At 37.6% G+C, this 72089-nt stretch overlaps 1 long non-coding RNA gene across 11 annotated transcripts; it reads left to right on the plus strand.

Moving 5' to 3' along the window:
* Positions 1 to 35273: 35273 nt before the first annotated feature.
* On the plus strand, positions 35274 to 40709 carry LOC136210552 (uncharacterized). 11 transcript variants are annotated; one of them, XR_010678106.1, is made up of 10 exons: positions 35288 to 36070; positions 36187 to 36250; positions 36352 to 36429; positions 37197 to 37267; positions 39176 to 39262; positions 39357 to 39451; positions 39567 to 39613; positions 39741 to 39788; positions 39953 to 40015; positions 40092 to 40709. It is a non-coding gene; the product is annotated as an uncharacterized lncRNA (long non-coding RNA). The 11 variants fall into 11 exon arrangements; XR_010678110.1 differs by having other exon boundaries at positions 35278 to 35384; positions 36003 to 36070; positions 37197 to 39451; XR_010678112.1 differs by having other exon boundaries at positions 37197 to 39262; positions 39357 to 39447.
* Positions 40710 to 72089: the final 31380 nt, after the last annotated feature.

Here is a 72089-nt window from a genome sequence, read left to right on the forward strand (position 1 = left end):
AAAACTATCTGTTGTCACACTATTGGGCTTTTAATGTTTTGATTGAAAACATAAGGGAAATTTACATATAAATTTACATATAAATTCACTTTTAAAAAACTATCTACAATTATGTCAAATAATGATTTTGAATTATGTCAAATTAGTAAAATAAGTACTTTTAATAAGAGTTAGAATTTATAAATTAGAAGTCTAAAATATATTTTTTAAGATTTATGATTTATGAATTGAGGTCTAGAATTTTTAAATTATGGTGTAAAATCATAATATATAGAAAATAATGACATATTAAGAATTAAATTTGGTGATATGACTTAGTTGTAATTTTGTACTTATTTGGCTCTTTCGTGGGAAAAATGCGGGCGTGCTAGAGAATTATAGTATTCTCGAACTATGGAGTGAAATTGAGTGCGATTTCTGACTTCTACTTAACAAATGAAATTGCGCCTAACTAATCTTCTAATTATCAAACGATTGTATGGAATAAAGAGACCGTAAAATTCTAAAGATTCGATTATCAAACGATACCGACCTTACAGAAAATGATTGAACAACAAATAAAACAAAATTGTACTGGAAAAGATGAATGAACTTTAGATCTGAAAATTGAAACTAAGGGAATAACTAAGAATTGTAAAATGCTGAAGTCTAGAGATAATTTGCTAGAGTTTTGCTTGGTGTGTTGAATTGTTCAGTTGGTTGGACTGTTGTCATCGTGATTCCTTCCTTTTATAGATGTTGGAGGTAGGGGTGTTAATGAGCTAGGGTGGCTCGTAAACTATTTGAGCTCGGCTCGATCAAAGCTCGACTCGACAGGGCTCGACTCGAGCTCGCGACCGGCTCGAGACATTAACGAGCCAATACCAAGCTTAGTGAGGTTCGGCTCGAAAGCTCGCGAGCCGACTCGAATATTTTAATTAATATATTTTATTAATATTTAATTTATAATATGTTATATATTTTATTATTAATAAATATGAAAAATTGTAGTAAATTCAGAAAATGTGAAAAAAAACACTTTTGAATACAGATGAATCGAGCTCGCGAGCTTTTTTCGAGCCGGGCATGTGTGAAGCTCAATTTGAGCCTAAAAATTTCAGGCTCGCGAGCTTTTCGAGCTCGAGCCGAATCTGACTCGAGCTCGAGCCGAGCCGAGCTCGAGTAAAAATTTAATCGAGCCGAGCCGAGCCTGGAAGGGTTCGGTCTCAACTCGGCTCGTTAACACCCCTAGTTGGAGGTAACTTCCTACTTGGTTCTGTAAGTCACGTTCTCCACATTCAGCCCACGTCTTGAATAACTGCTCCACTTTGACTTTCACGGTGAAATTGATTATGACGGTTTCTAACTTTCCTGCATTCTAATTGGCTCACAAAATACTGTCAGAGATTAATATAAGATATATGATTGGGCCTTGTAAACCTAATAGACTACTGAATAGAACAGTATAATCCTACTATACTTCTAAGAGTATGATACAAGTATAACTCTATAAGTATTAGGAGAGTAATTATCCTGAAGATAATTAGGAGAGATAATACAGAATATTATCTCTAACACCCCCCCCCCCCCTCCCCCCCGCAAGCCGATGCCGATCTTGAACCAATAGTCTGGAGCGAAGTCGCTCAAACCGAGTAGGAAGTAGCTTGGTCAGAATGTCAGCCACCTGATCATCAGTTGGAATGAAGCGAACACTGAGAAAACCATTGGTGACTTGTTCACGCACAAAATGATAGTCAAGCTCAATGTGCTTCGTACGAGCATGAAACACTGGATTTTATGTGAGATAAATAGCACCAACATTGTCGCACCATAGTTGCACAGGTTTTGGCATCGGAAAACCTAAGTCGTGTAGAAGTGATCGAATTCACAGAAGTTCGGTCGTGGCATTCGCGACTGCTTTGTATTCACTTTCAGTGGATGATCGTGCTATCGTTGGTTGCTTACGAGTTTGCCATGAGATGATACTCTTGCCAAGGTAGATGCAGAAGGCACCTGTTGATCATCTATCATCAGGACATCCACCCCAATCACTATCAGAATAGTAGTGAACATTGTCAATAGGTTTTGATGACATCGTAATGCCATAATTCAAGGTTCCTTGAAGATAACGAAGAACTCGCTTAACGCTTTTCCAATGTTCGTCCGTCGGGTAATGAAGGAATTGGCATAGTTTGTTGACTGCAAAGGCAATGTCAGGTCGAGTGAGCAGAAGATATTGAAGTGCACCCACAATACTCCGATATTCATCCCCAGAGGAGAGGCTAATGCCTATTGATTTTCATAGCGTTGGGGTTGTTGCCATGGGTGCAGAGAGTGGTTTGGAATCAGCCATCTTTACTCTGTCCAGAATGTCATTTGCATATTTAGCTTGACAGAGATGAATGTCATCTTTGGAATAGTAAATTTCAATACCTAGAAAGTATTCGGCCTTGCCTAAGTTTCGAATTGGAAATTCTTTTTCAATGGAGGCAATTGTGTTGAGGATGTGATCCGGGGTATTTCCTGTGATAAGGATATTATCCACATAACATAGTATATATGTTTGTGTTTTGCCCTGGTTATGAACAAATAAAGAGTTATCTGCCATTGACATTTTGAAGCCGAGGGAAACTAGGAAATTTCGTAACCGAGTGAACCACTCACGGGGTGCTTGTTTTAGTCCATACAAGCTCTTACGAAGAAGGCACACAAAATTAGGTTGTTCAGAATCTCTGAAACCTTGAGGTTGCTCCACTACTTGGACCGTATCCAGGTAATTTTCCTGTATCTCCTCATACAAATACTATTGTTTCTTCTTCTCCTCCATCCACTACATTCCCTATGCCCAGCGCTCTTGCCTCACCAGCCCCCGCTGCAACGTCGCCTTCTCTTGTCTCGCGGATCGTCGACTCTGCCCCACGACGTCTTCTCGAATGCGTGCATACTGACACTTCGCGCAACGATCCCTGCGCTACGGCTGCCGCGAAAATCGCACAAGGTCGGGACTAGAGAAAAGAAAAATACTCCGTAATAACTGTTCAAAGAATAAGTAGCCAATTAAATTTTGTGCGAAGATTCTGAAAGAAAATGAATAACTGATTACTTTTTGTTTATGAGTAAAGTTTGATTTTTTTTTTTTATTTTGAAAAATTGAACTATTATTTAAGAACCCATGTTTAAGTTTTATTAGAGTTTTCTCTTGGAGTTTTCAAATTTTTATATAATGAGTTGTTATCTTATGATAGGCTGATTGTTTAAAATATATTTCCAACACACTATTTGTCACGCCCGTGTCTAATTATTGGATGTGTGAGGTTAATTATATTTTGATATTAGTATATAGTATAATTATTGGGTGTGTGAAATTAATTCGGTGCTATAGGAAAAATTTGGAGTTAATTTGATGGTTTTAAGTGTAAATTAAAAGTTTAGGATAATTTTAAAAGATTATAAAAAGATGAAGGATCAAATATGATATTTGACGAATTTGGAATATAAATCCAAATTCGCCAGCCTTCCACCATCTTCTTTCTTTTTCTTTTGTTTTCTTTTCTGTTTCTTTTGTTTCATTTTGCCTCTTCGTCGTTCTTCGACCGTTCCTCCACCGTTTCTTTGATTTACGGATATTCGACCGTTCGAATCACTCGAAATTTAAAACATAGTATCCTTATATATAGATCTAGGTCATAACTGAAGAGTTTTTGAGTTTCGGCAGTGTTTGGAGGGAAACGTCTTAGACAGAATTTAGAGGAGAATCGATCGGGTGTATTTTCCTCAATTAGGGACCAAGGTAAGTAACTATCAACTATATTTTGAGTTTTATGTATATAGATATATATATAATCAAAGAATTTTCAGAAATTGATATTTTAGGGTTATGCAGAAATTTTGTAAAATTCGGGTTTTTCACGATTTTGCTTTTTATTGTGAAATTATGGTTCAAATGAAGCTATTAACTATGCTTCTATGTGAATTTCAGATTTTACTTCATTATGTTGATTTAAGGCTTAATTTGATTGATTTACATATATACATATATGTTTTTGGTTTCAATATATATCTATATTGAAAAAAATGAATTTGATGATTTCTTACGAATTGTTTTTGGATTGAGAAATCTATTACGGTTATTGTTGTTATTATTTTGGATTGAAGTCCAAATATGATTTTTTTTTATGATACAAAAGGGCTAATTGAAGCCAAATGATTTATGGTTATGAAATAGTTTGGAATTTGATTGTGAAAGGAAGTTTGAGCATGCTATGATTTTATATCCATCGAGGGTTATCCGGATCGGTGGTTTTATATTTGAAGACCATGTTCAGTGAGGGACATGGCCTGTGTACACAGTCTGAAGACCTATTGGGTATGGCATCGAAATGTTGGGTAAGACCATATGGGATAGGCAATGTTAAGAGACGTCTCGACTATATATGTGGTTATGGATTGATACTTAATGGGAGAAACTCGAGGATGGATACAATGTTTTAAGTTCATTTGGATTATGTTTTCGGTTATGATTGATTTTGATATAAGGTTTTACGTTTGATTGATTACGAGTTGGTTTGATAAAACATTTATTTGATTACAAGTTGGTTTGATAAAAAGATTTATTTGATTATGAAATGGTTTGATGAAACGTTAAGTTTTGAGTATATTTGAGAAGGTTTTGATTAAATCCCTTTATAAATGTATATATGTAGCTATGTTAAGTAAAGTTGGTTTTTATAGCTGATAGTTTCTTATTGAGATTTTTGTCTCACGTTTTTTAAATGTTTTAATGTTTTTAGGTGAGAAAGTACAAGATATAGAGAAGGTTATCGACCGTTTAGGCGGGGTTTGGAAGTTGGCTGCTTATTGTTAGAATTATGGTTAGAACTTTGGTATTTCAACTGTAATATAATATGATATTATGATATTGAGATAAATTGGAGACTCCTAAGTGTTGATTATGATCTTTCTATTTCACGTCCGATGCCGATTGAGGTCGTCTAGGGTCGGGTGTGACGCTAATATAAAATTTATCCAATTTTATCCAATTGTTTAAAATGAAAATGAGAGTAATTAATAGTATAATACATGAAAACTCAATAATTAAAAACTTATTGAATTTATAAGCTCAAGTTTAGAATATGTGTCACATATAACAATAAAAGCCATTTTTAAAGAAAGTTGGGCTCTGTTCTTTATCGTTGGAAAAACTGAACTGAACTGAACTGAACTGAACTGAACTGAATTGAACTGAACTGAATGCTACTGAATACGGAATTGAACTGAACTTAACTTAACTGAATGCTACTGAACTTAACTGAATGCTACCGAACTTAACCGAACTTAACAATAATAATGATATTAGACTTTAAAATAATTTTAATGATAATATTGGATATTAATAAACCTATAATAATAATAATAATAACAATAATAATGGTTCTAATAAATTTAATAATATCAATAATAAATAAATATATTATTAAAGATAAAACTAAATTGAATATCAAATAAAAGCTCGGCTTGATAAAATCTTGGCTCGATAAAAGCCTATGAAATTAAATAAAAATGAGTCTAATTTAAATTAAAAATACAAATTACATACAAACACAAATTTACATATAATTTAAAGCCTGTGAAATTAAATACAAATTTTCATATGAATACAAACTCTTAACTTTTTATTCTAATTAAGGGTTAAAGTGCAAAAATACCCGTAACATTTTGGGTCAGGAGTAATTTTACCCCTAACGTCTAAAATGGTGCAATTTTATCCCTAATCCCTAACATTGATAAATTCAGTAAATTTGAGAAATAATTTATAATATGGATGCAATTTCTAATTTTTAAATATGAATGCATACTTTAGTTTTAATTTTTTTATTAAACGATATGTACTTTAATAACTATCATTTCTTGACTTTTATCTAATTTATAAATAATAATAAACTATAAATAATGATAAATTATAGATAAATAATAATAATAATAATAATAAATTATATATAAATAATTATAATATAATAAATAATGATAAATTATTGAATGCTGAAACTGAATGCTGAACTGAACTGATTGTTACTGAAATTTTTTTTTGACAACCAATGAAACATATATTAAGAATCAAGAAGAAGCATATTACAAATAAAAGCAGGGGTATAGAAAACCACTCACTCCGATGTAAAGGTAAAATACTACTTCTAGCTAACAAATGAGCAACAGAGTTTGTAGAACGATAGACAAATCGAATAGAGCAATTAAAAAGCTCGTTCAATGAAAAATGACAATCATTGGCTAAGACGTTAAAAGGAGATGAAACCTCTAACGGGCGGGCCATAGACTGTACCACGATCAAAGAATCTGATTCAATGATTACATCCTTCCATCCGCGTTCTTTGATCCAACTGAGAGCTTCACGGACCGATAGCGCTTCAATGAACGATGCATCTTGATAATTCTGCAAGATACCATTTTTAGCCGCAACAAACCGGCCCAACTCATTCCGAACGATACACCCAAACCCAGCCACATTATCGTTCGCAAATGACGCACCATCCACATTTAGTTTTAGAAAGCCTGTTGGAGGACGCTACCACACTGTCAGGCTTGGCACAGCCGGACAGCCTGAAGGAGAAACCGATGCCTGCGCTTTCTTGCATGCCTGAAGAAAGGATCCGGCCGAATGGTACAGGATCGAGGCGTGTGAATCCTTCCGATTCCACACAATGTCGTTTTTATAACACCAAATAATCCACCATAAAACCGCTGCAAGCTCAACAAGCTCCACCGTTTTAGAAAAGATCCAGCCCCAATAATAAAAAATGTTATGAAATTGGGTTCCCACATCCCCAATAGGCGAGAGAGTCCAAATAGCTCGAGCCATAGTACATTTGAGAAAAATATGATAAGAATCTTCCACCGCCCCATGACAGAGCTCACATAAATCTGAGATAGGAACCCTCCGGGCTTTCAGCGCGACTTTAGAAGGGAAACAGCTAGCAAGAACCCGCCAAAGAAGGTTCTTAACTTTAGGGGGCACTTTAAGATTCCAAACTTTATTCCAAACTGGAGAATCACTGGACCAATTTGTTCCAAATCCAGCCATAAGCTTTCGGTACCCACTTTTAACTGTATAGTTGCCCCGTCGGTCATCCTTCCAGTACCACCCATCATGATCAATCCGATTAGATAAGGGGATACGGAGAATAAGTTCTGCATCCCGAGGGACAAAAATGCCCGAAGCTAACCCAACATCCCATGACCGCCGACCCTCCTCCATAAGATCAGCCGCCACTTCCACCCCTAAACCATCCAATTTTTCACTTTCAATATATGGAAAATGATCGTCAGTGAGCCACGGGTCATCCCAAATCCGGACCTCACCACCCGCCCCTACAAACCTGCGAATACCTGACTTTATCAACTCTTGAGCACCCATAATACTACGCCAGATAAAGCTAGGTCCATCAGATAACGATGCATCAAGAAAAGAGCTATTCGGATAATAAAGGGCTTTAAAAACTCGTGCCACAAGAGACTCAGGATTTGAGCTAAGTCGCCAACCTTGTTTAGCCAATAAAGCTAAGTTGAAATTATGCAACTTTCTGAACCCCATTCCACCAATTTTTTTAGGGCAGCACAACTTATCCCACGATTTCCAGTGTAAACTACCTTTACCTGAATTATCCGATCCCCACCAAAAAGAATTCATCAACTTCTCAAGATCATCACAGATATTCATAGGAAATAGGAAGAGACTCATAGCATAAGTAGGAAGCACCTGCACAACAGATTTGATCATAATCTCATTTCCTGCTCTTGATAGAAACCTGGCTTTCCAACTCTTTAATCTAGACCGCACCATGTCCTCAGCAAAGCCAAAAACCTGTGACCTATTCCTTCTTACCACCGAAGGTAGACCCAGATACTTATCCGGGAGGGCTACAGTGGAAACGCCCAAGATATTACTAGTTTCTGCACACCCACCATCTGGGCAGTTTCGACTGAAAGATATAGAGGATTTTGATAAATTTATTTTCTGTCCAGAAGCACACTCATAGTCATTTAGAGCTTGTTTAATTGCTGAAGCTTCTGCTCGATTGGCTCCAAAGAATAAATAACTATCATCAGCGAAGAACAGATGAGAGATTGCTGGCGCTTGGTCCGCAGCAACACAACCTTGGATCCGACCCTCTGACTCCAGCCGAGATAAGTAGAGAGAGAGACCCTCCGTGTTGAAACACCTTTCCACATGATTTTGATTTGACAAAATTATTTAAGTAATGATAAAAATATTCTAACACATTAAATTTAAATGCTTTGATTTATTACACTAATGTGTTTGTTCAATGTTGAGTTTAATTGTGTATAAGACATTGAGATTAAAAAGCCCAAAGGCCCATAAAGTGGAAGTCAAGCCCAAGTCAACATATCAAGACCATTCGGCTCAAGAGTTCAAAACGAAGCCGTATCAACTAAAACGACGACTCAGCAAGAGAAGGATCGAGAAGCCTTCGTGGCAAAAGCTTCAAGAAGAAGCTACTGAGTTGGACGACAAAGCAGTCTGGACAACGGCAGGAAATGTTCAATTTCTAGACAAAGTATTTCTACTTTGGGAAAAGTTCAGAAGGCGCAGAAAGCTGTCTCGTGGACTTTTCCTTAAATGGCGAAACATTCTGCCGAAGACTGACGAAGACAGAAGATGCAAGAATTCTATTGGCCAACGACGCTGAGCACGCCCAGAGTGACAACGACAGGAAGCCGTTTCCCTCCAATGGTTATTTCGAAATTCGAAATGACCAGGTGCCTCAAGTGTCACTATATAAAGGCCATCCATTTGCTTCAATCGATGCAGAACTTCAATTGGTCAAAATGCTGACCAAATTCATACTCGAAGATTTTGTGAGAAAAGCAAAGCAAATACCTTACACCAATTTCCATATTATTGTGTAAAAGTCTAGAGTGATTTCCAATCATCTAAAGTGTCTTAGCAATCGTTGTTTAGGACAAACACTTTATCATTTCTAGAAGAATAGAAAGGAGAGGCTGAGTACTCGGTTATAGTACTCAGCATAGATATAGGAGTGAGTAGAGGTATAGAGGAAGATACTCTTGTTATACTCAGCTTCTATTTGTAAAAGGTTTCGTGCTCTACCTTTAAAGAGCTCAGTAGAGAATTCAAAAAGCTCGGAACGAGTTCCGGGGACTGGACGTAGGCGGAGAGGCCGAACCAGGATAAGTCTGCTGAGTAATATCTTTCTAACCCTTAAACTCCTTTAATATATATTGCTTGCTGTGAAAAACTGACTAAGTAAAGAGCTCACACTGAGTTAAGTTTACTAAGAAGCTGAGTTCAGGAATAGACTCTAAGTGGTATTTCCTGACTCAAGTAAAGAAGCAGACTTAGTCACAAGTTGACTAAGCTTGTGTCTTGAATCTACTTAGTGACGCTGTGTAATCCTTTTCATAAGAAAAGAAGTCAGCCCCAACGGACAAAATTTTAAATAGTTCTTATACCCCCCTTGGAACTAACTTGTCACGTTATAAGGGACCAACAAGTGGTATCAGAGCTCTAAAGCTCACTGTGCAAGGTTTAACTACCTTGAGCTGATCCCCACTATGGCTGAGAACAGCACTCGGTTTCTCCCAGGAAATCTGACAACTCAGATTTTGCCTGAGGGTCTGTCCATAACTCGGCCTCCTCTATTCTTCGGGTCTAACTATACCTTTTGGAAAAATAGAATGAAAAATTTCATTCAGGCAACAAATATGAGTGCATGGCTATCTATAGTTCAAGGCCCATTTATTCCTGTTGAAACTATTGATGGCCAAACGGTTGTCAAAGCTGAGACTAAATGGACAGAGGATGATCTCAAGAAGCTACAAAATCATGCTTCGGCTATAAACATGCTTCACTGTGCTTTAGATGCTGCAGAATACAACAAGATTTCAGGTTGTGAGTCAGCACATGAGATTTGGAAGAAGCTTGAGGTCACCTATGAAGGAACCAACAAGGTGAAGGAATCCAAGGTCAACCAGCACATGAGGTTGTACGAGCTGTTTGAAATGAATGATGATGAAGGAATCTCTGACATGAACGCAAGGTTCACAAACATCATCAACGAGCTCAAGAGACTTGGAAAGATCTTCACTGAGGAAGAGCAAGTCAAGAAGATTCTTAGGAGTCTTCCTAAAAGCTGGCAAGCAAAGAAAACTGTTGTTGAGGAAGCTCAAGACTTAACCACCTACAAGTATGATGAACTCATTGGCTCACTGCTGACCCATGAGATTTCAATGAAGAATTTCGAGGTGAAGGAAAAGTCTGAAGACAAGAAGCAAAAGTCTCTTATCATGAAAGCTGACTCCACTGATGGGAGCTCAACAGACGATGAAGAAATGGCTATGTTCACTAGAAAGATGAAAAGGATGTTCAAAAAGAATGACAAATATTCTAAGAAGCCTTACAAGAAGTTTGATAAGTACAAAGTTGAGTCCAGCGACAGCAAGTACAAAAAGGACAGCTCAAAGCCCATTACATGCTTTGAATGTCATCAAACTGGCCATATCAAGTCAAGTTGTCCCACGCCGAGGAAAGAAAGAAAGAACAGCAAGAAGGCAATGGTGGCAACTTGGAGCGACAGTGATGAGTCTTCATCATCAGAAGCTGATGCCACTGAGTCAGCAAAGATTTGTTTCATGGCTGACGAACTTGCTGAGCCATGTGTTTCTGAGCATGCTGACCCCTCCATTGCATCTGACGATGAGGAACACTCAACTGAGGTAATATCACTACCCTTGCTCAGAGATGAAATGGTTAATGCCCTGAGTGACCTCTATACACTTCTCAAAAAGTGTAATAAAAAGGTTAGAGCACTCAGCAGGCGATGTGATGAGGTTGAGGAGGTCAAACTGAGTGACCTTCGATATCTTCTCCAGGACAACTCAACTTTGCATAGTAATGTAGAAATTATGCAAAAGTGTGTCTCTAAGGTCCAATCAGATTCTAAGAAACTGAGAAAGGATGTCACATCAATTCAGAACCAACTTAAGATTCTGAATAAAAGAAACATTCCTCTGAAAACTGAGTACCGAAGTACTAGTCAGCAGAGATGGAATCCTCAGCGGAATGTACAATGTGACTTCTGTGGGAAGAAAGGACACACCACAAAGGTGTGCTGGCATGCTCAGCACTAGGGTGCTGACCAGTCAGTGAGACATACTAAACGGAAGGTCAGCTGTGACTTCTGTGGAAAGAATAGACACACTATCCAAGTATGTCGTCATAAAATGAAATATGATGCTTTACCTGTTGAACCTAACAAGCAAGGACCCAAAAAGAATTGGGTACCTAAAAGCAACTAGCTATATTGCAGGTAAGCCTAAGGTGTGCTGAGAAGTCAAGGATGTGGTACATTGACATCGCATGCTCGAGGCATATGACTGGTGATGAAACTCAGTTCATCACGTTTGTGCGTAAACGAGGAGGAAGTGTAAGTTTTGGAGACAACAAGAAGGGTAAGATAGTGATAGGGGTAAAAAACCCCTATCTTTGGGTACGGTTTTTAGCGTTATTTAGTTAATAAGCGAGCAATTCTCGCATTTAAATGCTTTTGTGTGAGTTAGTTAGAAATTGGAAATGTTTTATTTACTTTTCGTTGTTCAGGCTCGTTTTATGATCAATTTAGGCAAATACGGCCAAAATGGCATGCATATTATAATTTCGTTATCTTTTGAAGCTAATTGATCCGTCAAAAGTCGCACCAAACGAAGCGTTTGCTCAAAATAAGCGATTGGCGGGTCAATTTAGCCTTTGGACTAATGTTGTTTGGAGTTTATGTGCGTGTGCAGGTTAAAACATGATCAATTTCAGGCAAAAATCGTGTCTCGGGGACCCCCGGTAGTTGCTCGGCGAATTGAGCATCGGTGAGCAGCCCAGGCGCTGCTCGGTGCACAGCCCGGGCACTGCTCGGCGAGCAGCCCAGGCGCTGCTCGGCGAGCTGTCCAGGCGCTGCTCGGCGAGCTGCCCAGGCGCTGCTCGGTGAGCTGCCCAGGCACTGCCCAGGCACCGCCCAGGCACCGCCCAGGCACTGCTCCTGCTCGCCGAGCAGCTCGCCCTGCTCACCGAGCAGACCTACGGGAATTGGTCAAAAAGACCAATTCTGCCCCCACGACGCCACGATGGACCCCACGACTTCCTACCTGCATAAGGACACGAAAATAGGTCAAGAAAAGGGCCCGAGCCACGCCTATAAATAGGATTTTTCCAATGTAATTAGATATCTTTTATCTTTTGTAATTTTCTTAGCTTTGATACCGGATGTGGATCTCATATTTGTACAAATATGCAGGAGCTAAAACAGACTAAGGAACTTAAGAAAGGAAGCATAAACTTGCGAGTGGGAAATGGAGCAAGAGTTGCCGCCCTCGCAATTGGAGATTATGTTTTACTTTTGCCCTCTGGGCTTGTAATAGAGTTAAGGAATTGTTTATACGTTCCTGAGATGTCTCGTAACATTATTTCTATTAGCCGTCTTGTTGACGACGATTTTCATATTTCAATAAAGAACAATAGTTGCAATTTTTATAAAGATTCGATCTTTTATTTTTCAGGAATATCACAAAATGGGATTTATGTGTTAGATGATAAAACTCCTGTTTTTGCAATTAATACCAAAAGACATAAGATAGATAATTCAACTTACTTGCGGCATTGTCGTTTAGGCCATATAAACAAGAGACGCATGCTAAAGCTACATTCAGATGGGCTTATAGATCCAATCGATTCCGAATCATTGGAAACATGCGAATCATGTTTAAAAGGTAAAATGACAAAGACACCCTTTAGCAATAAAGGTGAGCGTGTATCAGACACTCTAGGACTCATTCATTCAGATGTATGCGGTCCTATGTCGGTCCAAGCAAGAGGAGGATTCAGATACTTCATAAGCTTCATAGATGACCATACTCGATATGGTTACATCTACTTGATGAGGCACAAATCAGAAGCTTTTGACAAGTTCAAATGCTTCAAGAATGAAGTGGAAAATCAATTAGGAAAGAAAATAAAGACGCTTCGATCCGATCGAGGTGGCGAATATCTTTCAGATGATTTTTTGAATTATCTAACTGAATGTGGGATATGCTCACAATGGACACCTCCCTATACACCACAACACAATGGTGTATCCGAGAGGAGAAACCGGACCCTGTTAGATATGGTACGATCCATGATGAGCATGGCCTTACTTCCAAAGTCGTTCTGGGGCTATGCCTTAGAAATTGCCCTCTTCACCCTAAATCGAGTACCAACTAAATCCGCTAGTTCCACACCATATGAATTGTTCGTTGGTAGGAAACCTGTTTTCTCATTTATGAGAGTATGGGGTTGTTCAGCATATGTCAAGCGCATAGCGTCCGACAAATTAGATTCTAAATCTGATAAATGTTTCTTCATTGGATATCCCAAAGAAACCATGGGGTATTACTTCTATCATCCAGATGATCAGAAAGTAATAGTATCCAGATACGCAACCTTCTTAGAGAAAGAGTTTCTCGAAGAAACACAAAAGGGAAGCGTGATTGAACTCGACGAAGTTCAAGAGGAAGAAACACCGACTGAAACAACTGAAGCGGTTGAGGTACCCGAAGAAGTCCCATTAGATGAGACTCCAGTGGCACCTATTCGTAGATCATGAAGAGTTCGTGAACTCCCAGTTAGATATGGTTTTCTAGTGGGAGATGATAACGAGGTTCCCGTGTTAGACGACGAACCCGAAAACTACGAAGAGGCTCTTACTAGTCCAGATTCTAAAGCATGGCTTGAAGCCATGGATTCTGAAATGGATTCCATGTATACTAACCAAGTGTGGACTTTGGTTGATCCACCCGAAGGGATAATTCCCATTGAGTGCAGGTGGATCTTCAAAAAGAAGACTGACATGGATGGAAAGGTTAGCACCTATAAGGCTAGGCTGGTAGCGAAAGGATATCGTCAGAAACAAGGTGTTGATTATGACGAAACCTTCTCTCCTATTGCTATGTCCAAATCAATCAGAATCATGCTTGCTATTGCCGCTCACTACGATTATGAGATTTGGCAAATGGATGTGAAAACAGCTTTCCTAAATGGAAACCTGCTTGAGGATGTATACATGATGCAGCCTGAAGGTTTCATATCAAAGGATGCAAATAAAGTTTGCAAACTTCAGAGATCCATTTATGGACTCAAGCAAGCTTCTAGAAGCTGGAACAAGCGTTTTGACGAAACCATAAAACAATTTGGTTTCGAACAAAATTGCGAAGAAGCTTGCATTTACAAGAAAGCAAGTGGGAGCTCTATAGCATTTCTCATACTATATGTGGACGATGTACTGTTAATGGGAAATGACATTACTCTATTACAGTCGGTGAAAGTATGGTTATCCGGTAACTTCTCAATGAAAGACCTTGGTGAAGCAGCTTATATACTTGGTATAAAGATCTATAGAGATAGATCACGAAGACTGCTTGGTTTTTCACAGGCTACATACATTGAAAAGGTGCTAAATCGGTTTAGCATGCTTGAATCGAAACGAGGTAACTTACCCATGGTACATGGAGTAAAGTTAAACAATCATCAATGTCCTAAAACTGATGATGACAAACGACGCATGGCTGTAGTCCCGTACGCCAGCGCGATCGGTTCGATTATGTATGCTATGCTATGCACTAGACCTGACGTAGCGTTCGCGTTATCTGTAACGAGTCGTTACCAAGGGAATCCGGGAGACGAGCATTGGATTACCGTCAAGAACATTCTTAAGTACTTGAGAAGGACTAAAGATATGTTCCTAGTGTACGGAGAAGGAGATCTGAAAATTGAAGGATTTTCAGACGCTAGTCATCTCACAGATGAGAATGATTTTGAATCCCAATCAGGATACCTGTTTATCTTGAATGGGGGCGCGGTCAGTTGGAAAAGTTCCAAGCAGGGAACTGTAGCTTTCTCTACGACCGAGTCAGAGTACATCGCTGCTGCGGAAGCAGCAAAGGAAGCAGTTTGGATTAGAAAGTTCATTACAGAACTAGGTGTGGTGCCTGAAATTGTCAATCCCATTACTCTGTACTGTGATAACAATGGAGCCATTGCGCAAGCAAAGGAACCACGGTCTCATAATGCATCCAAGCACTACCTAAAGCGATACCACATCATTAGAGAGATTGTGGCTAGAGGAGATGTGAGAATAGAAAGAGTACCTACAGAGGACAACGTTGCAGATTCGTTGACAAAGCCTTTAACCCAGAAAGTACATGATCGTCATTTAACTTTTATTGGGATAAGTTTTAGAAACAATTGGCTTTAGTCCAAGTGGGAGTATGTTGGGGTTTAGTGTCCTATAGACAATTGTTGCAGGATACAAACTTAATGTAAATGAATTGTTCTTTATATCATTTGTTTTAATGAGATATATGTTTTATAACTATATAAAGGCAATCCCTTTTAAGCACTAAATAAAGTCTAATAAAAGGAAATCCGTAAGTTTGTTTAAAGTGATTATAAAGTGTTCATACAAGCATGAAGTGAGACAAAACTTTATAATAAACTAATAAACTTAAAACCACCCCAAGTCAAGTGATATGTTTAGGATTGATATATCACTGTTGAGACTTGTATGTAACAATGTCTTCTGTCCGACAGAAAGCTGATCTCACAAGCTTCATATATATAGATATCTGGACAGTTACATAGATCCGATGAAACATCGTTCATTAGGATTGGGGATCCGATTTGAGATAACAGGATGGGTAGATTCATCCTTGTCACCTGTTCATCTCATTGGTATTAATAGGCATAACTAATCCTCAGACTCAAAGGAATGTTAATTGGTCATCCTGAATTACTGAATGTGAGACTTTGATCCTGTGGTCCCACGATCCTTAACATAGATGACTCTGGGGTGTGAACTGCAAAGGTTGGGTGTCACAGGAGGTAATGTCAGGGTAGTTATACATTGGATTGAGCATTTATCACTCCCGATTAATGGGAGATACATCCAAGGATCGCTTGTGGAAGACTCGACTCTAAATCCTTGCAAGGTGATAGCTTAAGAGTAGAAATACAGATTTCACTTAACCTATCTATTTGAGTTGACTCGACCTGTACAAGTAAAATGAACGTCTTGCTATATGTGACTTGACATCACTCATAGTCATAAGATTCAGTTCAAGGATGTAGTTGATAAAGGATCGAATTATACTGTAACTAATACGGAAGGGTTAACGACAGAATCAACCTGTCTTCTTAACGGACTCTGGGGGAATGATTACAGACTTGCCAATAACATACTCAGTACATCATTCCGTTATGCAAGGATTAAATATAATTCTTGAAGAAATTAATTTAATAGTTGCATACGGCCAGAAGTACTAAGAACCTAATGGATCACACATAAGACTTGGAACCAAAAGAGAGATGGATGTCATTAATAGATGGAAGCCCAAATGAGCCCAGTAAGGCCCATTTAATTAGGGGTGGCCGAAATTTGTATATAATAAGTTAGGAATTATTTTAATTCCCTTAATCCTAATTTGATTAGGTTTGTGAATTAAATTAATTAAGAGTGATAATTAAATTAGGAGTTTTAATTAGATTAATATACTCATATTATTATCCAATTAGGTTATTTATTATTATCCTAAATATATTAGATATATTATAAGATAATAATTAGGAATCATATTCCGAATTGAATTCCTATTAAGTAACCTATTCCTATCTAATTAGGGTTTAGACACAAGTTATTATATATACCCCCCTAATGTGTGAATTTCGACTAAGCCCTAACCCTCCCCTCTATGTAATTTTCGAAACCTACATTAAGAGAGAGAAAGTGAATTCGCATCCCCAAGTTCGTGGACAAGAATTCATACGGCTTCCGTCAATTGATTAATTCCATTCATCTCCTTTTCTCTTTGATCTTGTGTTGGTTAATTAGAGGCAATCTATTTTGGTTGCATCTCATAAGGGTTGATTCCATCTTAACCTCACCGTGTTATACTTCGTGGTTGGAATCTCGGAGAAGAATTGTGGGCGCTTCTTTAACAACGGTAGATTGTTCATCAAAAGGTATTCCTTCTTATCCCTCTTTATATGAAATAACGATTAACGGATCCTATGGTTAAAAGGAAGTAGGCTAAAATTTTTATATTTCCGCTGCTATACCTTAGCCTAATTTCCAACAGTGGTATCAGAGCCATCGTTAAATCCGTTATTTCATATATGAAAATTTAGAAGTTTTTCAATAGGATTGAATAAATATTTATGGTTAGGATTAATTAACAAATTGTTTGGTTAATTAATTCTAAAGATAAATAAATTTTAGTTAATTGTTAATTAAAATTGATTATGCGTATGTTCCTAATTATTTCGGTTGATAATCATTATAACAAAATCTATTTGTTTTATAGTTAGGTTAATGAAATTAGTGTTATTAATTCTAAAAGATAAAAAGGAAATCTATTGTAGTTTTTCCTATTTCTGAAAATCGTTTTTAAAACCGTTTTAAAAACTGATATATATATTTATATTTTATATAAAAAAAATACGACAGCGGCTCGGGTCGCGCCTCACGGCACGACCAGCCGCTGTCGCGCGGCTGCTGCCTCGCGGCAGCAGCCGCATGCGCAGCCGCGGGGCTGCTGCCAAACGGCAGCAGCCCAGTTTCGGGCCCCGGCCCGAATCCCACTTGATTTTAATTGTTAAAATCGGCTTGTAAATAATTTTTATATATATATATGTTTCGGAAATCAATAGTTTTCTGTTTTGATTATCGAATGAAAAATTCGTTTAAAAGTTTGTTTTTACCAAGTTGTAAATCAAAGCGTTAATGAATTGAAATCAAAATAATTGGGACATGCATAATCGACGTTTTATATGGTTATATTAATCTAAGGGTTAATATAAAGATACGAAACGATAAGATGTAAAATTGGATGAAAGTTAATTTAACGAGTTAATGTGATTAACCTAAATATTACATAAGACGGTTATGTAATCAACCAATTAAATTTATTTAATTGAGTCTTTGCATGTTTGGAGTTATGGACATATTTGGACCCTCTTTTAGTCTTTTGGTGTTTTTGAAATAGGGCATGCGCGTCCTGTCACACCCGACCCTAAACGACCTCAATCGGCATCGGGCGTGAAATAGAAATATCATAATCAACACTTAAGAGTCTCCAATTTATCTCAATATCATAATACTACAATTGCAATACCAAAGTTCTAACCATAATTCTAGTAATAAGCAGCCAACTTCCAAACCTCGCCTAACCGGTCGGTAACCTTCTCTATATCCTGTACTTTATCACCTAAAAACATTAAAACATTTAAAAACGTGAGACAAAAATCTCAGTAAGAAACTATCAGCTATAAAAACCAATTGTACTTAACATAGCTATATACGTTTATAAAGGATTCAAAACTTAAGTTTATAATATAGTCAAAGTAGTAAACCAAAAACATATAAAATATATAATATTGTATTCATTCTTGAGTTCAAAACCTTATAAAATATTGTAATCAAATAAGTGTTTTATCAAACGAACTCGTATTTAATCAAACGTAAAACCTTATATCAAAATCAATAATAACCGAAAACATAATCCAAATGAACTTAAAACATTGTATCCATCCTCGAGTTTCTCCCCTTAAGTATCAATCCATAACCACATATATAGTCGAGACGTCTCTTAACTAATTGAAGACCATAAACCCGTTCAATTCGCCTCTAAACTATGTCTAAGACATTTTCCTCCAAACACTGTCGAAATTTAAAAACTCTTTGGCTAGGACTTAGATCTATACATAAGGATGCTATGTTTTCAATTTCAAGTGAATCGGACGGTCGAATATCCGTAAATCAAAGAAACGGTGGAGAAACGGTTCAAGAACGATGAAAATGTTGAAGAGGCACAGAAAGAAAAGAAAAAGGAAAATAGAAAACCAAAGAAGATGATGATGATCCGTATGATTTTGGAATATATATCCAAATCTGGTAAAGATCTCGTTTGGTCCTCCACCTTTATATAATCTTTTAAAACTTATTCTAAACTTTTAATTTACACCTAAACCCATCGAATTAACTCCAAATTTTTCCTATAGCACCAAATAAAAATCATACACCTAATAAGTATAATATATAGTACGATCAAGGTATAAATTCTAGAAATTTAGACCCAGACGTGACACATCCTGCCTTTCTACTATCTATTGTAATTTCTCCTCTCATCTAATTCCCTTCAATTCAGTTGAAGTTTTCTTATAGTAGTATAGAAATTAATATGTAATTTCAAGACGACATGGAGAAGACGGAGGACCTAAAGAGAAATATGTAATAGTTAGTATTTCCTTAGGTTTGGCCTTTTATTCCGTCTCTGGCTCGACGGAATAATTTAGATGATAAGTCCATAATGCCAATGTATGTATGTATGTGTGTCTGATGTATGCTAAAGCAAATCAAGACTAAGTTAGATTATGAGACTTAAATAAAATCCCTCGTTAAAAAGTTAAGTAAATAAGCAAGTTATTAAAATCGGTTGCCCCTCCCTAATATTATAATTCAGCCGGCAGTACTGGGGGCCTTTGGGTTGTTGGGTAAACTCAAGCTCGGGGTCTTATGGTAACACCTGAATTATCGAAAATCGTTCTTTCATGAATATGGGGTAATACTTAAATTAGATTATGATAATTGGATGGGCAAACTCATGTTGTCATAAACTAATGGGCAAGATGGTTGGGATTAATATGAATGACATATTAGTTACTAATGTGGTTAGTAACCCAATAACCTAGGAATCACATTCGAGATGTGATTGATTGCATGAATCTACCTAACAAATGGGACTAGCTTGTTGGCTAAAGTCAAGGCTAAATCTCAGGAGTTAGGATCCTAGCTCACTAAAGGATTTGTGAAATTCTTCGAATTAATATGGAGGGTTATTAATTTGGCAAAATAGTGGGAGCAATCTGAAATAAATTAAAAGGCCTATAATTTTAGATTGTGATACTTTAAAGCAAATGAATGACATACGTTTACTCTTTCTCACTCTCAGGTTTTGTTTAAACACACACTCTTAAAATCATGACTAAAACCAATCTGCAAAACATTCTTACCGATAACAAACTGAATGGTTCGAACTTCACCGACTGGTTTCGCAACCTCAAAATTGTTTTGAAGTTCGAGAAAATTGGGTATGTACTTGATACATCGATACCCCCTGTCCCTGAAGATGATGCTCCCATCGAGGAAATTGATGCTTATCAGAAGCACAAGGCTGATGACGATCATGCCGGATGCATCATACTTGCATCGATGACATCGGAATTACAAAGGCAACATGAGGAGATGAATGCTTATTCCATCATCATGCACCTAAAGGAATTTTTTGGGAAACAAACCAGGTGTGAACGCTACGAGATATCCAAGCTGTTATATCGTTGCAGGATGCAAGAGGGCACATCAGTCATGACACATTGTGTCAAGATGATTGGCTACATTACCAAACTTTCTAGTATTGGATTTGCGATGGATAACGAATTAAGTGTTGACTTAATTCTTCAATCCCTCCCAGAAAGTTATTCACAGTTCATTATGAACTATCAGATGAATGACTTGCAAACCTCTCTTGAAGAGCTTGCAAACATGCTCAAGTCAGTTGAGCCTAATATGAAGAAAGACAAGACCATACCGGCTCTTGTAATTGAGGGATCGAAGAAAAGGAAAGGGAATTTTCCCAATCCTAAACATCCTAAGAAAGGTAAGAAAGCTGTGTCCAAGGGAAAGGAAGTGAAGAAGCCCAAAGGAGAATGCCACTTCTGTGGTAAAGACGGGCATTGGAAGAGAAACTGCAAGGAGTATCTAGCCACCCTCAAGAAGGGAAAAGGCGGTGCTTCTACATCTGGTATGTTTTATATTGAAATAAATACAGTTTCATTTTCTGAATCTTGGGTACTTGATACCGGATGTGGGTCTCATATTTGTACAAATATGCAGGAGCTAAAACAGACTAAGGAACTTAAGAAAGGAAGCATAAACTTGCGAGTGGGAAATGGAGCAAGAGTTGTCGCCCTCGCAATTGGAGATTATGTTTTACTTTTGCCCTCTGGGCTTGTAATAGAATTAAGGAATTGTTTATACGTTCCTGAGATGTCTCGTAACATTATTTCTATTAGCCGTCTTGTTGACGACGGTTTTCATATTTCAATAAAGAACAATAGTTGCAATTTTTATAAAGATTCGATCTTTTATTTTTCAGGAATATCACAAAATGGGATTTATGTGTTAGATGATAAAACTCCTGTTTTTGCAATTAATACCAACAGAAATAAGATAGATAATTCAACTTACTTGTGGCATTGTCGTTTAGGCCATATAAACAAGAGACGCATGCTAAAGCTACATTCAGATGGGCTTATAGATCCAATTGATTCCGAATCATTGGAAACATGCGAATCATGTTTAAAAGGTAAAATGACAAAGACACCCTTTAGCAATAAAGGTGAGCGTGTATCAGACACTCTAGGACTCATTCATTTAGATGTATGCGGTCCTATGTCGGTCCAAGCAAGAGGAGGATTCAGATACTTCATAAGCTTCATAGATGACCATACTCGATATGGTTACATCTACTTGATGAGGCACAAATCAGAAGCTTTTGACAAGTTCAAATGCTTCAAGAATGAAGTGGAAAATCAATTAGGAAAGAAAATAAAGACGCTTCGATCCGATCGAGGTGGCGAATATCTTTCAGATGATTTTTTGAATTATCTAACTGAATGTGGGATATGCTCACAATGGACACCTCCCTATACACCACAACACAATGGTGTATCCGAGAGGAGAAACCGTACCCTGTTAGATATGGTACGATCCATGATGAGCATGGCCTTACTTCCAAAGTCGTTCTAGGGCTATGCCTTAGAAACTGCCCTCTTCACCCTAAACCGAGTACCAAATAAATCCGCTAGTTCCACACCATATGAATTGTTCGTTGGTAGGAAACCTGTGTTCTCATTTATGAGAGTATGGGGTTGTTCAGCATATGTCAAGCGCATAGCGTCCAAAAAATTAGATTCTAAATCTGATAAATGTTTCTTCATTGGATATCCCAAAGAAACCATGGGGTATTACTTCTATCATCCAGATGATCAGAAAGTAATAGTATCCAGATACGCAACCTTCTTAGAGAAAGAGTTTCTCGAAGAAACACAAAAGGGAAGCGTGATTGAACTCGACGAAGTTCAAGAGGAAGAAACACCGACTGAAACAACTGAAGCGATTGAGGTACCCGAAGAAGTCCCATTAGATGAGACTCCAGTGGCACCTATTCGTAGATCATGAAGAGTTCGTGAACTCCCAGTTAGATATGGTTTTCTAGTGGGAGATGATAACGAGGTTCCCGTGTTAGACGACGAACCCGAAAACTACGAAGAGGCTCTTACTAGTCCAGATTCTAAAGCATGGCTTGAAGCCATGGATTCTGAAATGGATTCCATGTATACTAACCAAGTGTGGACTTTGGTTGATCCACCCGAAGGGATAATTCCCATTGAGTGCAGGTGGATCTTCAAAAAGAAGACTGACATGGATGGAAAGGTTAGCACCTACAAGGCTAGGCTGGTAGCGAAAGGATATCGTCAGAAACAAGGTGTTGATTATGACGAAACCTTCTCTCCTGTTGCTATGTCCAAATCATTCAGAATCATGCTTGCTATTGCCGCTCACTACGATTATGAGATTTGGCAAATGGATGTGAAAACAGCTTTCCTAAATGGAAACCTACTTGAGGATGTATACATGATGCAGCCTGAAGGTTTCATATCAAAGGATGCAAATAAAGTTTGCAAACTTCAGAGATCCATTTATGGACTCAAGCAAGCTTCTAGAAGCTGGAACAAGCATTTTGACGAAACCATAAAACAATTTGGTTTCGAACAAAATTGCGAAGAAGCTTGCATTTACAAGAAAGCAAGTGGGAGCTCTATAGCATTTCTCATACTATATGTGGACGATGTACTGTTAATGGGAAATGACATTGCTCTATTACAGTCGATGAAAGTATGGTTATCCGGTAACTTCTCAATGAAAGACCTTGGTGAAGCAGCTTATATACTTGGTATAAAGATCTATAGAGATAGATCGCGAAGACTGTTTGGTTTTTCACAGGCTACATACATTGAGAAGGTGCTAAATCGGTTTAGCATGCTTGAATCGAAACGAGGTAACTTACCCATGGTACATGGAGTAAAGTTAAACAATCATCAATGTCCTAAAACTGATGATGACAAACGACGCATGGCTGTAGTCCCGTAGCATTCGCGTTATCTGTAACGAGTCGTTACCAAGGGAATCCGGAAGACGAGCATTGGATTACCGTCAAGAACATTCTTAAGTACTTGAGAAGGACTAAAGATATGTTCCTAGTGTACGGAGAAGGAGATCTGAAAATTGAAGGATTTTCAGACGCTAGTCATCTCACAGATGAGAATGATTTTGAATCCCAATCAGGATACCTGTTTATCTTGAATGGGGGCGCGGTCAGTTGGAAAAGTTCCAAGCAGGGAAGTGTAGCTTTCTCTACGACCGAGTCAGAGTACATCGCTGCTGCGGAAGCAGCAAAGGAAGCAGTTTGGATTAGAAAGTTCATTACAGAACTAGGTGTGGTGCCTGACATTGTCAATCCCATTACTCTGTACTGTGATAACAATGGAGCCATTGCGCAAGCAAAGGAACCACGGTCTCATAATGCATCCAAGCACTACCTAAAGCGATACCACATCATTAGAGAGATTGTGGCTAGAGGAGATGTGAGAATAGAAAGAGTACCTACAGAGGACAACGTTGCAGATTCGTTGACAAAGCCTTTAACCCAGAAAGTACATGATCGTCATTTAACTTCTATTGGGATAAGTTTTAGAAACAATTGGCTTTAGTCCAAGTGGGAGTATGTTGGGGTTTAGTGTCCTATAGACAATTGTTGCAGGATACAAACTTAATGTAAATGAATTGTTCTTTATATCATTTGTTTTAATGAGATATATGTTTTATAACTATATAAAGGCAATCCCTTTTAAGCACTAAATAAAGTCTAATAAAAGGAAATCTGTAAGTTTGTTTAAAGTGATTATAAAGTGTTCATACAAGCATTAAGTGAGATAAAACTTTATAATAAACTAATAAACTTAAAACCACCCAAAGTCAAGTGATATGTTTAGGATTGATATATCACTGTTGAGACTTGTATGTAACAATGTCTTCTATCCGACAGAAAGCTGATCTCACAAGCTTCATATATATAGATATCTGGACAGTTACATAGATCCGATGAAACGTCGTTCATTAGGATTGGGGATCCGATTTGAGATAACAGGATGGGTAGATTCATCCTTGTCACCTGTTCATCTCATTGGTATTAATAGGTATAACTAATCCTCAGACTCAAAGGAATGTTAATTGGTCATCCTGAATTACTGAATGTGAGACTTTGATCCTGTGGTCCCACGATCCTTAACAGAGATGACTCTGGGGTGTGAACTGCAAAGGTTGGGTGTCACAGGAGGTAATGTCAGGGTAGTTATACATTGGATTGAGCATTTATCACTCCCGATTAATGGGAGATACATCTAAGGATCGCTTGTGGAAGACTCGACTCTAAATCCTTGCAAGGTGATAGCTTAAGAGTAGAAATACAGATTTCACTTAACCTATCTATTTGAGTTGACTCGGCCTATACAAGTAAAATGAACGTCTCGCTATATGTGACTTGACATCACCCATAGTCATAAGATTCAGTTCAAGGATGTAGTTGATAAAGGATCGAATTATACTGTAACTAATACGGAAGGGTTAACGACAGAATCAACCTGTCTTCTTAACGGACTCTGGGGGAATGATTACAGACTTGCCAATAACATACTCAGTACATCATTCCATTATGCAAGGATTAAATATAATTCTTGAAGAAATTAATTTAATAGTTGCATACGGCCAGAAGTAGTAAGAACCTAATGGATCACACATAAGACTTGGAACCAAAAGATATATGGATGTCATTAATAGATGGAAGCCCAAATGAGCCCAGTAAGGCCCATTTAATTAGGGGTGGCCGAAATTTGTATATAATAAGTTAGGAATTATTTTAATTCCCTTAATCCTAATTTGATTAGGTTTGTGAATTAAATTAATTAAGAGAGATAATTAAATTAGGAGTTTTAATTAGATTAATATACTCCTATTATTATCCAATTAGGTTATTTATTATTATCCTAAATATATTAGATATATTATAAGATAATAATTAGGAATCCTATTCCGAATTAAATTCCTATTAAGTAACCTATTCCTATCTAACTAGGGTTTAGACACAAGTTATTATATATACCCCCCCTAATGTGTGAATTTCGACTAAGCCCTAACCCTCCCCTCTATGTAATTTTCGAAACCTACATTAAGAGAGAGAAAGTGAATTCGCATCCCTAAGTTTGTGGACAAGAATTCATACGGCTTCCGTCAATTGATTAATTCCATTCATCTCCTTTTCTCTTTGATCTTGTGTTGGTTAATTAGAGGCAATCTATTTTGGTTGCATCTCATAAGGGTTGATTCCATCTTAACCTCACCGTGTTATACTTCATGGTTGGAATCTCGGAGAAGAATTGTGGGCGCTTCTTTAACAACGGAAGATTGTTCATCAAAAGGTATTCCTTCTTATCCCTCTTTATATGAAATAACGATTAACGGATCCTATGGTTAAAAGGAAGTAGGCTAAAATTTTTATATTTCCGCTGCTATACCTTAGCCTAATTTCCAACAGAATTGGTCCACATGCAAGAGATTTCTGACGGAATGGACACTTACGCGGGGCGTAGACCACCTCACGCGGGGCGTATCATGGGATTTCTGCACCAAATAATGTTGCTCCATACTTGTACTTTGTGAAGTTACAACATTGCCCTTGCTTGATGTCTATAAATAGGAAGCTCTTGAACTTCATTTGAAACACCAAGAACAAAGAAACAATTACACACTAGAGAGCAAACTATACTTGTTTTGATTCTTGTTGTAGTATAGATTCAGTTTTTGTAGCTAAACTCTCCACCTCGAGAGCTTGTTCGGTTGTTCCGGCATTTCAACGAAGCTCCGCTCCACCATTCGTCACCAAGCTCGAGAGTTCCACCTCCACGACCTAGGAGACGGCTTTGAGTCCGGTTAGCTAGTTTCAAGGGCGGATTCTCCCCTTTTACGTGCTAATTAGCTTGTACTCTTCCTATGTACTAGGCTTGGTTGTATTCCATTTATATACATTTCATATTTATAATTTCATGATTTATAATCTCTATTTGCCTTTACGTGTTAGTGTTTGCTACTTGTTTTGATATTGATAATTGATTATTGTGTAGGAGAACGCGATTTCCGACGCCATTCAGGCTATCCTTAGGGAGTTATATAGGTGTTGCCCTACCGGAAGTGACAAACCGGAAACCGTAGGAATTGACAAGCCATGAAACTTACGGGTCCTAGTTTCTAATTCCCCCGCATTAGACACGCCTTGACTAGGAATCACGTAGTCTAAGTGCTTCACGGGTCGGTCCTACTACACTTAGTCATCTTTGCAAGAGTAAACTATTATTCGTATACATTTAGAGTCGTTATTTATCGTGGTTATAACTTATCGATATTCATCCCACTTCATAGGGTTTTAGCTACACAAATCTGAGTCGCCAATAGTTAGGGATAGTGTGTAGTTGTGTCTTACTTTACCCCAAAGTAATCGCCGCTTAAATAACATACGAAACCGAGTCATCTAATACTTGTAATTATAAATCCCGTGGATTCGATACCCGGTCTTAATCGGATTATTACTTGATACGATGGGGTACACTTGCCCCTAAGTAGTCGTAGCGTCTAGTAGAGTTAAGAGCAATTTATAAAGATCACATCCATAGATATAGAGTCCGCACTCATAATATATATATTTCGTCCTTAGGAAACCACTACACTAGACGGTACGTATCAAGTTTTTGGCGCCGTTGCTGGGGATTTATAATCTCCTACAATATTAGACAAAAACGTTTCATTGTTAGTTTAAGCATTCTTTTTGTATAAATTGTTTATATATACTTTTACTAACACTATTCTTTCCTGTTGATAATTCTTTTATACTTGTTTTACTTTATGCACACCCAATCTAAAAGTGATTCTCTCGTACCTATTGATCTCGAAATTGAACGTACTCTTTGTAGGTTACGTAGAGAAAGAATGGAAAATCTCAACAATGAAGCTAACCAGCCCGAGTTCAACCAAAGGGGGCCGGAACAACCCATGAATAACGACCGTAATGGTGAAGGCAACGACACACGTTCGATGTTGGAGATTCTTGCTCCACATCGCCCTCAAATCCGCCATGGAATCGTTGCCCCCACCGTTCCGGCCGACACATTTGAAATAAAGACTAGCATGATCCAATTAATCCAACAACTCGATCAATTCGGAGGGGAACCCCATGAAAACCCTAACGAACACCTTGATAAATTTCTTATGTGTGCCGAAACTTCACGGCAAAATGGTGTTCCGGTTGAGGCCGTCCAACTAAAACTATTTCCTTTCTCTTTGACAGGGCAGGCATTGGAATGGTTGCACTCGTTAGAGGCGGGATCGATCACCTCTTGGAAGGAACTTGAGAAGGAGTTCCTATCTTACTACTTCCCGCCCTCTAAAACGGTTAAGTTGAGAAAAGATATCACTTCCTTTCGGCAACTTGGATACGAGGCCCTCCATTCAACTTGGGCTAGGTTCCGAAAGTTGCTCCGAAGTTGTCCCCATCACGATATCCCTAAGCATGATCTAGTAAGTACCTTTTATCATGGTTTAACACCTACTAATCGTGCAACCGTTGATTCTTCCGCAGGTGGGGATTTGTTTCGCAAATCGGCAAGCGAGACATATGAGCTCATTCACGAATTAGCTAGGAAAAGCGTCCAATGGCAAGAAGATCGGCTTGCCGGACCCTCGCAACATCAAACCTTTGCCGTAGAAGAAGAGGCTCCCACAATCTTCATGATTGAAATGAATAAGAAGCTGGACGCTTTAATGGCGCAGATGAGCCTCCAAAATTCAGCACAAGTCCTAGTGTGCTCTCATTGTGGTGGTGGCCACCAAGGTAAGGATTGTCAAGCCGGAAGCCCTTTTGCCGGTGACACCGAAAGCGTAAGTTATGTAGGGGGACAACAAATGTATAATTCTCATTATAACTCCTATCCTAACACGCATGCTTATCACCACCATAACAATAATAATAACGGATGGAGGCTTCAACACACTCCATCTTATGATAACAAGCGGGATGTGTTGAAGTCCCCATCCGAACCCCATGGTAAATTTGTGGAACAAGGGTTGGGCCAATTTCCCCATGTCCAAGAAGGGCAAAAATCACAACTTCCTAGCAATGCACAAGACGCAATGGTAATTGATCTCCTTAAAGAAATATCTTCCCATCTTGCTAACAATGAAGCATTTTGCAGGGACTTGGGACAGCAAGTGGCCCAATTAAGTCGCCAACGACAAGGGAGACAACATGGGTCTCCCTCGATTAATGCCGAGCAAAACCCGAGACCAAAAGATTGGGAGACCGCACAAGCAATAACTCTCCGTAGTGGTAAGGGTTTGGAACCACCGGTTCCAAAGGCGACTCCACCCGCTCCACAGGTAAGTAATGAACCGGAAGTGGTAAGCAACCCCGGTTCGGATCCAAAACCCGCGACTTCCTTGGATAGGAATAAAAATGTGTGTGATCCAATTGGAGCTTACATACCGAAGCTCCCTTTTCCACAACGACTTAAAAAGGAAAAATTGGACCACCAATACGGCAAGTTTTTGGAAATTTTTAAGAAGCTTCACATTAACATTCCACTTGCGGAAGCATTGAAACAAATGCCCACATATGCGAAGTTTCTTAAAGAAATCCTCGCCAAAAAGAGGAAGTTGGATTATAATGAGACGGTAGCGCTCACGGAGGAATGCTCCGCGATTATAACAAACAAACTCCCACCTAAACTCAAAGATTTGGGTAGTTTTTCTATCCCTTGCACGATTGGTAATGTTGAGTTTAGGAGAGCTTTATGCGATTTGGGTGCTAGCATCAATCTAATGCCTTTATCTGTTTTTAGGAAGCTCGGCTTGGGAGAACCTAAGCCTACCAATATGACGCTCCAGCTGGCCGATAGATCCATTGTCCGGCCAAAAGGAATTGTGGAGGATGTCTTAGTGAAAAGAGACAAGTTCATTTTCCCCACCGATTTTGTAGTGCTCGATATGGCGGAAGACGATTCGGTACCGATCCTCCTAGGATGACCATTCCTTGCAACAGGTAGGACTCTCATTGATGTCCACGAAGGTAAGCTCATCCTACGGTTGCAAGACGAAGAGGTAGAATTTAACGTTTATAACTCCATGAAATTTCCGTCTAATACCATGGCGGATTGTAATTTTTTAAATTCCGTAGACTCTATTGATCTTTTTGTTGAAGAATTTTATGATAGGTCTTCTGCGGGAACCTCTTCGGAAATAGATGGTATTGAGCATTTGGATGAGGAGCCATTGAACAAGCCGTTTGAATACTCCTCCGAAATAGAACAATGTCTGTTGGCAAGGAGCCGGTTCGAGGGTTTAGACCGGGATAGCAGAGCAAAGCCGAAGACCTCTCTTGAGGAACCTCCAACTTTGGAACTTAAACCCTTGCCTCCTAATTTAAAATATGTATTTTTACAACCTCCTAATTTCTTACCGGTTGTTATTTCTTCGCTTTTGACAGCGGAAATGGAGGAAGCATTAATTGCGGTGTTACAAAAACACAAAGGCGCATTTGGGTGGACCATTCACGACATAAAAGGGATCAGCCCCACCATTTGAACACACCGCATCTTTATGGAGGATAAAGTCAAGCCCTCCGTGCAGCCGCAACGACGGCTTAACCCCAATATGAAAGAGGTAGTGAAGGCCGAGGTAATCAAACTCCTCGATGCAGGTATAATCTTTCCTATCTCCGATAGTCCATGGGTTAGCCCGGTCCAATGTGTTCCCAAAAAAGGGGGCACAACGGTGACGGAAAATGATCAGGGGGAATTAATCCCCACACGGAAAGTAACCGGGTGGCGAGTATGCATTGATTATAGAAAACTTAACGAAGCCACCCGAAAAGATCATTTTCCCTTACCGTTCATCGACCAAATGTTGGAAAGAATGGCGGGTCATAAATTCTTTTGCACACTCGATGGCTTATCCGGTTATATGCAAATTCTCGTCGATCCTTCGGATCAAGAAAAGACGACATTCACTTGTCCGTATGGGACATTTGCATATAGGCGGATGCCATTTGGGCTTTGTAACGCCCCCGCCACCTTTCAAAGGTGCATGACGGCTATATTCTCCGAAATGATTGAGGATTTCATGGAAGTCTTCATGGACGATTTTTCTGTTTTTGGATCGTCCTTTGAGATTTGTTTAGGTAATCTTGATAAAGTCCTCCAACGTTGCGAAGACACTAACCTTGCGCTCAGTTGGGAAAAATGTCAATTTATGGTTCAAGATTGCATTGTTTTAGGACACAAGGTGTCCGGGGAGGGGATCGAGGTCGATCCGGCCAAGATCGAGGTAATTGAAAAACTACCTCCACCAATCAACGTTAAGGGAATTCGGAGTTTCTTGGGCCATGCGGGGTTCTATAGACGATTCATCAAGGATTTCTCTAAGATAGCAACCCCCTTGACCCAACTCCTTGCAAAGGATGCGGAATTTAGTTTTTCCCCCGAATGTTTACTTGCATTTACTACGCTAAAGGAAAAACTAGTTAATGCACCTGTCATGGTGAAACCCGATTGGAACCTCCCCTTTGAACTAATGTGTGATGCGAGTGATTTGGCTGTAGGTGCTTGTTTGGGCCAACGGGTGGATAAACTCTTTCGCCCTATCTATTATGCGAGCAAAACGCTCAATGAGGCCCAACAAAACTATTCCATCACGGAAAAGGAGATGCTTGCCGTTGTTTTTGCTTTCGATAAATTTAGGTCATATCTTGTGTTATCCAAAATTATCGTATACACTGACCACGCAGCTCTCAAGTACTTGATGACTAAGCAGGATGCCAAACCACGCTTGATACGGTGGATCCTACTCCTACAAGAATTCGACATCGAGATCAAAGATAAAAAAGGAGTGGAGAATGTTGTGGCCGACCATCTCTCTCGCTTACAAGGCGAGCAAGGCGAATCTCCGGAAGCTATTGAGATTAAGGAGACCTTTCCCGACGAAGCACTCTATGCGGTAACATCTTTACCTTGGTATGCCGATATGGCAAACTACAAAGCCGGTAATATTCTTCCCCCGCACCTTACATATGAGCAGCGTAAGAAATTCTTTCATGATGCTAAGCACTATTTTTGGGAAGAACCCTATCTGTTCAAATCTTGTGCCGATAACATTATTCGTAGGTGTATACCGGAAGAAGAGGTTAATCATGTGCTACATATGTGTCATACCCAAGAGCCGGGGGGCCACTTTGGCCCTAGTCGGACTATGGCAAAAGTCTTACAATGTGGGTTTTATTGGCCTACTTTGTCCAAAGATTCCCAAGACTTCGTCAAATCATGTGACGCTTGTCAAAGGAGCGGAAACATTTCCCGAAAACATGAAATGCTCCAACAAGGAATCCTAGTCTGCGAACTTTTTGAAGTGTGGGGGATAGACTTCATGGGACCTTTCCCTAAGTCGCATAACAACGCTTACATTCTTGTAGCGGTTGACTATGTCTCTAAATGGGTAGAGGCCGTTGCCTTACCTTCAAACGACTCTAAGGCGGTAGGGAAATTTATAAAGAAAAACATTTTTACTCGATTCGGGACCCCTCGAACTATCATTAGCGACGGAGGTTCCCACTTTTGCAACCGACAATTCGATCAACTCTTACTTAAATATGGGGTTGCACACCGAGTCTCTACGCCCTACCACCCGCAAACTAGTGGGCAAGTTGAGGTTTCTAACCGAGAGCTAAAACGCATTTTAGAAAAAACGGTTAACTCCTCTAGGAAAGACTGGAGCTTGAAGCTCGATGATGCTCTTTGGGCTTACCGCACGGCGTTTAAGATGCCCATCGGGATGTCCCCTTATCGTCTAGTTTTTGGAAAATCGTGCCATTTGCCCGTCGAATTAGAACATAAAGCATATTGGGCGCTGAAATTTTTAAATTTTGACATGCAGGCTACAGGAGAACACCGCCTCCTCCAACTCAATACTCTTGATGAACTTCGCTTAGGGTCGTACGAAAATGCCAAACTTTACAAAGAACGTACAAAACGGTGGCACGACAAGCACATTCAAGTTCGGGAATTCACCAAGGGGGATCAAGTTCTCCTCTACAATTCTCGCCTCCGGTTATTCCCCGAAAAATTAAAAAGTCGGTGGTCGGGACCATACACCGTAATCAATGTGTACTCCTCCAGAGCAATTGAGATCCAAGGTCCCGACAATGCAACCCTCCGGGTCAATGGCCACCGTCTAAAGATATATCACGGCGGCGTTGTTCCACAACAAGGCGAAACCACACTCCTCGCCACACATGAGCTTGCGCATCACCAAGGAAAGTCGAGCTACTCCGACTATAAATGTAGCGCTGGTTTGATGCTCTCAAACCCTGTATATATCCATTCAATTTTTTCTTGTTTTCTTCATTTCGCTTCACTACCATGGAAAGCCAAATCCCAATTATAATCCGACATAATACGTGGGGCGTCTCCTTATGCACGCCCCGCTTCTTTGTGCCTTTGATCCAAAATAATGCAAGGGACACCTTTCACGCAGGGCGTACACCCTATTACGCCCCGCGTATGAGTTCCTTTCCGTGGTTCCCAAAGTTCAGACACTCAAACACGCGGGGCGCCCTGTTTCTGCGCCCCGCGTATTTGAGTCTCTGACTCAAAAAGCAATAAAAACGCTGCCCTACGCGGAGCGCCCCCTGGGCACGCCTCGCGTAGGGCCCCTGACCACTAAGGGTCTTCTTTTCCTTCCTTACCTTTATTTTTGTTTTTGTTTTAACTTCTTTTTGCGACGCCCTTGGAACAGGCGTCATTTTAAATAACGCGGAGGGCCGTGCAAGATTTGTATTTCAAGTACGAGCAAGGAGCAAAAATCTACTCAAATACGCGGGACGTATCATCCTTTACGCGGGGCGTGAAACATGTTGTCAGCAATAATTGCCTTATCCGCAGGCGCCATGTGGAATTGACTCAGCATACGCAGGGCGTATGCCACCCTACGCGGGGCGTATGCCACCCTACGCGGGGCGTATGCCACCCTACGCGGGGCGTATGACACATGTCGGAAATAATTGGCCTAATCCTGAAAGTCAGACTGCACTGTCTCCCTGAGTCAACTCTTCGTACGCGGGGCGTATAACCATACACGCGAGGCGTACTAGGCAATTCCTCAATGATAAAAACTCAGAGACTCTTTTACACGGGGCGTACTTCAGCTACGCACGACGTAAAAGCTCCAATTCAAGCAATAAAACTCCAGAGACTCAAACACACGAGGCGTACTTTAGCTACGCAGGGCGTGCTTGAGACAACAAGACACGGAATTGGTCCACATGCAGGAGATTTCTGATGGAATGGGCACTTACGCGGGACGTAGACCACCTCACGCGGGGCGTATCATGGGATTTCTGCACCAAATAATGTTGCTCCATACTTGTACTTTGTGAAGTTACAACATTGCCCTTGCTTGATGTCTATAAATAGGAAGCTCTTGAACTTCATTTGAAACACCAAGAACAAAGAAACAATTACACACTAGAGAGCAAACTATACTTGTTTTGATTCTTGTTGTAGTATAGATTCAGTTTTTGTAGCTAAACTCTCCACCTCGAGAGCTTGTTCGGTTGTTCCGGCATTTCAACGAAGCTCCGCTCCACCATTCGTCACCAAGCTCGAGAGTTCCACCTCCACGACCTAGGAGACGGCTTTGAGTCCGGTTAGCTAGTTTCAAGGGCGGATTCTACCCTTTTACGTGCTAATTAGCTTGTACTCTTCCTATGTACTAGGCTTGGTTGTAATCCATTTATATACATTTCATATTTATAATTTCATGATTTATAATCTCTATTTCCCTTTACGTGTTAGTGTTTGCTACTTGTTTTGATATTGATAATTGATTATTGTGTAGGAGAACGCGATTTCCGACGCCATTCGGGCTATCCTTAGGGAGTTATATAGGTGTTGCCCTACCGGAAGTGACAAACCGGAAACCGTAGGAATTGACAAGCCACGGAACTTACGGGCCCTAGTTTCTAATTCCCCCGCATTAAACACGCATTGACTAGGAATCACGTAGTCTAAGTGCTTCACGGGTCGGTCCTACTACACTTAGTCATCTTTGCAAGAGTAAACTATTATTCGTATACATTTAGAGTCGTTATTTATCGTGATTATAACTTATCGATATTCATCCCACTTCATAGGGTTTTAGCTACACAAATCTGAGTCGCCAATAGTTAGGGATAGTGTGTAGTTGTGTCTTACTTTACCCCAAAGTAATCGCCGCTTAAATAACATACGAAACCGAGTCGTCTAATACTTGTAATTATAAACCCCGTGGATTCGATACCCGGTCTTAACCGGATTATTACTTGATACGACGGGGTACACTTGCCCCTAAGTAGTCTTAGCGTCTAGTAGAGTTAAGAGCAATTTATAAAGATCACATCCATAGATATAGAGTCTGCACTCATAATATATATATTTCGTCCTTAGGAAACCACTACACTAGACGGTACATATCAGTAAGAAAACTTGAAAATGATAAAGACACTAGTACAGAAATGGCCTACGGCCACGCCTTTTTAGCTACGGTTATTTGCAAAACCGTGGCTACAGGTAATTAAAGTCGGTTATTTAAAAAACCGACTCAAATAGTTAGAGCATTGGAGTCGGTTTTTTGAAAAACCCGACTCTAAATGTGATTTTTAAAAATGGCGCACGGTTTGAACATTCATTGGTGTCGGTTCTTCTTAAACCGAGGCTAATGACCTAATAATTAGCGTCGGTTTAAATATAAACCGAGGCTAATAAGCCAGTAATTGGCATCAGTTCAGATAGAACCGACCCCAATTATTGGGGTTAATGGTGTCGGTTCATTGAAAACCGATGCCAATTACTCTTTAGAGTCGGTTAATTCAATAACCGACTCGAAAGATCCATTTATGAATGGTACGTATGGTTCTCCCCCTTTCTCTTTCTCTCCTTTGCGCAACCTAGGTATTAGCATCTTTCTCTCGTTTGCGTCGACAACCACCATTCTTTCGATTGTGGCAGAAGCAACAGAAAAGAGGTAAGTGAATGAGTTTGATTTGTTATTCTTCTGAGCTTCATCAATGGGTTAGTGTTCTATCTTCTGGGTTTCCTTTATGATTTCTTTTTCTGTGTTCTTTCTTATGGGTTTCGTTTATTATATGAGTTTTTTGGTGTTCGTGTTCCGACTTCTGGTTCCGTCCGTGTTCGTGTTCGTGTTCGCTCTTCTGGTTTCGTTTATCATATGGGTTTAGTGAAGCCATTAACTTAGGTTTGCTTAATGTGAAGCACCACATCCACATGTATGTCGCCAGTTTCTGAAAGCTCGAAACTATGAACTTGGGAAGGAACAGGGTTATATAGCAGCTAATAGAAGTAATTGGCTTACATTTACTTGTGAGTCTGTTTCGTACAATACAACATTAAGATTGAGCGTTATTATTGAGCATCTGAATAACTTCCTCAATATATGATTTATGATCTTTGGTTAAGGGTTATCTGTAAGCTTAAGATAAAAATTGAAGTTCAAGTTGAGTAATTTCATATAATTACTGCTCATGTTGGTTAAGATTTATTGCTCTAACTTATAGCTATGCCGATTGATGAGATTTTAACTGATTTGAATGCTTCTGTTGTAATTATTTTGAATATGTTTGAGATTGAAGGCAGAACCACTTCATGTATTGAAACTTCCAGTCACCGTGAAAGCTGGTTTTGTTGGTGAAGGTGGTTACTTTTATTTACTTAAGGCTCTGTTCCAGCATTGAAATTATTCTGTAAAGTGATATATTGGTGTCGTTTTATTTCCTTGCCTTGAAAACTTCTCCATTCAATCTCGACAGGTTTTCTCGTGAGTGAGCTGTCAGCAACAGCGAATCTCGGAATCTAAGATTATGAGGAATTCAGGTTCTAGCTTATAGATTGTTGATAAATTGCATCTGTAAATTTACTTCTTTAAAATTGATAAACTCCCTCTCATGGTAATTGTTGTGTTCTTTGTGCTTCAGTTTAGGATTCATTGGGGCCTTAACATGTTCAAACGTCTAAGAGAAGAGAGGATTGATCCTTTCTGCCAAAACCCGAAGGTCAGTTCATTTTCTTATATTAACCCTAACAGAGAGGTTACATTGTTGATTTACTTCAGAACCTGAGTGATGACTAATTAATTACAAGAATCAAACTTGAGTTATGAGTTAGGAGTTATAAAAAGATGGGGATTTTGGAAGGGATGGAAGTTTATCTTCAAGTAAGGAGTTCTGTAGTTGAATCCAATGGTCAAAGTAATGGTTTGAGCTCTGATAATAGTTCAGAGAACACTAAGTTTGAGATGAAAAAGTTCTCATTCCTTCCTAAGACAGTTTTTGAGAAACATGAGGAGTTCTTGTATCTGCAACTTGCTTAAGGTATCATCTCAGATGGTGTTATGAAGGATGACAGAACACCATCAATTATTACACAATAAACTTGCTCACTCGTGAGCTTTAATGTAACGAGTTCATTATTACACAATCAATTATGTTTTTTATTGCCTATACCTATTTGCTTTGTCAATCGGTAGTTTACTGTCTATTTTCAGTTTTCACACTGTGTCACCACTTTACTTTTATTATCAATTCAACAAAAGGATACTTGTTTCCCTGTACCTGTTCAAATTTTGATATTAAGCCTCTGAACTTCAAATATGGTAAGATTCAGTCCATGTACTGTTTATTTTGATCAAAATTTAGCCCCTTCATCAGCCGTGTGATACATGCTCCCTGAAGTGGAACATTTTTTATATTTTATATTCATAAATTGTCTATTTGATTTGGATCTGGTATTTTATTGTTCTAATTTCTTATTTCTTGAGCAGGTTCGGGAAACTTTCCCAAGAGCGACAAGCAGAGTGGTGATGGATGGATGAATCTGCTGAGGACAGAATGGGTAAATATGGAAACATGATTTTTGCATTAAAAATTGATTAAATCTTGATTATAATTTTAATGGCCAATCTTGTTTCATTATATTTTTTAATGCCAAACATATGAACTTGTTGTTGTATGTGCTTTTTTCCTTTACTGTATATTTCAAGTGTCATATCTGTGTTTTTCTAAATATTCATGTCTTTTATTCGTTGGTTTAGTGGGTGGTAATATCATACTTGTATTTGGCTATATGGTTTTATTTTCGGTTTTATATCATATTGACACATATAGATAACTTAACATGATTATGATAAGATAAGCCGAATTGCCACTTCAAAAATAAGCTAGAGAAATCATGTGTTCATCCATAAATTTAGCTGCTGTCTCAATGTATTTGCTTCTTACAAATTGAACTTTCAAACAATATTTTAAATAGTATATTCACAAAGCACAAACACACAGACATGTAACACAATAATTGAAATATTTCACCAACTTCCCCTATAAAAAGACAAACACTAATAATCAAATAAACCAATAGAACCACCATAAATACACCAATAATGTTCAAACCTGAGGATAGGAATCTAGCCTAAAAACATCCAAGGAGCTTCTTTAGAGCAGTTCCAGTTGCTCGGTACTTGGCAGCAATCTGTTCCGCCTTGAGAATATCTTCCCCGCGTTTAGCTTCAATCATTGCTCTTTGCTCTTCTGCTGCCTTGTGAATTAGTGCCACTTTTGTTTTTCATTTTCTCTGCATACTCTGCCTTTTTCTTCTCCAGTTTTTCCTAAACATACATAATTAATGTCAATTAGTAGCAGTGTCAACACCAAATATTTGAGGGTGAAACGATAGAAATTCATTAAGAAATACATTTTTTTTAGGAAGATAAAGAATTACTGGAGGCTATTGTTTTTCATATGTAATTTTATGTTTTCACTCCCTCTTAACCTCAAACTTTATGTTCACACAGTAAGGTTTGAAATTGCAATTTGTTGTTAATGAAAAAACTCATTTAGCCTTAACAAGAGGAGGCTCGAAATTACACTATTAAACGCTAAGATTAAAATTCATTGTTTTGTCCGTGAATGTTAAATCCCAAGTTAGGGGAAATTTTTAGCTTTTATCCTTTTGAAATATAAGGTTTAACTTGATACCTCAATTTGCTTCAGCTCAGCCTCTATGGCTGCTTTCTTGCTGTTCTCCTATGACACAATGGCAGATAGTTTTCTGTGAGCTCTGTTCAACAGATCATTAGCAAACTAAGTTAATCAAAAGCTTAATTGGTAAAAAAGGAACCATATGACTGAAAATGAAACTATAGAATATGATTATAGAGTTAAAAGAAAAGAAATCCAATATTGAGGATCTTACTTTACAAGAGGCATCAGTGTCAAGCTCTATAACAAAATATACAAAAGACTGTTTCTGCTAATCTGTGATGAACTGAAACCTCATCTACCTATCTTCTATCTGTCTGTTTCTTAGCAAAAAGAAAGCTTGGAATCCGGTAGTGTCTTCCCAGGTTTAGGTCATCCAAGTTCTATCCTTGTGGCCTTATCTTCTCACAATTCAAGAACACTACTTCTGAACAAAATAGGAAACTAGCTTGGTTTGTATGTCAAAAGGCAGGCAATACAGCAACTAGGCAGTTCAAAATCAAGCAGAAAGCTGGAGATAACAGTTGTAGTTGCATTGAAGATTGTAGAAGCTGGAAAAGTTTTCCCTCCCCTTCTAAGAATTCCATATCAAACCTTAATTTATGTGCTGTCTTAGTTTAGCAAAATGACAACTGATGAGCTTTTCAACAATAGGAGTTATCCATTTACAATTCGACAATGCATCTGTGTGAGCTACTATATATATCAATTCAATCACATTCTTCAATGAATAACTCGTCTTCTGTCTATAATTAATTTCGAGAAGGAGATCTATATTCTCCTTGTTCTGTTTCCTGCTACGTTGAGGGGATATGGCTAAGTTCCATGATTTGCAAACAGCTCGAGTATAAAGGTAAACGATCTTAATCAGTATGTTTTCTTACAATTTCTTGAAGGATACAAATAAAATGAACTAAAAAGTGATAAGTTATGGAATAATTTGATAGTATTAAGCAATGGTAAAATGAGTGATGATATTGAAATGGGGATGGAGACTCCAAGGAGCAGCACCGATGTGGGAATGGAAGCTTTCAATAAGTAGGTATAATTTTGTATTTCATGTGATTGATGTCCGAGCTAGCTAGGAAAATAAGGGTTGAGAGCCTAATTTATGGTGGTTTTCTGTGATTTCCTTCTTACACTTGTACTTCCCTTAGATACAAGAGGTGGAGAAATAGGTCGATAAGGTCTTAAGAACCTCAAGGTATGTTCACGTCTTCCAATTAGCATAGATTTTGCTATATTAAAAGATGGCTTGTTTAGAGAAACACAGTGATTCTAACTGTTAGATCATGATGCTTCATCACTTCAAATATAATTAATTTGGACAGGATGCTAATGAGGAATCCAAGTCTGTGATAAAGCACATGTCATGAAAGGTAAAATTATGGTCTATATCTCAAGTTATACATGTTCCACTTATATCTTTCCTTTCTATAAAAATAAATATAGCTATAAAGAAACGAACGGAGAAGGATATTGATGAAGTGGGCAAGCATAAGTTTTGAAACTAAAAATTATGCTATTTTGGATAAAAATGTAGCCATAACTGGAAACAGCGAGCAAATATTTCAAAAGGCAATTCAAGAGGATGGGTAGAGTTCAGGTATGAATGGAATTCTAATCTCTTATCTGTACCAATTCAACATTGAATTTTTCGATTAAGGCATTGGTTGTTGCAGGTGCTAAATACTGTGGAATAAATCCAAAAGAGGCATGATGTTGTAAAGGAAATAGAGAAGAAGCTCATTGACCTTCATCAGGCAAATGGAATTAAACATGAATTAGAAAACAAAAATTGTGTTGATGTGTGATATACTTAAACAGATATACCTTGATATGGCTGTTCTTGTTGAGGTCCAATGAGAGATTTTAGATAACATTGAAAGTCAGGTTTGTTTGTGCGTTTTCTGTTTGTAAATGAAACATTGAATTTCAGATGGATGATTCTTAAAAATGATGAGTACAGGTGACAAATGCAGTAGATCATGTTCAGAATGGTAGAGATGCTCTTCAAACTGCAAAGAATTTACAGAGGAAGTCAAGGAAATGCATGATGATTGCTATTATTCTGCAAACAATTTACAGATGGAGATTATCATTCTCCATGTTTAAAGCCAGAGATAATAGTTAAAAGGTGTAAAGAAAATGGTTACTCAGTAGTTACAGTTAGCTGCAAAGATAGAGCCAAATTGTTATTCGACATAGTATGTACTCTTACTGACATGATAATACTTTGTTTATCATTGAATCTGTCTTTTTTCTTATTTAATAAGTAAAAAGTTGTTTAATTAGCAAAATGTCTGCTTTAGCAATTTGTTGCTTATAGTTTGATGTATTATATTGCAAGTTTTATATTGTTTTTTTAGTTTGATGCATTACGTCAGATTTTATTGTTATAATATTTGTGTATATTTTTGTTGATTTTGCATTTAATTTCAGTAATATATCAGGATCAGTTTCGATTACAGTAAACGATTGAGGATAACAAATTTTGTTTACCGTTAATTACAGTAATACAAAAAAATAGAGCAGGTTTAATTTGAACCTGCTGATGTAAAATTGTTAAAAACAATAACATTAGCCATGGTTGCAGAACAACCGACTCTAATGATTAGAGTAATGGAGTTGGTTGTTACAACAACCGACTTCAATGCTCTTATCATTAGCCACGATTTTTCTACAACCGACTCTAATGATTAGAGTATTAGAGTCGGTTGTTACGAAAGACCATGGCTAAAGACCCTTTTAGCCACGGTTTTTCGCAACAACTGTGGCCGAAACATTAGGCATTAGAGTCGGTTATACTTAAAAACCGACTCTAATGCCCCTTTGGCCACGGTCGAACAACCGTGGCTGAAGATGTCAAGCATTTGCCACGCCTCCTTTGGCCACGGTCGTACAACCATGGCTAATGATGATAAACGACCATGGCCATAGGCCATTTCTGTACTAGTGAGACCTTAAGTTAGCTCACATCCGAAGTGATAATGGTGGAGAATTCAAGAACCAACAGTTTGTTGAATTCTGTGAAACCAACGGCATTGACCATAATTTCTCTGCTCCTAGAACGCCTCAACAAAATGGGGTTGTTGAAAGGAAAAACAGAACTTTGGTTGAAATAGCCAGGACAATGCTGAGTGAGCATAGGCTTCCAAAGTACTTTTGGGGAGAAGCTGTCAACACAGCGTGCTACATTCTTAATAGGGCTCTAGTTAGACCTATACTAAAGAAAACCCCCTATGAACTTTGGAAAGGACGGAAGCCCAACATTGGATACTTTCATGCCTTTGGCTGTAAATGCTTTATCTTGAATACTAAAGACAGCCTAGCTAAGTTTGACTCAAAAGCTGATGAGGCTATTTTTTTAGGCTACTCAACAAACAGCAAAGCATACAGAGTTTTCAATAAACGAACTCAAGTCTTAGAAGAGTTAGTACATGTTGAGTTCGATGAAACTAACCCTGCAGGAAGATACCAGCCGCTGACCGAGGATGATCCACACTCAGCACCCGCTGACCAAGAAAATGCCGTTGAGTCATTCCCTCAAGGGCTGACCAAAGGTAAAGCTGAAACTCAAATTACTTTCACTGACCAATCTACACCTGCAGAGATTGTTGAAACACAACCAGCGTAAGACATCAATCTACCAAAGGATATTAGGATACCAAGAGGTCACTCAGAGAGTGCCATTTTTGATGCTGCTGAGAATACCCTGATGACCAGAAATCAACTCAGGAGATACCTCAGCAACGTAGCATTCGTCTCAATCCAGGAACCAAAGAATTTTGCTGAAGCTGAGTATGACGAATACTGGATGAATGCAATGCAAAAAGAACTTGATCAGTTCAGGCGAAATGAAGTATGGGATCTAGTGCCAAAACCAAAAAGCCAGAAGACCATAGGAACAAGATGGGTCTTCCGCAACAAGCTGGATGAACAAGGGAACGTGGTCAGAAACAAAGCAAGACTTGTAGCTCAGGGCTACAGTCAGCAAGAAGGTATTGACTACGGTGAGACCTTTGCCCCAGTGGCAAGGCTAGAGGCTATTAGAATTTTATGTGCATATGCAAGCTATATGAACTTTAAACTATTTCAAATGGATGTTAAGAGTGCATTCCTTAATGGAGTTATAAACGAGGAAGTTTATGTTAATCAGCCTCCAGGGTTTGAGGATCCTAAATTTCCAAATCACGTTTATAAGCTCAAAAAGGCTCTGTATGGCCTCAAGCAAGCACCACGTGCTTGGTATGAGAGGCTGACCAGTTTCCTGCTGACTAGAAATTATGTCAGAGGTAAAGCTGATACAACCTTATTCATTAAGAGGAAGGGTAAAGATACCCTGCTGGCTCAAATATATGTTGATGACATTATTTTTGGTGCCACTAACGAGTCAATGTGCAAGGAATTTAGTAAGCAGATGCAGACTGAGTTTGAAATGTCAATGATGGGAGAACTCAACTTCTTCCTTGGACTTCAAATAAAACAAGGGAAAAATGACATCTTCATCAGTCAAACTAAGTATGCTAAGGAGATATTGAAGAAGTATGAACTTGAGAATTGTAAGTCAATATCTACCCCAATGGGCACTGACACTGTCCTCTACGCTGATGAGAATGGTAAGTCAGTAGACAGCAGATTGTACCGAAGTATGATTGGTTCTCTACTTTACTTAACTGCTAGTAGGCCGGACATTCAGTTCTCAGTATGTTATTGTGCTAGATATCAATCTAACCCTAAGGAATCTCGTTACATAGCGGTAAAAAGAATCCTTAGATATTTGCAAGGCTCAGTGAATGCAGGTTTATGGTATCCCAACACTCATGACTTCACACTCATTGGATACACTGACGCTGACTACGGACGAGACAAGCTTGAATGAAAAAGCACCTCAGGAGGACGCCACTTCCTTGGGAGCTGTCTTGTGTCCTGGTTCAGCAAGAAGCAGGCGTCAGTAGCCCTGTCAACCACTGAAGCTGAGTACGTTGCTGCTGGAAGCTATGTTGCTCAAGTCCTATGGATTAAGCAACAACTTGAAGATTTTGGCGTTCGGACTAAAACAATTGAAGTCAAATGTGACAACAAAAGTGCCATTGACCTATCAAAGAACCCAATCCAACACAGCAGGATGAAGCATGTCAGCATAAGACATCACTTTATTAGAGATCACGTACTCAAGGGAGAGATCAAGCTGACCTATGTCCCAACGGATGAGCAGCGTGCCGATATCTTCACAAAGCCGCTGGCTCGTGAGCAATTTAACATACTTAGAGAAGCCATTGGTATGTTTAATCCTCTTCGGTAAATTTCAAGTATAGTATGCATGCTGAGTGAATTACCATGCTGAATGATTTATGCTATTACATGCTGTGTGTTTATCTTAAGCTGAGCAACTAAGCATAAGAATTATTCCTTTGCATAACAATGACTACTCAGAATTTTAAACGCCTGAAATTCTTAACACTGAGTAAAGAGTCGTTGTAAACTTTAATGCAAAGCACGCGAATTAAATAGCCACCTAGGATGATGTATAGGCTATAATTAGAAAATACACGCGCCGTATGTGTCATAAATGCTAGAATCTTTGTCGATTGAGAATCTCGAGGCAAAACGAACTACTCAACGCCTTGGATTAACTCAACATCTCTATAAATAGTGGATGAATTCCCACTTTTATTTCTTTACGCTTAGAAATCTTTGGCATTTATACTCTCTCTCTCAAAAATTCACAAAATTCCTAAAACTTCTCTGAGAATATGACAAGAGTTTCTCTAAACATCTCCGGTGCCGGTATTTCCCATAACCGCTCCGATGACAATCCCACTTCTCCTACTCAGCACAATCTCGCTGGAGCTACTACGCCAAGCAAGAAAGCTCATGCTGCCCAAGCCACCTCTTCCAAAGGGAAACAGCAGTAAAAGGACAAGGGTAAGAAAGTAGTACAACGCACCTACACTCAAGTCTTCGAGAGTGTGAGGGGATGGAAGATTGACCACTCGCGATGGTTCTCACAAGGATTTGTGGATGCCGAGCAGCCTTTCTGTGAGTGGATCAAGAACAATGGCTGGACCGAGCTGTTCTCAATTCGGGATCCCACTTACCCTGAGTTGGTACGAGAATTCTACGCCAACCTGAGAGTCGCCAATGACAACAGGAACTACCTAGCAACTAATGTTCGAGGAAAGAACATCTCCATCAACCCAGCATATCTAGCCTCACTGTTTAAGCTGAAAAACGAAGGAGCTATACTTCGTAAATCTGGTGACCATACCAAAACCGACTACGTTCAGACCTTCTGCAAACCTGAGGGTCATGTAGGTGAAATTTCAAGCACTTCCATGGGTCAACATCAAAAGATGGCCCATTACATACTGACAAATTTCCTCTACCCTAAAATCAACTGCACCAACTCAGCAACCAACTTCGAGCAGTGTTTTATATGGCACATGCTGGCCTACACACCGATAAATATGCCTGTCTTCATAATCGGTGGGTTTCTACGAAGTATAGGAACCCTTAGGTTAGCTCCTTCATCACTCGAATCCTCCAGGATCACAAGGTGGACACGGTTGGGGAAATACAAGTTCAGGGAACCGAAATTACAGCTGCTGCCCTATTTGGTTTGGCACATGACCTACCAATCGTACTGAAGGAAGGAAGAGGAGAAGCTGTCCAGAACGCTGAGGGGACTACCGCTGAAGGGGTAGTAACTAGAAAAGGTAGAACACAAAGAAAGAGGAAAGCTGTGCAAAGCACCTCTAAAGCTGCTGCTTCTGCCCCGAAGAAGCTTAAATTTTTCTGCGGAGGAACCAAGCCTCAGATTCAACCAAGTCAGGGTGGATCTAGGTCAGCTGAGAAAAGACCTAGGCAAGTTGAGCCTGAGATAGAAGAAAGAGAGGTTGCTGACCAACCATTAAGAAAGAGGAAGAAGCTCAACTTTGAATTAAGACCTATTGAGGCCATGCCAACAGATATCGTCGTTCCTCCTAACTCACACTATGCACAGAGTCAAGGGATTGACGCTGAGCAACAGGATGAGGAAGAACAAGACCAAGACCAATTGGGTGGTCAGTTTGTTGAGGAAGAGTTGGATGACCAGTCAGAAGAAGAAGAACTGGATGATGAGTCTGAAGAAGAAGAAAGTGGTCATGAAGGAAATTAAGGCTAAGGTATAGCAGCGGAAATATAAAAATTTTAGCCTACTTCCTTTTAACCATAGGATCCATTAATCGTTATTTCATATAAAGAGGGATAAGAAGGAATACCTTTCGATGAACAATCTACCGTTGTTAAAGAAGCGCCCACAATTCTTCTCCGAGATTCCAACCACAAAGTTTAATACGGTGAGGCTAAGATGAAATCAACCCTTATGAGATGCAACCAAAATAGATTGCCTCTAATAAACCAACACAAGATCAAAGAGAAAGAGGGATGAATAAGATTAATCAATCGATGGAATGCCGTATGAATTCTTGTTCACAAACTTGGGAATAGAATTCTTTTCTCTCACTAATATAGCAATTTCGAAAATCACAAGTAGGGGGAGGGATAGGCTTAGTCGAAATTCACTATAGGGGGGGTATATATATTAGCTTGTATCTAAACCCTAGTTAGATAGGAATAGGTTACTTAATAGGAATTCCATTCGGAATAGGATTCCTAATTATTATCTTATAATATATCAAATACATTTAGGATAATAATAATAAATAACCTAATTGGATAATAATAGGAGTATATTAATCTAATTAAAACTCCTAATTAAATTATCTCTTAATTAATTTAATTCACAATCCTAATCTAATTAGGATTAATGGAATAAAATTAATTCTTTCCTAACATATATAAATTTCGGCCCCCTCCTAGTATTTGGGCCTTACTGGGCTTAATTGGGCTTCCATCTATTAATCATATCCATCTCTCTTTTGGTTCCAAGTCTTATGTGTGATCCATTAGGTCCTTACTACTTCTGGCCGTATGCAACCTATTAAATTAATTTCTTCAAGAATTATATTTAATCTCTTGCATAACGGAATGATGTACAGAGTATGTTATTGGCAAGTCCGTAATCATTCCCCCAGAGTCCGTTAAGAAGACAGGTTGATTCTGTCGTTAACCCTTCCGTATTAGTTACGGTATAATACGATCCTTTATCAACTACATCCTTGAACTGAATCTTATGACTATGGGTAATGTCAAGTCACATATAGCGAGACGTTCGTTTTACTTGTTATTGGCCGAGTCAACTCAAAAGGATAGGTTAAGTGAAATCTGTATTTCTACTCTTAGGCTATCACCTTGCAAGGGTTTAGAGTCAAGTCTTCCACAAGCGATCCTTGGATGTATCTCCCATTAATCGGGAGTGATAAATGCTCAATCCAATGTATAACTACCCTGAAATTACTTCCTGTGACACCCAACCTTTGCAGTTCACACCCCAGAGTCATCTCTGTTAAGGATCGTGGGACCACATGATCAAAGTCTCACATTCAGTAATTCAGGATGACCAATTAACATTCCTTTGAGTCTGAGGATTAGTTATACCTATTAATACCAATGAGATGAACAGTTGACAAGGATGAATCTACCCATCCTGTTATCTCAAGTCGGATCCCCAATCCTAATGAACAACGTTTCATCGGATCTATGTAACTGTCCAGATATCTGTATATATGAAGCTTGTGAGATCAGCTTTCTGTCGGATAGAAGACATTGTTATATACAAGTCTCAACAGTGATATATCAATCCTAAACATATCACTCGACTTGGGGTGGTTTTAAGTTTATTAGTTTATTATAAAGTTTTGTCTCACTTCATGCTTGTATGAACACTTTATAATCACTTTAAACAAACTTACGGATTTCCTTTTATTAGACTTTATTTAGTGCTTAAAAGGGATTGCCTTTATATAGTTATAAAACATATATCTCATTAAAACAAATGATATAAAGAACAATTCATTAACAATAAGTTTGTATCCCGCAACAATTGACTATAGGACACAAAACCCCAACAGGTTAGGATGACACTGAGGAACCAGCAGACGATGAGCATCTTAACCCAATAAACACTGAGTTGGTTGATGAAGAAACTGAGCACCAAGTAACTTCTCCTGCTGTTCAAAGGGAAGCCTCACCCACTGACTCCATTGAGTCTATTCCATATGACCCTACTCCTCCGAAGCTTAGGAGACTGAGAAAGAAGACAACCTTTAAAGCACCCGTTATTGACCTCATGGGTGACTCACCGCTGAGGGATGAGATTCCCGATCTTACAGATGTCCAACTTAAATACTTCTCCAACCCACCTGTACCTCAACCAGAGTTGCAAGAAAATCAAGCCTCTGTTTCTCAAAAGGAACATGCCGACTTAAATGCCTCCGCCAACCCAAGTAATTCCGAGCAAGTGCTCGAAGATTTCGCTCCTCAAACTGTTAAGCAAGCTAAGGAATTTCCTGCTCAGGTGGACACTGACCTTCCTCAAATTCCATCACCTAGTCAGCTTCAGCCTGGCACTAAGCAAGCAACTCTTTCTACCGATCCTTCACTTCCCCAACTAAATGAGCAGAATCAGATTCAGTCAGTTTCCACTGACAATACTAATTCTAGGCCAGCCGCTGACAATGCTGGGCCTTTCAATGACGAGCAGAATCAAACACTTCCCTTAGTCGGTTTTACTCCACCTCCGGCATCTGGGCAAACACAAGATGGATCCTTTAGCTACCTTAATGCCTCTGAGTCTGGTTGAAGAATCGTTGACTCAGCTCAAGCACTTATCCAGGACCTCCATCAAACAAGTACCAATGCCGCTGGGTCTGCTACTGTTGAGTCAACTCCATTTTCATCTGTCACTCAGCTTCTTACTGAGATCAAAGGTATGAAGGATCTTCTGAGTGTCATTACTACACCACAATCTCAACAGCCCAGGCAGGACTCCTTAACAAAGCTGGCCGAACTCCAGCTGACCATGGTTAACCATCTGAACTCACTGCAAGGGGAGATTCATCAATTGTCAGCTGCGAACTCAGCTTATGCCACTTCTGCCGAAGTACAACATATCTTTAGCCAGCTTCACACCAAGCAAGAGAAAACCAATCACCAGCTTTCCACTTCCTCTCAATGCTCCATTGTGCAAATTAGCGAGGATGTGCGTCTGCTGAACTTAAACAGACAAGAGATGGCAACTGACGAACTTAAAACCAACGAGATTCTGAAGTATTCTCGAGCAACTTTTAGCAATGTGCGCGAAATCAACGCTCAGCGTGAGTATTATGACTCCTCTTTGCTAAAAATGTTTCATCAAGCCTTTGCCATGCTCACTGAAAACATGCACTGGATTGGCAAGTCTCAAGCCGTTGTCTTAAGCATGCTGAGTGCTGCATCAATCGGAATTCCTCGATCCATTGTGGATGATGGTGTTCCCATTTTCGACGGAATGAATGAAAGCACGAGAAAGATGAAGGCATTTTCTCAGCGCCTCACTCAAGCTGCAATTGACTCCACCTTCATTCCCAAACCTGATGATGGCAAAACGGGGGAGAAAGAACCAGCCCCAAGAACTCAGCAAGCCTCAGTTAGTCAGCCGCAACACAAGGGCAAGGGCAAACAAAAGTAGCTAGGATAGCTAGTCTTTGAACCTTTATGTTTTATTTGTGAACTCTGTTGTGCTGACTTTAAAATCAAAAAAAATTATATGCATCTCTATCTCTTTCATACTGACTACTCTTTGCGATGCTTACTTAAGTGATTGATATAATTTGTTAAAACGCATCTTCATTAGATCAACTGTGCTACACTGTCTATATTAAATGATGATATGTCTGCTGTGTTGATCATACATGTTGACCACTTCTTATATGTCCACTTAACTAAAACTCATTGAACAAAGCTTACTCAGCGCTCTCTGATATTTAAACCTTCCGCGTAAAACTGAGTTAAATAGAATATGTTCCATGAGCTGACCTATCTCTGAAAACTGACCTTAGACTTACTCAACTAAACCTTGAAATGTTTTGAGTAAAACTAAGTCAGTGGCTCAACCCTTACGGGGAGTTATTTGATAAATTAAGGTCAACTATCATGGGGGAGCTCAACATTGAGTTCTTCGACTGAATATTTTTGCCAACATCAAAATGGGGGAGTTTGTTGAAACACCTTTCCACATGATTTTGATTTGACAAAATTATTTAAGTAATGATAAAAAATATTCTAACACATTAAATTTAAATGCTTTGATTTATTACACTAATGTGTTTGTTCAATGTTGAGTTTAATTGTGTATAAGACATTGAGATTAAAAAGCCCAAAGGCCCATAAAGTGGAAGTCAAGCCCAAGTCAACACATCAAGACCATTCGGCTCAAGAGTTCAAAACGAAGCTGTATCAACTAAAACGACGACTCAGCAAGAGAAGGATCGAGAAGCCTTCGTGGAAAAAGCTTCAAGAAGAAGCTGCTGAGTTGGATGACAAAGCAGTCTGGACAGCGGCAGGAAATGTTCAACTTCTAGACAAAGTATTTCTACTTTGGGAAAAGTTCAGAAGGCGCAGAAAGCTGTCTCGTGGACTTTTCCTTAAATGGCGAAACATTCTGCCGAAGACTGACGAAGACAGAAGATGCAAGAATTCTATTGGCCAACGACGCTGAGCACGCCCAGAGTGACAACGACAGGAAGCCGTTTCCCTCCAACGGTTATTTCGAAATATGAAATGACCAGGTGCCTCAAGTGTCACTATATAAAGGCCATCCATTTGCTTCAATCAATGCAGAACTTCAATTAGTCAAAACGCTGACCAAATTCATACTCGAAGATTCCACGAGAAAAGCAAAGCAAATACCTTACACCAATTTCAATATTATTGTGTAAAAGTCTAGAGTGATTTCCAATCATCTAAAGTGTCTTAGCAATCGTTGTTTAGGACAAACACTTTATCATTTCTAGAAGAATAGAAAGGAGAGGCTGAGTACTCGGTTATAGTACTCAGCATAGATATAGGAGTGAGTAGAGGTATAGAGGAAGGTACTCTTGTTATACTCAGCTTCTATTTGTAAAAGGTTTCGTGCTCTACCTTTAAAGAGCTCAATAGAGAATTCAAAAAGCTCGGAACGAGTTCCGGGGATTGGACGTAGGCGGAGAGACCGAACCAGGATAAGTTTGCTGAGTAATATCTTTCTAACCCTTAAACTCCTTTAATATATATTGCTTGCTGTGAAAAACTGACTAAGTAAAGAGCTCACGCTGAGTTAAGTTTACTAAGAAGGTGAGTTCAAGAATAGACTCTAAGTGGTATTTCCTGACTCAAGTAAAGAAGCAGACTTAGTCATAAGTTGACTAAGCTTGTGTCTTGAATCTACTTAGTGACGTTGTGTAATCCTTTTCATAAGAAAAGAAGTCAGCCTCAACGGACAAAATTTTAAATAGTTCCTATCCCCCCCCCTTGGAACTAACTTGTCACGTTATAAGGGACCAACACTCCGCACAGATAATAAAAAGATATGGTGACAGCGGATCCCCTTGACGGAGTCCCCTCTGTGGAACAATAGGGCCCACTACATGCTTCCCATGGACAACCCTATATTTAACCTTTGTAACGCATTGCATTAATAGGTTAACAGAGCTTGATGGGAAACCAAGTTTCGATAACATCTCCTGAAGAAATCTCCATTCCACCATGTCATATGCTTTAGACATATCAAGCTTAAGAGCAACCATACCACTTGAAACCCTTCTAGTCCTCTGATGGAGATAATGATTCACCTCAAATGCCAGCATAACATTATCAGTGATTAGTTTGCCTGGGATAAAGGCACTCTGGGTTGGAGATAGAAGAACATGAAGGACTTTCTTTAACTGATTAGCTAAGACTTTAGAAACAATTTTGTAGATCACATTACAAAGAGCTATCGGTCTCAAGTCAGAAACCATCTCAGGTTTTGATTTCTTAGGAATTAATACAATATTAGTTTCATGAATCCCATCAGGCAACACTCTAGAATTTAACCATACCAAACAAGCTTCAGTAACATGACCTCCTACTACATCCCAAAATTTCTGATAAAAACCGGGGTTAAAACCATAAGGACCAGGGCTTTTGTCAGGGTGCATTGAAAACAAGGCTTCTTTAATTTCCACAGCATTAAAATCACCACAAAGCATATCACAATTTTCCACAGACAACTTCGACTCCACATTTTCAATAATAGGACCCAAAACACAACCATTCGAGGTAAAAAGCTGGAAAAAGTAAGAGAGAATAACAGAGTCCAAACATGCACCCCAGCTGCGCCATTCTCCATCTGCATCACGAAGCCTCTCAAAGTTATTCTTTTTCCTCCTATTATTAGCAGCTGCATGAAAAAAATTTGAATTCATATCACCGCCAGCCAGCCACAATTGTTTTGCTCTTTACTTCCAATACAATTCCTGTTGGTACAGGATATTTTCCAGCTTTTCCCGAGCTTCTATGAGTAACGCCTGCTCAGCCCCGTCGACGCGAAGTGATAAAGAACATGGCCTTATTCATTTGTTTATATATTTTATTTAATTATTTTAAGAGGATAACCTTCCACTACTGAAATTAGAGGTGTATCAGCTGATACATGCTCATTTGATCAGTATTTAGTCACATAGCATCTTATGTACATCAAAGCAATAATATTCAATGTTGGGTTGCTTATTAATATATGCTTCACGTCCCAAATGATTTGGGGTGAGTCATATGATTTTTTATATGTGAGACAGTTCTCTTCTTTCGAGATACCAAAATTTTTAGGTCGAGTTAAACTTTTGTTTACATTATATTATAGACTTTTTAATCAAGTGGTCGTGAGTTCAAATCTTGATAACCTAATTTGTTTATAAATTTCAAAACATGTATCGTATACACTTCAAACTCAAAATACATTCACGTCTGTGAATGTATATGTATAAAAAATTTAATAATAAATAATAATAATAATTATTATTAACTTTTAACTATCCGCTTAATTTTTATTTTATTATTGTTTTTTTATATGGTTTCTTAACAATATGTTGGGTTTGGTTGGACCATAAATAAACTTTGAATAACAGAAATAAATAGTAAATGCTTTCACATATGAGGCTGGACCATCATTGGCTGGATTTGGATAAAGCTCAGGTTATATGACCTACTAAATATTGATCTCATAATACCCAAAAGCCCATTAAATGAATAAAAGCCAAATAATTCAAGGCCCTAAAAACCCATTTTGAATTGGGAAATTTATATATAAATTAACTTTTAAATACTACGTCATAATTTTAAATTACGTCAAACTAATAAAATTATTATTTAAATTTAGAAAAATCATTATTTTTTTTTGGTAGAAACAGGAAAAGAAAAGGACAAACCAAAACAAAGAAACCTAACCTGGGATAAGCCTAGGGAAGCTAACCCCAATCCTATCTTCTAAAAGAAGAGAAGAGAGAAAAATAGGAGGATCAGAAAGGGTTGTGACACCCAACATCCCCTCATGACCAGCCGCCGCCAAGCGATCAGCAACCCGGTTTTGCTCTCTGAAGATATGGCTGAACTTTATGAACTCAAAGGAAGAACAGAACATTTTAATAGCTTTGATAAGGTTTCGGCTATTTAAACAAATAGCATGATTATCAGAAATCATTTTAATGGCCTCCAGGTTGTCAGATTCAACAGATAACATCTTCAAACCCAGACTCTTGACAAGCTTTATGCCAGAGAGAATCCCCCAAAGCTCGGCTGAAAAGGATGAGCCCAACCCCAGGTTCTGGGTGAACCCAGACAGCCAGGTGCCCCCAGCATCTCTAAGAACTCCTCCAGCAGCAATCTTCCCATCATTGAGGCAAGAGTCATTCGTATTTAGTTTCACCACCCCTTCTCTCGGCCTGCTCCAACCAAGGAGGTGGACATCTTTCTTCTGGGTAGATCTAGCAAGGGAGTCCCCTTTGAAACTCTCATTGATCCTTGAAAGTTTTTCCGAGAAGAACTCAGCTAATCTATTTTAAGAATTATAAATTAGAAGTCTACAATATATCATCTATGGTTTATGATTTATGATTTATGAAAAATTTAGAATTTGTAAATTAAGGTATAAAACCATATTTTATCCATTCCATATATATAATAATAATAATAATATATTCAGAATTAAGTTTGATAATCTAATCATTTGTAATTTTGTAGTAATTAATTATAATTTTGTAGTTAGTTATGATATTAATGATGGAAGTCCAAATTATTATTGGGTGTAAAAGTTCCCAGCAAGTCCTACAAGAAACAATGAATCCAACTTCTCTGGAAAAGTGCAACTATTATTAATCACTTTGGAAACTGGTGTCACCATTAACCAAGTACATACAAATATATTTTTATTTTTCTAAAATCATATAGTAATCACTATTACTATATGATTATTCTGTTTTAAGAAAAGTTTAGCATGCATGCAATCCAATGTGAAGCTAAAACTCGAGATTGATCATTTACTAATAAAAAGGAATGATTTTTCAGGTTTCTTAAAGGTCATTGTGAAGTGAAAACTCGATACTAATCACAATTAAACCAATATTAAGCATCACAGATTCACATTAATTAAAAACTAATCATCAAATTCTTCTCCAGGAAATTTGGAACAAATGGGGTTTCTTTTCCATATTCTTAAAAATATATATAGGTTATTTTTCTGTCAATTATTTTGGTAGGGTTGTTATTATTCTTTTGCAGTCCACTTTTTATCCATAATCTCATTAAAAATAATATTAATAATTAATGGACGTGTTAGGTTTAGATTAAAACAACACAGTGAGAAATTACATAATTTAATTATAAAAAGAGAAAGGCAACAATAATTGATTGAATAATAAAGAGTTTGACTAGTAACACATTCCGGCACATATGGATCATGTGTAAATTAATACTATTTTAAACAGAATCATTATTTGTCTTCAATGTATAATTAACTGAATCTTTCTACTCTTTAATAAATCAAACTGAATCTTCCCCAGTTATACCTTCCCCCACATCCATTCTACAATTAGACAAATTGCAAAATTATATTCGATAAATTATAAATTTATGATTACATGGAACAATTTACCCGCAGATTTAACAACAGTCGGTTTTATATACGCCATGTAAACTCTATTCACATACTCAACGATCGACTTGAAGTTAATGTTAATATTACATTGGGCTGTTTTAAACTTTTTGGAACCCCTGTGTTAAATTTTTATCAAACCGTTAATATTTAATAGAATTTTTGTATTAAGAAAAATATAAAAATAAAAAAATAAATGATAAATTTGTGAATTTTAAATGGTGGAATATCTAAATCACATATGCACTTAATGCAGTGAAAGAGTGTAAATAAATTTTATTTTATTATTATTTTTTTTTTAATTTAAACTAATATCTATATTTGACTAAACACGTCTTTAATTTTATGGTCCTATAATTTTGAAGCCCTGTACGGTAAGGCTCCTTGCACACCCTCTTTTACCCTCTGATATTACATGGTTTTATACATATAATTTAAATCTTTTATACATTTAATCTGATTTGTATTAATAACAATAAAAACTAAATTTGTATTTTACTAAATTATCAGAAAATTAACATGCCAAAAATAAAATATCTACAAAACTTTAATGATAACAATTCACATATTTCATTTAAAAAAAACAATTCACATATTTTTATATATAGATTCTAAATGTATCAATAATTATAGAATTACATTGATATCTTATCTCTGATTATATTAATTTGACCAAATTTCACCTTTTTGTTTAATAATTATTACTTTTAGATCCAATTATGCATATATAGCACACGGAATTAGAATGCAAATTACCTGGCCACAACATGAACTTTCCTCCTCCTTTTTTTTATTTCTTTGTTTAATAATAAAAAAAGCTTTTAATTTTGCAGTGACACTTGTCTTCGGTTGTACATATGACATAGCTAATAAATTATTAATTTCATACTTTCAACAAAGTTACTAATTATTTTGGGTTATCTCTCAGTTTCAGCACACATCCTATAGGAAATCTTTTACAATGGTGACTATGCTCCGGTTAGAATTTCTCCATCCTAAAAATATGTTTTTCTTTTTTAAATATAAAGCAGGAAGTTTTTCTTTTAATTCGGAATTACTTTATGAGAGGATTTCAAAAATAGAAAAATTTACATTTAATTGTCAACTCATATATATATATGTAATGGATTTACACCTAATGCATATCATTAATATTCTTCTGGCCATACCCCGCGGTGTGGGTATTTTATTGACACTTCTCGTTATGTCTCTTGCGGCCACATGTCGTGTGGCTATTTGACATGTCGTGTAAGTCCCGTTGTTCACACGGCTTGTCATCATTTTTCTCTAGACGTGTTCAATTAAACCGTGAAACTCTAGATTTAGCCCAATTCCTATTTCTTCACTCGAATTAGGACTCTAACTCTTGAAAATCTCTGATGTGCAGCATCTTCATGCAGTGTGCAAACTTGGCACCAGGTAAAGCTTTAGTCAGCATATCACAGGATTTTCTTCAGTTGGAACTTTCATCATCTTCACTTTTTCTGAGTTCACCACGTCTCTAAAAAAATGAAGCTTCACACATGATTTTGTTTAGTTTGATGCATATTTTAATGGTTAATTATACACATTTGTATGCACTTTGGACATATCAATATATTGTTCGTGCTTTTAATTTTTAGATTTTAGTTGTTTGTTATTTGAAATAACAAAAACTAAACCCTAAAGACAGAAACACTAATAGCATAAATTTTGTTTATATATATATATATATATATATATATATATATATATATATATATAATAGGCTATACTAAAGCGCTTACAATAAAAAAGTAAACATAACGGGTATAAACTGTTGAAACACCTTTCCACATGATTTTGATTTGACAAAATTATTTAAGTTAATTCATAATTAAGACAATTAAATTTATGTGCTTTGATTTAATTGTACTAATGCGTTTGTTCAATGTTGAGAATAAATATATATATATATATATATATATATATATATATATATATATATATATAAGAACATGAATCAAAGGTAGACAGAACGTAGTCAGCATGATAACATAGCACGAGCTGAGTAAAGTATAACTCAGTATGAAAGAAGGAAAGTCTTCTTTAGAACTGAAACTTGCAGATGAAGCTGACCACAGAAGCTGAGGAGAACTTAACTCAGAAAAGTCTTCTTTGAAACAATATCTTGCACAACGAAGCTGACCATGGAAGCTGAGTAAAAAGCAACTCAGTATCGTAAATAGCAACGATCAAAGACAACGACTATCAAAGTAAAGTTGAGTGCTGTTGAGGACAGCACCAATGATCTGTTTGCTAAAAGACAAGATCCGACAGTGATCTGCGCCAATTCAGAAGCTTTGGAATCATGCAAGGATATAGTTTCGAGACGCATGGGTCAACTGTCCTCTAGCTAAAAGACGAAACTGGCGCTAGAAGACGAACCTGCGGGAAGAAAACAAGCCTGACGCCTACCAAATTCAGACGACAGGATTGGCCTGCAAATCTGAAGCTGACCAGAACAATGTCGCATGAAGAGTCGTTTGAATCCAACGGATAGATCCAGAGTCAAATGATTTAGTCTTCAGATTTCAACTATAAAAGGACAAGTTCATTCTTGGATCCTTTGTCGAATTACAAGAGAAAAACAATATACATACAAAGCACATCAAAACAAACAAGAAAAAGATCTTACACCAAATTTCCATTTCTGTGTAAAAGCTAGATTGATTTTGTAATCATCTAAAGTGTTCTTTGTCTGAGAAAAGAACAAATTTTTATCAATTGTAAAATTGAGAGAGTGGTGCTGAGTACTCGGTTTTAAGTGCTCAGTGGTAGAGAAAGTCTAAGTGATGGGTTGTAGCGCTTAGTGGAGTTGAGTAGACGAATAGAGGACGACACTCTTGCATATTCAACTGCCTTGTAAACGGTTTGTGCTCTACCTTTAAAGAGCTCAGTAGTGGATTGAAAAAGCCCGGAAGGATTCTAGGGACTGGACGTAGGCGGAGAGGCCGAACCAGGATAAGTCTGCTGAGTTATTTCTAACCCTTTCTCTCATTATATATCTGTATGTGTTGCTTGCTATATTTACTCAGTATATAAATTGCTTAAGCTTACACTGAGTAAATCAGAGTGCTGAATTGGAAGCTGACCACAAAGTGTCAATTCCCAACTCACAAGTAAAACAGTTCTAGTCATCCTTGACTAAAGCTGTCTTACGTCTCACTCGGCCGTGCTGACCAAAACTGAGTTAAGAAACTCAAATCATTATTTTAAGTCAACATAATTAAAACGAGAAAAAGTATTATATTTGTAATTGTAACGTCTTTATATAGGATTCCTTTACAAAAAAAATTATAATTTTATCCATTACAAATAATGTCTTTTTTTATGAGCAATGAGGGGTAAATTTCATCAATAGTGTATAATCTTTGCCTTATTTCACATTTTGGTGTACAACTTTCAATTTGTCTCATTAATATGTACGAACTTATAGGTGACCTCCCACTTTGGTGTATGGACGGTTAAAATGACCGGTCAACGCCAGTCAATGCGCCACATCACCCTTTTTTCACCTCTCACATTTAAAAATGTGGGACCCCTAAAATTAAAATGTCTAAAATACCCTTATTACTTTACCTTACCCCTCCATCTCTTCATCTTCCTCCTTCCATTTCTTTCTCTCTCATCATTTAATAAAATCTCCTTATCTTCTTCCTCATTTTCTCTCTCTACCGTATATTTTTTTTTGTCTCTCTACTTTCTTTGCATGAGTAATTTATTCTCTTTATTTCGTTGATTGTTTTTCATCATGGCAAAAAAAAAAAATCCCGTAGACCAAAAAATATTCTCAGGTTTTCCTTTGGATTTATGTAAGAACCTAGCAGATCTAATTGTAGAGGGAGTGAAAGGACAAAAAAAAATTATAAATTGAAAAAATAATTCCAAAACCTATTTTGCAACCCATTATTCATCCAGTATTCTAGATCCATCAATAAATGAATTAGAAAATTAGAATATGGTAAAAAAATTAATAAAATTAGAATAGGTAGATGGGAACAATCTCCATTTTCACCAACCATTAATTACACCCTCTTCTTCCTATACCTCATAGTACAAAAACCTCACATTCTCTCTCATTTTCTATTCAAACGAAGAAATTCCGAAGCTTTTTGCAGTCGCCGCGAATATTATTTCTCTCAAACTTCATCGTTTCCGATGATTCTTTTGTGTGAAATGACACTGCATCTCTTCCTCTCTTTGGTCTTGGAGACTGATAGAGATCAGAAGTTTCATTTTCCCTCCAAATAAGGAATGTCTTTGATTAAGACCAAACATTTCGCAACCTACATGCTTCTGCAGCGAAACTCTCAATAGATTCATTGTGAATCTGAACTAAGGATCTACGGTCGAAGAGTTCCATCGGAAAGAACCGTCTCTACAACGACCTCGCACAAGTGCCAATTGCCACTCCACAAAAAGTCTGCATCTTTGAGTTTACATTTGAAATGGGTCGTTTCTAGTTGAATTTTGGATTTTGGGTTTTCATCATTTAATTAAGAATAAAAAAAAACACAGTAGAGAGAGAAAGAAAATGAGGAAAGAAAATAAAGATGTTTATTAAATAACAATATTTTAGATATTTTAATTTTAAGGGTTCCACATTTTTTAATGGAAGAGGTAAAAAAGGTGATGTGGCGCGTTGACTGGCGTTGACCGGTCATTTTAACCGGCCATATACCAAAGTGGAGGTCACCTATAAGTTCATACATATTAGCGATGCAAATTGAAGGTTGTACACCAAAGTGTAAAATAAAGCAAAGATTGTAAACCATTAATAATATTTACCCGAGCAGTGAGCATATCTTGTAAGCTAAATCACTTAGCCATCAAGTTATGTTTCCCACACTGATTAAGATGGGTTATGTTTAACTTAGTTCCGTGTTTAGGGGAGCTTTAAGGCTATGAAGAAGTTGTCTTGTTAATAAGTTGAGCTACATATTAAATAGCAATATCTGCAATTATAAAATTGAAAGTCATAATTAACTTATTAATTAGCATTTAGCATGCTAAAAAGTATGATGATATTCACATAAATTTGACATCTAAACTAGATGTTCTTTCGAAATTCGAATGGGTAACAACCACAAGAACAAGAACAAGTATATATCACCTAAAAATGTTAGTTTGATGACATGTGATATCAACCACATGTAAATTAATTTCCTTTTAAGAACCGTTAGCAATTGCATGACGTCGTCCTTATATATAAGAGTTTGTGGCGACCACAAATTCATAGCTTATCATTAAAACCCAAACTATTTATCACAATTTAGTACCCATTAAACTATACAAATATTACTTCGGATTGAATTAATTAATTTTAACATAATTTGTTTTCTTCTAATAAAACCATTTCTTATAATTGTCATCTATCTTACACGTATGGACGTGATGAGATTCTATGTTTTACTCTCTCCTCTCTCTTCCATTATAGGATCTTTTTAATTAGAAAAAAATAACCAACCAATAAACCTATTTTAAAAAATTCTTTCTTTCATTTTAATATCTATAATTAAGCCACTTGTATTATTAAGAATGAGTGTTGGGTTGGTTTGACTTGGGTCGGTTTTATCAAAATCAAAATTGAACCGAATAAATTTAATAGTTGAATATGTAACTAAAATTTATACATTTTGTAACTTAACTGATACCTAATTAAAATTTATTAATACATTAAAAATAAAAATAAATATGAAAAAATAGTAGTATATTAGTCGTACATATATTAAATAACAAAATAAATTTTATATATATATATAGAAAAATTTGATATCATTGATCTATTTGATTCAGCTGTTAACTAATACATGTTGTTGTAGTTAGTTGTTTGCAATTTTTATTCACAGATCAATTATTAGTGTTTAGTATGGATATGTGTAATATACGAATTAATAAAAATAGTATAAATAACAAAATAATAATTAAAAATAATAATTTATTGAAAGAATTAAAATCTTATTCTTTAAGCAATAATATTATAGATATACGAATAAGGTTAAAAAAATGTTTTGTAAAAATAAAAAAGATAATTTTATCGACATCAAATAAATTCAGACAGTTGTTTATGAAAAACTCAAAAACGTTATTTTTTTAGTTGAAAAAAGCTAAAATCTGTTGTTGGATAAATCTAACCGAACATCATATTTCCTTAGGTTTTGAACGTTGCTCAAAAAAACTGAAACAAACATTCAGTTTGGGTTTACGTCCATTTTTTCTTCTGAAATAACAGAATCCATAACATATAACCAAAATATTTTTATTTTAAAACCCAACCGAAACAAAGTCTTTATGAGTTTTGGTTATAAGTTGTTTACAGATTTTGGTTACCCCTAAAAAGTAATATTTAAGTAGAATTAGTTGAAGATTTTGGCTTTTGGAGATCCTGAAGGAATATTGGTGAATATTATTTAGTTGAATCTGATCCATTTGATACATCTTAATTCTCTTAATCCAAACACATTATATATATAAAAATAGAATAAATTGCCTCGTCATGAGCCAACCAATTTATGAATTATGGAAATGGAAATTGACTCTAAAATAGTTAAATCTCGATCATGAGTCCAACTCCAATAAATAATAAATAATGAATTAGAACCGACCAATCAAAAGTCTTCGTTTAACACCTTTTTGCACCTAAACTAAACTTGTTTGTCAAGTCCTGCTTCCTAAATTAATTAGACTTAAAATGGAAAATTAAATAAAATAAATGGTGGAAATTTAATATTGTAGAAGGTGTCACGTGTTTCAATGATGGGCCATCCCATTATTGCATGGACTAACTCAAACCATTCACAAATTCTACTAAATTTTTGATTCATTTCTTTTTTAATAAAACTATTTTCTTTTGAGGCAATTTTAAATAAAAGTAAGAAATAAGAGCTTTCCTTTTCTGAAGCCGTCCACTTTGTTGTATGCTAAATTACCTAATAATTCCTTTGTGTCCACAAACAAATATTAGCTCCAACTTTACTCAATTTCTTGTTTTTATAGCTCATTATAAAAATGCTTGGAAATACAAATTTGGCAGTGTTTTAAATTTCCTCTAAGGAACAGAAAAGGATGACAATAAGTTATTGTGTCATTTTCCTATTTATTTATTTATTGTTGCTAGAAAATTGTAATTCTGAACTCTCAATTTCAGAGCATTATACTTCATATATAATGTTGTTTTGGTATTCATAAATATTCCTGAATTTGAACTTGAGTGACACTACATACAAAATTTAAAAAGAATATATATATATAAAGTTATTCTGAGCTCAAATAACTTCCAATCATAATAATTTTGAATCAATTTTAATAAAATAAATCTTTTTTTTTCTTATAATACTGATGAACATCTAACCTTTCAAATGAAAACTCATATATAATTCGAAATAGTGAAAAGGTGTTGGCACTCATTCTCGATATATATTATTATTATTATTATTATTATTATTTATGGTTGTCTAATTTCGGCCTCCATATTCTTTTTCCGTTTCAACCCATTAATTAAAAGAATATATGTATCTACAGTACACATGTTAAGCTGGGAATGAAAGTTTATGAGTTGACATAAATTAAATTTTTTTTTTTTTTATGATTGATTAGTTAAATTGGGTAAAAGCTAGAAGTGCAGGGGCTAAAAGAATAAATTTTATAAAAATATAAGAAAATAAAACGGGCCTTGTAGGCTTTATAGTCATAAAAGAGGTAGTGAGTGCAGTGTAAAGTTGAATGCAAAGCATAATTAGCTCGTGGGGAGAAAACAATAACCGCACGTGATATCAAACGTAATGGGTTTAAACCCAAGCTTTGTGCGCATTTGGGTTGGAGCATTAGAGTGCGATTATAATAGATGTAGCAATACATCTGATCTGATCCTATATTCAGTATGCGAAAACAGAAAGTGAAATAAATATTAAGTGGAATGCTCACCAAAAAAAACATAAGGGATAAAACTTTACAAGATCCATAAAGACATTAAAACGACTATAAAGAGTAAAAATAACCATAAAAGGTATTAAAAACATAAAAGAACAAGAAATTATATACTTCTCATAAATCCAAATCCGTAGAAAAGCATCTGTAATCCAATCGTCATCATTTAAGTCATTCTGAACATTCGGATGTAAATCTTTTCTTTTGTTGCAACCACGTAGATCCATTGATCCACGAACAAGATAAACCGTTTCCACTCGTGCTAAATTCAAAAAAGTATAAATGAACGAATAATAGAGAACTCATATAATTCAGACAAATAAAGAGATCAGATGAATATATGAACACAAACTGAAAAGAAAAATAACAACAATAAAAAAAAACACAGCAAATCTAACCCTGTGGGAGGAGGAAGAAGGAAGACAAACTTCCCTCTTCCTCTTCAAAGTAGATCCATAGAATAAGAAAAGTAAAAGTTGTATATTAGATAGATGATGGGATTTTGAGAAAATACGGAAAAGCTATGAGAAGAAGATCAGAAAGGAGGTTTGACAGTTTTTTTGAAAACCTTATTATGAGTTAAATCCTATTTTATTCACTCAATCTATTACTATCAGACATATTATTAGTAATATCAGTGTATCATCAACATAGAGTAACAAATGAACAAAGTAACCATTTATAAGTTTTGTGAAATAAATATAACTATCAAATTGCCATTCGGCCCAATCATAAGAGAATCAAACTGTTTATATCACTGTCAACAAGATCGCTTTAATCTATATATTGATTTCTCCAACAAACAAACAACAAACAAACAAGTATGGTCTTCTTTGCATTCGATTTCCAAACCTTCAAATTGTTGCATAGAGCTGTCATTGTATGTATAGGAGTAATATTCAGGACAATATCTGGCAGCAAATAAATAAATCACTCATAATTACAAGGTAAATCTTTTCCTAATTTGAAACCCAATCTATATATTTGATATTCCCTGTATATCTCTCCCTATCATAATATCTGTCTTGTTTTTTTTTTTTTTTTTAATTATGTTTCAAATTAGTTGTCCATATTACATATCAAGAAATTAACCATTTAATATATATTATTTTTCAAATATATCTCTTTATTTGGATGTTGTTGGCAATAAAGAAATGGATTTATATTTAATAAATTTTTATGGTCCTGATATAACAACTTCTAATGACATTATTGGAAAAGATTAATAACCAGTTACATCAGAAAGCTACTAGCTGATTAATATAAGAAAGATCCATAAGCGAAAAGAAAGGACAAACATAAAATCTAGCAGCTTTAGCTAATATATGAGCAAGAATTAAGGTTGGTTTAACAATGAACAAAAACAATATTGAGATCATTGATAGAATTTGCAATGGCTTGGCAATATTTCATAAGACTCCCAAATTCACTAAAATCTTCTTAAGGGTGGTTAATTGCATTGGCAACTGCCTGAGAGCCGGTCTCAGAATGACATTATGGATTTGCCTATTCAGCAGCCAGGGGAGAGCCTCTTTAACTCAAAGTGATAATATTGGCAAATCAAAGTCGTGCCTTCTCATTCAATTAACAAGTATTTATACAGCAAAACAAATCCTAATCCTTCTCAAACTAGGTAATTACGCCTATATGCTCTAAGAGGAGTAATTACAAGATTATCCCTAAATTCCTATTTAGATACAGAATATATACACAGTAATACCCCTCAAGTTGGAGCATGCAAATCACAAATGCCCAACTTGCTCAACAAAAATTCAAATTGTGCTTCTTTGTAAAAATATCTGCAAGCTGCACCTTTGTTGACACATACGAAGGATTAATGACACCATCTTGAATAGCATCCCGCACAAAGTGACAATCAGCTTCGATGTGCTTAGTCCGTTCATGAAAAACCGGATTGTTGGCGATGTATAAGGCCGATTGGCTATCACACTTCAACCGCATATCCTTGTAGTGAGTAACACCCAACTCTTGTAAAAGCTGTTTAAGCCATTTCAATTCACATGTAACTGTTGCCATCGACCTATACTCTGCCTCCGTGGACGAACGAGGAACCGTATGTTGTTTCTTGGTTTTCCATGAAACAAGGGAATAACCCAGCAAGACTAACCATCCTGTCAAAGAACGACAAGTAAGAGGACAACTCGCCCAATCAGAATCACACCAACCTTCAAGACTCAATTCACTATCGGAACGGAGAAGAATGTCGTGACCCGGACTCTTCTTTAAGTAACGAACAACACGCAAGGCCGCCTCCCAATGTTCTATCCTTGGTTGTTGCATGAATTGAGATAAAATATGCACAGAGTAAGCCAAATCGTGTCTAGTAACTGACAAGTAAATAAGACGCCCAACGAGCCGTCGATATTGAGCGACATCATGTAAAACCACACCCTTGGCCAAGGCTAAGTGTTAGAGAATAATAATAGTTGAGGGAGTTATATTGTAATTAGCCTTAGGGCTTGGATTTTCCTAATTGTATAAATAGCTGATATTTATCAGCAGCACATATATTGAAAATCCCTTTCTTCTTCTTTTTCTCTATTTCACTTATATGGTATCAGAGCAACAATGGCAGATCCTTTGATGCTCATCACTAAGATTTCTCATGACTAGAAAGCGCAAATCGTATGTTGATGCGTTGAATTCCAGTCAGAATATAAGAGAATAAGATTTGAGTGAATCTGAAGGGAGATCTGAAAGTAGCGATTCCAATAACAATCACAATTCAGATTCCAGAGACGGAGAAGGCGATTCAACGATGAATTCAAACTCGAATTCATCAACTGTCAACAATAGCAATGATAATCCCAGACTTGTTATTGTTAGCACGATTTTGAATGGATCTAATTACATACCATGGTGGAGATCGATGTTGCTCGCTCTGAGCGCCAAACGCAAGTCAAATCATATTCTTCAAGATGAAGAACCAGCAGATAAGACCTCAGATGCATACAAGAAGTGGAAATGGGAGAACGATCTTGTTTTTTCCTGGATTATAAATGCGATGTCCAGAGATTTAGCCGATGTGTTCTTGTACGCACCAACAGCCAGAAAATTATGGACGGAACTGGAGGAACGATATGGCGAGAGTAATGGACCATTGATTTTTCAATTGCGTCGAGAGATCTGTAGCTTGAATCAAGGAGGTATGTCTCTGGTTGATTTCTTCAATAAAATGAAACGAATGTGGGATGAATATACTATTGTGAAGCCTCCAATTGCTTGTTCTTGTGAGGCAAGGAAATTAGTACAGGAACAGGTCCAGGAAGAGCAACTTATGCAATTGTTATCTGGATTAAATCCAGAGTTTGATCATGTGAGAGATCAAATATTATTGATGGATCCTCTACCTCTAGTCAACAGAGCTTATTCGATGCTTATACGTATCGAAAAGCAGAGAAATCCTAATTCAATTGCTTCTATTCAAAATGATTTTGTGAATTTAACAACTGGAAATCGAAATTTCAGTAATAAAAAAACTGGAAATGTCAATCGTAATAATAATGGTGGCAATTACGGCAATCGGGGTAATAATGCTAATTCCTCGGTGAAAAGCAAGGAGGAGAAATTTTGTTCTTATTGCAGGAAAGGAGGACATGAGAAGAGTGAGTGTTTCCGTATTAAAGGATATCCTGATTGGTTTAAAGGTCCAGCTCCAGTTAACCATCAGGCACATATGTCTCATGAGCAACAAGAGTTTTCTCCAGTAGATGATTTTGAAGAAGGTGAAGGAAGTTCTGCTAAGAAAGAATCTGTACAAGAACTAGTGCAGAGAGAAGTACAGAGGATACTAAAAGGGAAAACAACACAGGACTATCTTCCACAAGAGTTTTCAGCATTTGCAGGGGCATGTGCAGGTAACAGTTCTTGCTCAAGTTCTCTTAGCATTGATGAATGGATAATTGATTCAGGAGCAACAACTCATATGACATATAATGCTGGTTTATTGAGGAATATGGTCAAATTAGATGTCCCTAAGAGAGTATTTTTACCAACTGGTGAGGCTCAAATAGTCAGTCATCAAGGAGAAGTATTATTTGCTGAGAATTTCAAATTATTGAATGTGCTTTATGTTCCCAAATTCAAATACAATTTGATGTCAGTTAGTAAACTGCTATAAGATCAAGGTGTCTCAGTATGTTTTTGGACCACATATTGTATCTTGCAGGGCCGGAATTTTAATCAACGATTAGCAGTTGGAAGATTGAAGAGAGGGTTGTATTATCTTGCTAAAGATTCCTTTGATAGGAATGTAATTCAAAAAGTTGTAAGCCAAACTGATTTGTCTTTATCTGTTATAGACAATAATGTTGATATCGAATTATGACATAAACGTTTGGGGCATATCTCACAGGAGAAATTATCATATGTTTTTAATTTGCCTAAGAGTTCTATTATTAGTTTTGCTGATTGTGATATCTGCTTAAGAGCTAAACAAATTAGAAATTCTTTTGGATTAATTTTCATTAAGACCTTGCAAGTGTTTGATCTGATTCATGTTGATTGTTGGGGGCCTTATAAACAAACATCTATTAGTGGTGATAGATATATATTGACTATAGTTGATGATTTTTCCTGTGTGATATGGACTATTTTATTCAAGCACAAAGACCAAGTGTCAAGCTTACTAGATGGTTTTATCACAATGGTAAATACTCAGTTTCATACTAAAGTCAAGACAGTTAGAAGTGATAATGGGACTGAATTTGTTGGGCATTCAACACAGTTAGTGTTTGCAAAACATGGGATCACGCATCAGAAAACTTGTGTGTACACACCTCAGCAGAATGGGGTGGTAGAAAGGCGGCATAGAAGTCTGACTACTGTGGCGAGGGCATTACTCAAGCAAGGAGGATTGTCTGTCAAATTTTGGGGTGAAGCTATGTTATATGCCACTACACTTCTCAATATCTATCCGACTAAGTTATTGCAGTGGAAATCTCCTCATTTTTTGTTATATAGAAAAGAACCAAGTTTGGCAGACTTGAAGATTTTTGGTTGCCAAGGATATGTGTTGAACAACAATCCTCGGAGAGGGAAATTTGATGACCGGTCGGAACAGTGTATCTATGTTGGGCTCTCAACTGGACAAAACGGATGGAAGATGTATAACATGGCAACTCACTGTTTGTGTGTGTCCAGGGATGTTCATTTCAATGAGCATATTTTTGCTTATTTGTCTAACACTATTGTTTCAGTATATGATAGGCCCTTAACATCCCCAATGTTGTTTCAGTCTTTGCTTGATAATGATCAAGGTCTCACTGATACTGAAGCAAGCACCTCTTCATAGCCTTCACAACCTCCTGATCCTCTTCATAGTGCTCAAAATGATGATTATTCAGCAGAAAATACACCACAAATTCCTTCATCAGCAATTACCAGAAATGACTCACCGACAACTAATCACAATATGCCAGTTGTTGAAAATGAAATTCCAGCAAGAAGATCTACCAGGGTCACTCAAAAACCTTCGTGGTTACAAGATTTTGTTGTCAATCAAGTGATTCATGATTGTTGGTCCCGTGTGATTAGTTCCAAGGGGGGGTTGGGAACTAATGTAACTTTTTTCGCTTAATTATGCTGACTTAATCAATTCTTTAAGTTACTTAACTTAGTTTAGGTCAGCACAACCGAGAGATGTAAGACAGCTTTAGTCAGATGCTGACTAGAACTGTTTTACTTGTGAGTTGGGAATTAACACTTGAGGTCAGCTCCCAACTCAGCACCAAGATCACTCAATGTCAGCTTTTACAATTTATATCCTGAGCAATTTAATCAAGAAACACATACATATATATATATTGAGAGAGAGAGTTAGAAATTACTCAGCAAACTTATCCTGGTTCGGCCTCTCCGCCTACGTACATTCCCCAGAATCCCTCCGGGATTTTTCAATCCAATACTGAGCTCTTTAAAGGTAGAGCACAACCCATTTACAAGGCAGTTGAATATGCAAGAATACCTTCCTCTATTCGTCTACTCAACTCCTACTGAGCGCTATAACCAAACACTCAGATTCTCTACCGCTGAGTACTAAAATCGAGTACTCAGCACCACTCTCTCAATTTTACAATTGATACAAACTTGTTCTTTCTAGATGAAGAACACTTTAGATGAATACAAATTCAATCTAGCTTTTACACAGAAATAGAAATTTGGTGTAAGATCTTCTTTCTTGTTTGAATATGCTTCGTATGTATGCTCTTTTTTTTTTGTATTTCGGCAAAGGATCCAAGAATTGTACTTGTCCTTTTATAGTTGATTCTGAAGCTCTAATCATTTGAATCCGGAAGTATCCGTTTGATTCAAATGGATCTATTGCGTCATTCCCTTGGTCAGCATTCAGAATTGCAGGCCAATCCTGCCGTCTGAAATTAGCAGGCGTCAGGCTTGTCTTCTTCCGGCAGGTTCGTCTTCTAGCGCCCGTTCGTCTTTTAGCTAACGGCCAGTTGACCCATGCATCTCGAAACTGTCTTTGTGTGTAATTCCAAAGCTTCTGTTATTGGTGCAGACAGTTGTCGAATCTTGTCTTTTAGCAAACAGATCAATCGCGCTGTCCTGACGAACACTCAGCTTGACTTTATTGACGTTGCTTTTGTTCTTTGTTTGTGAGTCATATTCATACTCAGCTTCCGTGGTCAGCTTCGTCTGCAAGCTTTAGTTAAGAGGAAGACTTCTCTTCTTTGATACTGAGTTGCGTTTCACTCAGCTTCTTTGGTCTGCTTCATCTTCAAGCGTTTGTTCTGAAGATGACTTTTCTTCTATTATGTTGAGTTGCACTCCACTCAGATTGTGCTGTGTTCTCATGCTGACTTCGTCCTGACTTAGTTTTATTTCTATTTTCGTTTATACTTATACTCAACATCGAACAAACATATTAGTACAATTAAATCAAAGCACTTAAATTTAATTGCCCCTTAATCATGGATTAACTTAAATAATTTTGTCAAATCAAAATCATGTGGAAAGGTGTTTCAACAAACTCCCCCATTTTGATGTTGGCAAAATATTTAATTGTGGAACTCAGCATTGAGATTCCCCATGATTGAAATTCTTTTTATACTTCTAAAGTTACTCCTCCGTAAGGGTTGCATCTATAGACTTAAATTAACTCTAAACCTTCTAAGATTTAATCGAGTAAAATTAAGACATGCCTATACTGACTTAGTTCAATTCTAGACCTTCCAAGATCTAATTCAGATGAGCCTAGGTCAGTTTTCAGAAGATTGTCAATGCTTGACACATATGTTTACTCAGTTTGATACATAGTCAGTTCAGATATCAGAGTTATGAAAAGATGTATCAGATCTAATGTGTACTGAGTATATTCCTTTTTAATTTTGTTTGTTTGTTCATTTAAGACAAATCAGCACAAAATACAACAAGTAAGTAAGCATCACATAAGATTTTTCAGTTTGAATAAAGGATGCATAAATATATATATATATATATATGGTCAGCATTAACAAAATAGAACACGCCAGATAAAACTACAAGTCAAGCACTAAGACTAGTCAATCTATTTCTTCCTGTTGACTTGAGCTTGGTTAGCTACTCCTTTGCCTTTGGCAATTCTTTGTTGCTGACCCTGATTCCCTAGCTTGAGTTGAGTTGCGAAACCAGATGCTTCTCCCATTTTCTGCTGAGTTCCAGCAGCTTGCTTTTCTTTCTCCCCCATTTTGCCAGCATCCGGTGAAGGAGGAGTAAATGTCTCGCGAAGAACAACACGAGTCAGTTTTGATGAGTACGCTTGGAGTTGACTTGTACTCTCCCGAAGACCGTCGAAGACTGCCATGCCATCGTCCAGAGTGGAAGCGGGTATCCTAATGGTGGCAATGAGCATACTGAGAAGATAATCTTGAGATTTCCTGATCCAAGTTATGGTGTCAGTCAGCTTTCCATAGGATTGATGATACATTTTGAGCAAGGCAGCATCATAGAACTGACGTTGAGCATTGGTATGTCGGACATGTTTAAATGTGGCTTGAGAGTACTGCAGAATCTCATTTGTCTTTACTTGGTCAGTGTCCATTTCTTCTTTACTCAAGTTGAGTAGGCGAACGGCTTTACTAATTTGCTCAATGGAACACTGGGAGGAGGAGGAGATTAATTCACGAGCTCCGGTCAGCTCATACCTTAGCTGGGTAAAGAGTTGATTAACCTCAGCAGAGGTTGCATAGATTGAGTTTGCAGCTGACAAATTATTGAGTTGGCCCTGGATAAAATTTATATGATTGACCATTGTCAGCTGGAGTTCAACCAGCTTCACTATTGATTCTTGCTTGGGTTGTTGAGATGCGAAGGATGTCATGACACTCATCAAGTCCTTGAGACCCTTGATTTCGGTTAAAAGTTGAGTGACAGAGGATATATGTGTTGGCTCAACATGGGCAGACCCAGTAGCATCATCATGAGGCTGATGAATATCCTGAAGTAGGGCTTGAGCTGAGTCAATGATTCTTCGTCCAGACTCAGTGGCATGCAAGAAAGCATAGGATTCATCAGTTTGTGGTTCAGAGACCGGCATTGGAATAGCACCGAATGGAGGAGGAGTTGGGTGCTGTCCAGAAGCAGATGTGCTAGCATGGTCAGCAGCTGGACTTTTATTCAGATCACCAGCAGGAACTGACTGGTTATCATTCTGCGATAAAAGAGTAGGAAGAGGTGGATTAGCACAGATATTGACCTACTCGGAGTCAGTCTGAAGCTGATTAGTTTCAGAAGGTTGAGGTAGTTCAGTGCTGACCTGAGCAGAAGTTTCCTTTGCTAACTCTTTGTCTTGAGTAGCAGGAACTTCGAGCACTTGCTCGGCAGAAACATGACCTTGAGGAGCTTTGGGGTCGGCTTGTTCCTCGGCTTGAGAAACAGAGGCTTGCTTTTCCTTAAGTTGATCTGGGGTTGGCTCAATGACGGTGGAGAAGAATTGAAACTGGAGTTTGGTGAGGTCAGTTATTGGTTCCCTTAGGGGAGAATCGTCCAGAAGGTCAATGACTGGAGATTTTTGAGCCTTTCGTTTGAGTCGTTTGCCTGTGCTGTTCTTATTTGGTGGAGGAGAGGGATCAGCAACAATGGAGTCAAGGGACTCAGAAGAGGAGTTCAGCCCAAGGTCAGTATTGAGATCTTTCAAAGCTTTGTCTTTCGCTGTGGACTCAGCATCAACGGTCTTACTTGGCTCAGTTGGATTCACAGTGTGCTCAGCATCAACTGTTTTATGTTGCTTAGCAGTAACTGTCTCACTTCGCTCAGCAAAGCCTATCTGATCAGCATGAACCTGACCGCCAATATCACCCAGTTCTTCTTCTTGGTCAGTAGGAGTTTTCTCAAGATCAATTTCTTGACTTCTCACGAAGTGTGAGTCTTCAGAGATTACGAAGTCAAGAGGAGGTGCATCAATTGGCATTAACCCAGAAGTCTTCTTCTTCTTTTTCAAAGGTTGCTCAGGGGTTTCCTCACTTTCTTCTTCAGGCTCAACTAGCCTTTTCTGTATTTCTGCTGACTTAGGTTCCTCCTGACCTTGCTCAGCATCAGCTTTCTTCGCACTTGATAGAAACCGAATCTTCTTTGGGGCTGAATTAATATCTTTGGGAGAGGTTTGGGCAGCTTTCCTCTTCTTATCATG

The sequence above is a fragment of the Euphorbia lathyris genome, chromosome 1 (genome assembly GCF_963576675.1).
Source record: "Euphorbia lathyris chromosome 1, ddEupLath1.1, whole genome shotgun sequence".
Taxonomy (NCBI): Eukaryota; Viridiplantae; Streptophyta; class Magnoliopsida; order Malpighiales; family Euphorbiaceae; genus Euphorbia; species Euphorbia lathyris.